General features: G+C 43.9%; 1 protein-coding gene and 1 long non-coding RNA gene across 5 annotated transcripts; both read right to left on the bottom strand.

Moving 5' to 3' along the window:
- Positions 1-19,363: 19,363 nt before the first annotated feature.
- Positions 19,364-31,487, bottom strand: PFDN4 (prefoldin subunit 4). Of its 4 annotated transcripts, XR_004984446.2 has the most exons (6): positions 25,682-25,987; positions 25,445-25,552; positions 24,521-24,661; positions 22,512-22,551; positions 20,050-20,156; positions 19,364-19,759 (listed from the first exon to the last, which is right to left on the bottom strand). XR_004984446.2 is itself a non-coding variant. In XM_036418912.2 (5 exons), the coding sequence occupies exons 1-4, from the start codon at positions 25,712-25,714 to the stop codon at positions 20,073-20,075; spliced, it is 366 nt and encodes a 121-aa protein (XP_036274805.1). In that variant the 5' UTR covers positions 25,715-25,987; the 3' UTR covers positions 19,364-19,759; positions 20,050-20,072. The 4 variants fall into 4 exon arrangements, 3 of the variants coding, with proteins under 3 accessions (XP_036274805.1, XP_036274804.1, XP_045430430.1); XM_036418912.2 differs by lacking the exon at positions 22,512-22,551; XM_036418911.2 differs by lacking the exons at positions 20,050-20,156; positions 22,512-22,551; positions 25,682-25,987 and adding an exon at positions 31,295-31,487.
- An 11,025-nt stretch (positions 31,488-42,512) lies between these two features.
- LOC118708392 lies at positions 42,513-70,368 on the bottom strand. The gene is made up of 6 exons (XR_004984563.2): positions 70,322-70,368; positions 68,961-69,053; positions 64,576-64,604; positions 61,644-62,325; positions 50,132-50,137; positions 42,513-42,523 (listed from the first exon to the last, which is right to left on the bottom strand). It is a non-coding gene; the product is annotated as an uncharacterized LOC118708392 (long non-coding RNA).
- Positions 70,369-72,089: the final 1,721 nt, after the last annotated feature.

Here is a 72,089-nt window from a genome sequence, read left to right as displayed (position 1 = left end):
ATCAGACAATATTTCTACATTAAATATCACATTCTGGGTCGTATGTGCAGTCTTCAGTCTTACTAGTACTTCTACAGCCCTTGCCCCAACCCATCCATCCTGCTTTGCACATTCCACATCACCGATGACATTAGAATGCAAACCCTGCTCCTTTGCTCATGCCATTCCTTGTATCTGACTCATGCGACTGTCTTCCTGGCTGCCATCTGGAATCAGGCTCTGTGAGGTGAACCGTGATTCAGCCAAGCAGCTAAAGGTTATGCTCCTAGTAACAGAGCTTCTAGATATAAGAAGTACCACTGAGAGGGTGGAAAGGAGAAAAAGATGAGTTCATAATTATAGTTAGAGGTTTCAGCATCCCTCTCTCAAAATTTGATGGAGTAAATAGATAGAAAAGCAGGAAGGATATTGATGACTGGAGTCAATTACCAACCAACTGGACCTCTGTTGCATCATAGAACAGCAGGAAACACATTCTTTGCATAGGCACATGGGAGTTCTCGCTGGAAAGGGGAATATCACCAGGTCCCTACTAGAGCATCACCTACATTTGTGAGTTGTTGTTGTTTTTTTACAGAGAGGAAGGGAGAGGGATAGAGAGTTAGAAACATCAGTGAGAGAGAAACATTGATCAGCTGCCTCCTGCACATCTCCTACTGGGAATGTGCCCACAACCAAGGTACATGCCCTTGACCGGAATCGAACCCGGGACCCCAGGCTGGTGCTCTAATCAATGAGCCAAACCAGTTAGGGCCCATTTTTGGTTTTTACAGTCCATATAAGCCAACTTCAAATCTCTCCGAGGTGAGGCCAGCAGTGATTAATAAAGCAGTGATTTCTTTCAGTAAAATAAACAACAGATAAGGATGAAGCTTTTAAAGAGAGATAAAGTCGCAAGCAATGGGGAACCAAGCCGGTAAGCTCATTATCAATTCCAAAAGGAGGCAGAGAAACACACTCGCCATAATTACAAACAACTTTTAGTTTTCCCTGAATGCATACATTCTTCAAGCAGTAATGACGTTCCTAGATACCCAGTTAGACAAATGACGCTGTGAAGCATCTTAGAACCCTTTCAATGTTTGGAGTGCTGCAGAAAACTCCATGTAAACATCCAAAGAGAAGAGGGTGCATTAGTGCCCATAATTCTTGGCTCATCTTACTTGTTAATAGCTATTTGTTTCTTATTTATTTTACAGATGGGCTCAGTCCAATGCCACAGAAACAGAGTCTTTGCATCTGAATTCCGTTCCTGGAATGATGATAGCCATTGGAGGGAAATAAAACTTAAAGATCATAAATAAATTAAATCTCAGAAATAGATGTTTATGTGCAGATCACTTTTCATATATTTTTCCTCTCTCTGCTTTTCAATTTCCTCTCTCATCAGCTCACCTTTGCCCTCTAAAGATACGATCAATTACTGCCTTTTGTCTTAAATCAATGTCACACACACACACACACACACACACACACACACACACACGAAATTGGTTTTTCTTATGGATGCTAAATCAATCACATTAAGCTGTGTAATACAAAGCATTCTGTTTAAATGTGGTGCTTAAAAGATTCTGTTATAGTTGAATCTTGAATAACTAGAAAATATAATAAAATACGATGCCATTTTATGAGCTTGAGCCAATGATTTATTGGTGTACAATAAAATCATTCTGTCTTTTTTCTTTCTCCTGATCATCTCTCCTTAGATAATTCTCTTCCTACCATCAGAGACATTGTAAGAAAATGGACATTTTAAATGCTTTTAGAGGATAACAGATCATTGTGCCTCTGGTCTTTCTGTCCATTCTGTGACTGTTTTGAATGCACATTGTGAACAGTGATGATATGGAAACCATAAGTGCTCAACTATGGCTTCCTTGTTCCTTTCTGCATCTCGCTATCCTATCCTGCTTCTAAGCATGGTCTGCCTTCTCCTTCTTCCTCTTCTTCCTCTTCTTCCATTTCTTCTTTTTTCCTTCTCCTTCTTCCTCTTCTTCCTCTCCTTCTTCCTTTTCCTTTTCTTTCCCTCCTCCTCCTCCTTCTTCTTCTCCTTCTTCCTCTTCTAAATTCACATTTAGCTGTCAGTGATTTTTCATTTCCTAAGCTCTTTTTTGACATTTTAAGCTCTGTTAAGGGTTTTCCTAAAATTTTAACGCATTTCATTAGAAGGATAAAATAAAAGCAATCTCACCATCCTTTATGAATGATTAGTGACTTAGAAATAAGCCTTGAGGCCAGTAAAACAGTCACTGTAAGGTATAAATAATATAAAATACACCAATGCATACACATTGATGCACTTTAAAGAAATCATCATAGACTAATAATGTGGTATCTCAAAGGAACACATCAAACTGACAGGAAAATTACTTTTCAGGAAACAAAGTAGTTATGACATTTATAGCAACCTTTATAAAGGTTTGTAGCATAAGAGATGGAGGATATTTAATTCCTGTATTTCCATGTGCCTTATCAATCAAAAGGAAAATGCAGTAGTGCTTGCACACACGTGCACACGCACACACACACTCCTTTAAAAAGAGCTACACATTTTCTTACTCTTAAGCCAAAAGACAAATGAATGACTTTTTTTTTTAGCTGCTATTACTCCTTTTCCAAGAAAAATCAGACTTTTAATAGAATCCAAGCTGTGTTAACCTGTCACAATGAAAAATAGAGTTTCCATGTATTGGTTCATTTATATAGTATTTTTAATCTATATAACACTACTTTCTATAAAACCAAACACAACAGTGCTTTCTTAAGTTGCATAGCCTTTGTTAATTCAGACATTGCCAAGTTGCTTCCTTTCTATTTTCTTCAGATGCTGTATTTGTACAAAGCTATCAAGTAGGTCTTCTGAAACTGACAGTAGGGATAGTGTAACTTGGATTTATTCCTGATGCCATCACCTGTGCTGGCTTGACTCTAAGACCACAGGCCACAGGGCCCAGTTTCTCAGCCACGCTCTCTGTCATTATGGAGAGATTGCTTTAATTTTAGGTAACATTAAAATTAAAAATGGAACTGCCTTATGACCCAGATATTCCACTTCTGGGTATATATCCAAAGAAACCGGAATCAGTAATTTGAAAGAATATATGCACTGTTGTGTTCATTGCAGTGTTATTTGCAATAGCAAAGGTGTGGAAGCAGCCCACGTGCTCATCAATAGACAAGTGGATAAAAGACCTTTATGTGGTACATAAATGCACTGCAATATTACTCAGTCATTAAAAAAAAAAAAAGAATGAAATCTTATCATTTGTGACAATATGGATGGACCTAGAGTGTATTAAACTAAGTGAAATAAGTCAGTCAGGAAAAAAGACAAATACCATATGATTTCACTTATATGTGGAATCTAAAGAATGAAATAAATAAAATAGAAGCAGATTCATAGATACAGGGAACAGACTGATGGTTGTCAGAGGGAGGTGGCTTGGGGGACTGAATGAAAAGGTGAAGGGGTTAAGAAGTACAAATTAATATATAGTTACAAAATAGTCGTGGAGTGTAAAGCACAGCATAGCTAATACAGTCAACAATATTGTAATAATTATGTGTGGTGCCAGGTGGTTACTGAAAATATTGGGGAAAACACTTTGTAAAGTATATGATTATCTAACCACTAGGCTGTTCACCTGAAAATAATATAAAATAATGATTGTAAACTGTAATTGAAAAACAAAATTGGGATGGAAAAGTAGATGAACTCACAGTACTGTGTTTCTTTTTTCTATTCCCAAAGTATAAGCAGAAGTCACTAAATATTTAAAAAGTAGTCAACTCTTATTTTGCAGGTATATCAAAAAGGAACTTGCTACAATAACTTATTGTAAATGTAGAGTTATGTAAGATGCTGGCTATCTATATATATAAAAAGCCAGTGACCATAATGGCCATAATGACTATAATGACCGGTCGCTATAATGCAAGGTTCATATATTTGCCCACTGTGGCCAGTGCAGTGGCCCTATCAGGGGGTGGGACCGGCCCCGGCCCCCTGTCAGCCTGTCCCTGATTGGACTCTCTAGTCCAATAAAGAGTAGGCTGCCAGCCAAACACTCCCTCCCTTCCCCCCAGCCAGCCCCACCCCTGATCAGCTTGTTCCACCATGATAGGCCCGCCCCTGATCATACCCCTCACCACAATAGGGGCAGCCAACCTCCTGCAGCCCTTCCTCCCTGCCAGCCCCAGCCCTGCTCACCACCCCCCCCCCCCCCCCACACACACACACACACCTCATCAGGAACAGGGCTGACCAATCACCCATGGCTCCTCCCCCAGGCTGCTGGCCCATGATTGGCACCCCCACCCCATTCAGGAGTGGGGCCAACCGGCCCACCACCCACAGCCCCTCCCCGAGGACGGCCCCACCCCCAATCAGCCCCCTAACCCCCAATCAGGGGTGGGGCCCACCAGGCAATCGTCGCAGCCCCCCAACTGGTCCAACCAGACCCTAATTGGGTCTCAATCGGGGTGGACCAGCCAACCTCCCTCCATCTCCTCCTCCTGACAGGCCCAGCCCCGATCTTCCCCAATTGGAGCTGGGCCAGCCAGAACCCACTCATGCACAAATTTGTGTACTGAGCTTCTGGTTGAAAATAATGATTAAAAGATGTATTCAGGACAAAAGCAAAAACCAAAATGATACTAGGTTCATATATTTGCCCTCTATCTAAAATGGATTGACTGTTGAATATGTAGTTACCTCAAGGCATCATCAGTTTGCTCCCTGACACCAATTCCACTTCTTTGGATGGTATTCCCCTCCCTGCTCTCAGTTCCTGGGTCTGGGAGTGGCTCTTCCTATAGCTTGAGGATAGAGACACGACCCAGTTCTAGCCAATCAAACTACCATACTTGTGTAATATGGGTCAGAGATGGGCATGTGACCTGAGCCCATCTAATCATAATGGATCTCTGTTTTTTGTAAGTACTATCAAGAAGACTTTCACTCTTGTGTGGCTTAAACCTGAACGATATTATGATCCAGCCACCAAAGTCATCTCTCCATAATGACAAAGTGTGGCTTGGAGAAGCTGGGCCCTGTAGCCTGTGGTCTTAGAGTCGAGCCAGCACAGGTGGTAACATCAGGAATAGATCTCAGTGACACTGTGTGAGCCCTGAATCCTGTCTGGCAGAAGCCAATTCTGCTGCTGAGTGTTCAATTATTACACAGCAATAAGTTTCCTTTATAGCTAAAATCAGTTAGAAGAAAATAATTTTGCTGTTTTTTTTGTTTGGATTTTTTTTTTAAGATCACATTGAATTAAAAATATCTCAATACCTTCAGGTCCAAATATTTTTTTAAATATATTTTATTGATTTTTTTACAGAGAGGAAGGGAGAGGGATAGAGAGTCAGAAACATCAATGAGAGAGAAACATCGATTAGCTGACTCCTGCACACCTTCTACTGGGGATGTGCCTCCATCCAAGGTACATGACCTTGACTGGGACCAAACCTGGGACCCTTCAGTCCACAGGCCAATACTCTATCCACTGAACCAAATGGGTTATGGCCCAAATATATTTTTTTTAAATTATCAGCCTTTTTCACTTGATGGATAGCCTAAAGGGTTTTAGTGCTTTGGGTCCACTTTCATCAAAACCTCTTTCTATCTTAAAATCTTATACGTACAGGATCTGCTGTCTCCAGCCAGTGCAACAGTAAAGTACTCTGTTAATAAAAGCCCATGTGGTCGTCATGCCCTCACACTGTGACGCCCTCACGCTGCAACGAGTGATCACTAAGAGGCTTCGTGTGCAGTGGACGTGTGCACAGTGTGGGGGGGGGTGGGGGGGGGCGCTTGGCGCTGTGTGCATAGCACGGAGGCGGGTGCCGTGGCTCTGGCCTACCTCTTTGGGGCAATCCATCAAGGAGCCCCAGATGGGTGGGCAGGGCCTTCTTCTTTGGAGCGATCTACCTTGGGGCTCCTACACTGTGAGAGTGCACAGGCCAGGCTGGGGAACTCCCCTGAGTGCACAAAGTTTGTGCACTGGATCTTTAGTATCTTTTATAATGAATGATTATCATCATCATAGCGGCCACAGGTTGAGCACTTACTAAGTATTGGATATTGTGCTGAACACTTTATATATATGATCCTATTATTCTTCATTTTTCTAGAAACAGTTGTTAAAGTACAGACTCTATAACCCAAACACCCCCTCTTTCTAGCTGCCAATTTTTGCCAGTGTGACCTTGTTTAAATAGCTGTGCCTCAGTTTCCTTGACTATAAGAATGGTAGCCATGCCACTGCCCTGATAAAGTTGTGGAGATTAAATGCGTTGATCTCCACAAAGTGCTTAGCTCAGTGCTTGGCATATACAAGGCACTGCTTCTGTGAACCCTCCTTTTTCCCACAATAGAGTCTTAAAACGAAGGGCTGTTACAATCGTTTTCCCAACAAAGAAGTGGTCTTGACAGAAAGCTTTGTGTACCCCACCAAGATGGCCATTATAAAAATTAGTGCTATCACCAGAGCAAAATTCTGTGAGAACAAGGCCTCTGCCACGCTCATCTTTGTATCCTGGACATTACCAAGCTCAGGGTTCTGCCTGTGGTTATTACTAGAATGTGGACAAAGTCATTGAAAAAAATACAGGAAGAATGTAAGGCAGCCAACTGGACAAAGAGCAGTGGCTTGATACAGGAGCCCAGGGACATTGTGTTTCATTATCTAGTGCTTTGTAACAAATTTCCCCAAACTTAGCAGCTGACAATAGTGCATGAAGATCACCTCCCAGATTCTACGAGTCAGAGATTCAGCACAACGTGGGTGCGTCTGGCTCAGGGTCTCTCAGGATGCTGCAAAGTGTTGGCCAGGGATGTGTCTTATCTGAAGGATCGAATTCTAGGCCCAACGGGTCAGCAGATTGCGTCCCTCCAGTGCCTCTGTTCCTAACTGGCTATTGGTGGGTGGCCTCCTTCCTTGCTTTGTTACAGGGGCCTCTCCACCTGTCTTTATCAGAGCAAACATGTGAGAAGAGCCAGACGTAGAGAGAGAGAGAGATGGAGACAGCGAAAGAGGGGGGGGGGGGGGGGGGTTTAAGAGAAAAAGAGATGTTCAGTGAGAAAGAGGGCAAACAAGATGACAGCCAGTCTTTTGTAACCCACACGGAAGTGACATCCCATCACTCTTGCCATATTCTAGTCATTACCAACAGGCAACTGGGACCAGCCCACATTTAAAAGGAAAGGAATACAAAGGGCATGACTACCAGGAGGTGGGGTCACTGGAGTCAATTACAAGGCTGCCCACCACCAACATAAAATTGAAGTTGATTTTGTATTGCTCTTTGACCCTGACTGAGTCAGCCATTCTGCGCATCACTTCTCCTCTCCATAAAATCTGCATTATAGTTCTCCAAGATCCCTTCCAGCTCCAACCTATGGTTCTAGCAGGTCCTGAGTGGAACAGGAAGCACAGCTGAAAGCCACATTTCATTTCCAAGCTCTACAAGCCCACCAGCAGAAATGAAACTCTAGCCTTCCCACTTCTGTTGACACCAGCTCGTAGCCTCCTGTATTAAGGACTATAGTGATAAAAACACTAGAATGTGCCATTGGCTCCGCGTCCTCAGCCGAGAAATTTTGAGAGGGAAAATGGGGTTGCTGCGGCTATATGCCCATTTGCAATATTCGAGGAAGAGGGAACATGAATTTCCAAAATGCAATTGAAATGGAGCGTTTCATTAGTTTACCCTGAAGTGTCAATAAAAAATGGTGCATGGCAGATATTTGTCTTGTGATTCCCAGTAGCAGCTCTGTCTTGAGGTTAATAACACTTCGGCTTTATTGCCTTACTGGCAAACCCTCTCCGGTGGTATTTAAGTTTGTTTAGTTGTTTTATTTTTTTTTAAATCTCTGTCCACTACTGTTTTTCCATCTACTGAAGAAACTTTATACTCGTTCCTTTTGAGCAATGTATTGAAATATCATTTAACAGACTCATAGATACAGAGAACAGGCTGACAGAAGAGAGGGGAAGCTGGTAAAATAGGTGAAGGTATTAAGCAAAATGAAAAAACAACAACTCATAGACACAGACAACTGTATGGTGATTGCTAGTGGGAAAGGGGTGGGCAGGTGGAAGAAGGTAAACAGGCATACATTATGCCAAAAGGAGATTAGACTGAATGGTAAACACACAACACACTATACAGATGATGTAACATAGAATTGTACACTTCAATACATGATTTTATTAACCAATACCACCCCCAATAAATTCAATTAAAAAATAAATCTCTTCTAACCCATCATAGCAACTAAGACATTGACTAAAACCACATGAAAGAAATTCATTGGTATTGTTAAAACACATACACACACACACACACATTAGTATAGAGTTAACATATGACTGGCAACCCCTCTTCTAGGTGTCTACCTGATCATTTTGGAAACATTTATTTGAAATGATATATGCACACCTATGTTCATTGCAGCATTATTCATGGTGACCAAGACATGGAAACAACTGCAGTATCCTTCAAAAGATGATTGGATAGAAAAGATGTGGAATGCTACTCATCCATAAAGAAAGGTCCGCCATTTGCGACAACATGGATGAACCTTGAGAATATCATGCTAAGCAAAATAAGGTAGACAGAAAAAGAAAAAGAAAAAAACAACATGTGATTTCACTCACATATGAAATATAAAATTGAAAGTAACACATGAAAAAAAAAAAACAAGAAAAAGAAACAAATAAAAGCTCACAGACCTACACAACAGTATGATGGTCACCAGGAGGGAGGAGGAAGCAAAGGTCAAATATGTGGTGATGGAAGAAGATCTGGCTGCAGGTGGTGGTCACACAATGCAATATACAGATGATGTATCATAGAATTGAACACTTGAAAACTATATCATCTTATTAACCAATGCCACCCCAATAAATTTAACTTTAAAGTATCCCTGCTATATATGTATTCATTTATCATTTGGGTTGAAGACAGGGAATCTGTAGTTGCAGAGTGCTATTTGGTTAAAACTTCAAAGCCATTATGAGATTTTCCTTTTTACTATTAATTAGTAAAGGCTCTGATTTCCTGATGTTTATATTCCCCTGTGAACTGGCCAGGGGCTGGTGGCCTGGGCTCTGGGGTTTGCAGGGGTTTGCTGTCCGTGCCTTATTATTCTGTTTTTCTAATATCTTTCACATCTTCGAATGACTTGGGGCATTCAAATACTGGGAGAGTTTACCTTGAGAGAAACTCAGATTTCTGGCTCGCCTTGAACAATGGGAAGCCTGGCCAACACTGGCTCCCCAGTGTTCTTAACTACAATATCAGCCTACAAGGAAAGACACTAGAAATCTCGCTTCCATAACAGTTGTGGCGCCTTTGTCATTAAGGAAACAATAAGGGCAGATACAGAGAATCTAGAGAATCCTGCCACTTCTGACCAGGGCAGCTGCTGCTCACCCAGCCTGTGAGCTCCCTGGCCAGGGAGGGAGGCACCTGGGTTAGATCCAGGCACAGTGCTTCTGGTCTGAGGATAAAGATTATCTCATCCATCATGACGAAGGCCGAAGGCATCAGATAATTGTGTGGTGGCTTCGGCCATTTTCTTTGCATCGACAATGGCTTGGCTGTTGGTTTCACAGTCTCCTGTTCTCACATTACCTGCTCCTTCGAGCAATTACACTGAGCATTCTTGACAGAATAGGGAGGTGCTGTGGTGCTGAAATTAACCCATATTTTACACTTGCCCGCTGTCCTGCGTGGCACACAGCTGCTGTGAAGTGCACAGAACGAAGATGTGGGCCCATGTGCTGTGTCTTGTGAGCAATCCGGGGCTTGCTCAGCCGTTGCTGCAGTTTCCAGCTCCTAGCTGCTTGTTTGCCTCTACAGACCTCCACAAAAGATGGCAAACACCAGCTAGTGCTGAGACCTGCTAGATCCCATGGACAAATACCAGCTAAGCTGCTGGAGGAGTTTCTTTTTCAGTCCTATTTCAAAGGCCGAAAATGGGTCAGCTACAAGGCAAACAGTAATTTTAAACTTCCAGGGAAGCATGGATTCTACGTGATGCGATCAGTTTCTCTGCATGTAGACCAGCTCCATCAGATGGCTGTTTAACTGGAGACCAGATCGGTGTGTTTCGAATGCCTAAAAGCACCATTCATTATTTCTATCAGGGCCCGTATCAACAGGAGTGTGTTGGAGCATTTCATCAATCCCGTCTCCCCACCCCATTCCAAATCAGATAAAATGACACAAAACACCACTTCCATGAATCACAGTTTCCTTTTCTGGGTTGTTTTCTGCTTTTTCATTAAGTCTAAAGGTCTCCAATATCATTTGGGCTCAAATGGCATTTCGTGCTCAGGGCTGAATCATTTCTGGTGACTGTGGCAATTTAAAAATTACAAGAAGTAGAATCCGCTTCCATAAAAAAATAACTCTGTCTTAAGTTGTGCTTTTCAACCACAGGTTTGCCCCCACTTTCCCAAAGAAACCCCCGTCTTCATGGGTGGCAGCTGAGCCCACTTCCCCCTGGGGCTTGGTGGGCACAGTGCCCAGGGCCCATGGTGCCTTCAGGAACCATGAACAGGTTTTCATTTATTTTAATATATTTTATTGATTTTTTTTACAGAGAGGAAGAGAGAGGGATAGAGAGTTAGAAACATCAATGAGAGAGAATCATCACCCAGCTGCCTCTTGCACACCCCTTACCGGGGATGTGCCTGCAACCGAGGTACATGCCCTTGACCGGAATAGAACCCAGGGCCTTTCAGTCCGCAGTCCGACACTCTATCCACTGAGCCAAACCGGTTTCGGCAGGTTTTCATTTCTTTAATCAGCAAAATAACGAATATAGCCGAAACTGGTTTGGCTCAGTGGATAGAGCATCGGCCTGTGGACGGTAAGGTCCCAGGTTAGATTCCAGTCAAGAGCATGTACCTTGGTTGAGGGCACATCCCCAGTAGGAGGTGTGCAGGAGGCAGCTGATCGATTTTTCTAACTCTCTATCCCTCTATCTTCCTCTCTGTTAAAAAATTAATAAAATATATTTTAAAAAAATAATGAATATAAAGTAACCTGGGTTGTAAATATTTCTCTCTTTTCCTCATCCAGTGCAGCTAGGGAGTGGTCCAGTTCCTGAGTAGGGGCTGCTGGTAATTGAGAAATTGAAAGAAAGAGACAGACACAGAAATGGAAGGAAAAAGCTCGGGCCCGGTGGGACCATTGTCCTGGGACAGGTCAGGTACGGGAACAGTGACCCTGAGCCAATACAGCATGTTTATTTTGTACAGCAACAAACAGGAAGTTTTACTAAAAGTCAAGACAAAGGAGATTATGTACATTCTTAGGTGGACCCGAGTCCTATTCAGTCCTGCTTGGCTGGATCTAAATAACAAAACCCACCCCCTGGCACCTGGGCTGAAGGTCAAGCTGACAACATTCCTGCCTTTTGGCAAAGCATGTTTCCAGGACACACCACTGGATTCAGCCGACAATAATTAAAGAAATGCCCATGTGTCTTCCCAGGAGCTCTCTACATTGGGTTACATTTGTCTTTATTCCAGGGCAGTCATAAAATCTACTTGTTGACATTTGACTTATGGAGGAAGGGGGTCAGAAAGGCAGATGTACTCAGTGCCCACGATAAGGATATCATGGCACTACATTCAGGGTAAGATAGAAGTCAACCAATCCACACATTGGTCCACAGTCAAGTTCCCAAACACGACATTACTTACCTGGCTCTGTGGCTTGGAGGCCCCTCTCAGAGCCTACATTGTTTCTCAGGACTAATCCTGATAGACAGTGGGGGGCTTTCGGGGTCCCAAGCCTCATGGGGAATGTTTACTTTGTGTTGCCGTGCCATCTGTGGGCCTAGCAGCCCAGGCAATTGCTCTCATGCAGCTGCATGATGTAATAGTCAGGACACAATGAGATTGGGAGTGAGCCCAGCTCTGAGTTTACCAGCAGTGTAGCCTTGGGCAAGGCATTGCCTCTCTCATTGCCCCTAGCTTCCTATCAGTTATTACTGTTCTTCCCCAACAGGGGACCTTCCCCTGCCTGCCCTCCACTGTTTCTAAACTTCATACAAATGGGATCATGTTCTTTTGTGTCTGGCTTCTTTCACTTAACATTGTGTGTCAGTGATTCATTGCTTTTCTTGCATGTCATAGGAATTTGTTCATTTTTTGGCTGCATAGTATTTCACTGTATGAATAGATCACAATTTATTGATTCTCCAATTGGTGGAAATGGGGTTGTTTCCAGGTTTGGGCTAACAAGAAAAAAGCCCCTACAGGCATTCTTGGCTATATCTTTTGATGGACACAAATCCTCTTTCCTATTGGATACAGACCTATGGGATCATAATAAATATTAAGTATCATGGTGTTCTAGACTTCAGGGTAGGTAAAGGGAGGGGATATAAAATAGAGCAAAACAATAACATGGTTCTTAAGTCTAACGAGGCAGACATGACAATAATCTGCACAAATAAAATGTAATGACTGCACAAGCTGCAAAGAAGAGGTATTTGGGGGCTGTGAAAACATATGGGGTAGGATTTTATCAGAAGGCACAGGTTCTCTGACCACAGGGAGCATGACAAACATCAGATACTCCGGCAAAGTTGGTGTGTCAGCACAGAGAGACAAGGGGACATGGAGAAGCAGGCAGGGTTCAGATCTTGCCCATTACTCTCACAGAAGACATTCTTTTTTTTTTCAGAGAGAGGGAAAGGTTTGGGGAAAGAGTAACCTAATCAGATTTACAGTATGAAAAAAATTTATCTGGCTACTGGGTAAAAATGGATTGAAGAAAGTGTGTGTAGCAAATAGAGACAGGAAGACTCATTCAAATTCATGAGCAATCACGGCTATTAAAAGCCAATTGGATTCAAGGTGGTGGGATGAAGGTGAAGAGATTGGACCAAATGAATGTCATCTTACATACACGTCTCATCCTATTTCTCTGCTACTTTAATTATAGTTCTTGGCCCCCGCCAGCTACTGTCATTTGGACTTCATAAATTTACCTAAATAATCAATAGCTTATGAATTAAATCCAAGTCCTCTTCAGGCCAATTGTTTTCCTTTGCAATCACATACTGAGTTAAGATCTCATTCATTTCCTGGAACCTCTGCTCACCTAACATCTGTGGTATCAGGATTTTATTGATATTGATCAGACAAATTCTATCAATAATTCAACATGACTCCCAGTTGCAGTACAATTGTGAATGTCAGCGTTATTATTACAAACCAGGAATTATGATGAGTATCCAGTGTCCCTTTCCAACAGAAATGACCAGGTCCCCCTCTATCCACTATTACTTGTGCCCTTGAACTTGGTCTCAGGCCAAGTTCAAGATTCCAGATGTTCTGTGGGCATGGCCAGGCACTGTCCTTCAGCTCACAGGATAAACTGAAATGGATTCCCAGTGAGAAGGGTCTTTAACTTGGCTCCTAGACCACTACTCTGCTCTCAAATTTCCACTCCTAAGGGAAATCCTAAATCTAAAGCTACTATGTGCTCTCTTTGCATCTCTGGGGATTGCTATAAGATTCTACATGTGCATATCAGTACTGCCATGGAGCGGTGGGTGCACAGATGTGAAGCCCTGGGCTCGGGTTTGAGTCTAGACTTCACTGCCTAAGGGCTGAGGCACTCTGAACAGGGCCCTAACTCCTCCTGACCTTCATTGCTCATCAGAGAGATGGAAATGGTGATAACAGCAGCCCAAGCCTTACAGACTGCGAGGACTGGACTAGCCACAGGGATCTGCTGGTATCAGCAGCCTGTTGGAATCACTGCCATGGATAGAGGTGAACTGCTAAGTCGCTACACAAATTGGTCATCCTGCGTCTGCCTTTGCCTGTAGCAGTCCTGGAGTTAAGATCAATTACTTAAAGTCAATGCCCAGTGGGAGAAACTGTTTTTCAGGCTTAATCTTCTGAAAAACAACTTTTTCTCTCCTGAGATGCCAGTGTATTCCACACTTTCTAACATGGTAGTACTCGTCGGTTTTCCTTCTCTGTCAGAAGCTCAGAGCATGCTAACCTAACGTGTGGACTCTGGCCAGTTTATTTTCCCTTTTTTACTCATTTCTATTCCTTTTCTTTCCCCCATGCTGTCAGTTTTGTATTCATCTTTTGTGTGTATTTGAGAAGCTATCTGAAGGTCCTTTTGGGTAAGTAAATGGACACAAAGAAAATCACCAACAAAATCAATTTCGCAAGTGCAGCCTGTGCATTCACCAACAGAGCGTTTGCTCAGCAAGCTGCAAGACTGGGGCAACTTATCTCACCTCTCCAGCTTCTCTCCGGTCTGCACAATGAGCACCCACAATGGAATCTCCGCTAAAGGGCCATTGTGAGAAAGGAAGGAATTAACTCATAAAAAAGCGTTCAGGGCGGCGCAGCGTACAATAAGGACTCATGCTAGTCTTGGTGCTGAAATCATTAGAATTATTCCAGGTATCAGACTGGCAGCTTTTCCAGACAACCAGCTACTGGGAACACACACACACACACACACACACACACACAGTCCTAATTGCTCTTCTCCAAATGTTTTATACCAAATCTTGAATCTAACCTTTAAATTCTGCCCAGTACATTAATGCAGTGTGTGTGTGTGTGTGTGTGTGTGGGGGGGGGGGGGGTGGTGGTGGCATAATCTTGGATAAAGAATTGTTGGGTATTGCTGTTTTCCTGCATCTAAAAATGGAGCAATACAATGTCATTTTATGTCAAACTAGAGACCCAACGTGCATGAAATCATGTGCTAGTGTCCCTAGGCCTAGCCTGGCCTCCATGGCAAGGCCTCTGCCTCCCCTGATGCTATGTGGTGCTCCCCGCCCAGGAGGCTCCGTGATGCTCATAGCCCCTCCACTGCTCCACGAGGCTCCCCTCGCCCAACTGCCCCCCGAAGCTTGCTGCCGCCCTGTGAAGCTTGCCACTGGACGCTCCACGCAACTCCCCCCGGATTCATTATGGTTTTAAAAGCTCACTGCTGCCTGGGTGACTGTTCCGCTAAGGTCACTCAGCTAAGCAGCCAGCCACCACTGCTCAACAGTCTCCCGTCCCACCCCACCACCAGCCCCTCCTCATGGTGAGCGGCTTGGGGGCGGTCAGAGGTTGGAGGAGGGGTAGGGGGAGGGAGATGGAAAGGTGCTCCATGCACTTCACGGTGACTGGTCACCATTTTGGTCGTGATGCCACCTAGCTCTTTATATACAGAGTGGCCAGATTATTATGACCACCCCATCAGTACTTCGTTGGGCCGCCTTTTGCCTTCAATACTTTAGCGATTCTTCTTGGCATTGACTCCATGAGATGTTGAAAGCGAGGAATCTTGACAGCATGCCTGATGAATAGCACTGTCCAGTCTGTGAGATTTGATGGTTGTGGAACCAGCTGCCTGATGGCTCTTATAACTTCGTCCCACAAATGCTCAATTGGATTGAGATCTGGTGATTGTGGGCCCACCTAACCAAGGTCAAGTCTCCCTCATGTTCTTGAAACCACTTCTGCACCGTGGCATGGCGCATTGTCTTGTTGGAAGAAGCCATCTCCTTTGGGATACGCCATCAACATGACAGGAAGAACTTGATCAGCAATGATACTTGTGCTATTCAAACGTTGTTTCATATGAATTAAAGGGCCCAAATCATGCCAGGAAAACATGCCCCAAGCCATAATGCCCCCACCAGCTTGAAAGGTTGTACTCATGTATGGGGGTGCATGCTTTCATGCTGTTTTATGAAATTCTCTCTGCCTTCTGCATGATGCAACTGGACATGTGATTCATCAGACCACATTTTTTCCAATGCTCCACTGTCCAATCCTTGTATTCCTGTGCGAATTGGAGATGTTTCATCCTGGTAACTACAGACAGTGAAGGTGTTCCAACAGGCCTTCGGCTTCCATATCCCATACGATGCAGCATACGGCTAATTTGCCTACAAACGTCAGGTGGTCATAATAATCTGGCCACTCAGTGTACATTAGGTTGAAACACAAACATGCTAAAAGTGATGCAGCAAATTGTCAGTAGCACCTCACCACAGATGCAGTCAGGGTTGCATTTGTACTGCATGACAGAGCTGTGTAAACACCTGTTACTGTGAATGGCATCACACTCCAAACGGCCTTTGTTGAGCATCACATATTGGGTGTACGTAGCACACCTGCCTTTGCCTCCTCCATCACATCTTCCTCCCCCCAGAGTTAAGGACAGCTCTGACTTTCTTCGGAAGTTTTGAGCCAGTCTAGGTCTTCAGCTGACCCAAAACCACCTGGAGGGCTTGTTAAACCCAGGTCTCCACTATGCAGAGGGAAATAAGGCAGTCAGAGAAAGACAAATACCCTGTGGTTTCTTATATGTGGAGTCTAATGAACAAAATAAATAACAAAAGAGAAACAGAGAAGAGATTGAGGGGTTATCTTACTGAGTTTGGGGGCTGGGTGAGAAGATTAAGCAACAACAAAACCATAGACACCAACAACAGTATGCTGATTGCCAGAGGGAAAGGAGGAGGCGAGGGAGTAGAACAGAGGAAAGGGGGGGATGTGTGGTTTCCAGCACTTGATCTTGGGCAGTGAATGCATGATGCAATCAATATACAGGTAATGTGTCATAGATCTGTATACCTGAAACATACATTTTTATTATCCAATGTCACCCTAATAAATTCAATAAACATTAAAAAAAAAAAAAACAAAAACCACCAGCTTTCTATGAAATAGTTGAAGGCTATGTCTGTCACACTGTCAACATCACACCAACTGGGGAAACATTTTTCAGGGCTGTCCTGGGGAAACTGCATGTCTAGTAATCCCCCACGGGTCTCTAGCTCCTCTGCTGGCTGCCAAACTGAAATTTTATGTGAGATCACCTGATTCTATTGTAACAACAAATTAAAATATATATTTTTTTAACTGTAAGAACCAAAGAACATGTTTTGCAAAGCTGTGTACCGCCTCTGCTCCTCCCTTCACCTTGTCTCGCCCGCCAAGACCTAACATTCACCTTCTAAGTCCAGCCTCCTTTCCTTTCTCTGCCAGTGGAACAGGGAAAGCAGTGATGTCTGTATCCCTACCTCCACCTCTTTGCAGTAAAACCCACCTACCAACCACCAAATTGCCTTAAAATACTGCTCCAATCATGCGTGTTGCCTTTCAGTCAAAGCCCTTCAGAGACTGCCCTGGCCTCCAGCTGTCAAAACTTTATCCCAAATGGCTGTCCTTCCCTCCCTCCCCTAGTCAGCCGCTGTGGACTAGGGCACTGGAGGCTTGCACAGGCGCAGGGTGGGGACGGGGTGGAAGGAAGTGAGCAGCCTGCACCGCTCACACCTGAGCGCAAACTGCCTGCGACCCGCTCCCTAAGCCTGGGTATCATGCCAAATACTGTGCCCTCCACTTCCCACACCCCAGCCTCCTGGTCAACTCTATTCTATTGTAAAAAGCTTTTGTTTAGCTCCAATTGTTTTAAAAAAGTAACACTCTAAAAATAGTGATTGTACATAAAAATCAGGATTCCCATAAAAAATAAACCTGAGTGCCAATGACTGGCTGGAGCAGGATATGAGTGACCTCTTCAGATTCTGTTTACCAACCCTCGGCCACCCAATAAACTTGCTAACAAAAACAAAGAGGCTTTGGGGCACTTCCAAAATAAATTTAAAATGGGAATCAAATATTTCTGACAATCTAGAACTTCACAGGGACACTCGGAAAAACAAGGTGTGAAGTTAGCAATAATGTGTAATATCTGCCCTCCTCCCCAATATTTGTTTTATCAGGTTTATAATATGCTGATAGAATTTTAAATCCCAGCCAGTTACATGACTGTTACATAAGTCATATGCGCCTTCATTGTAAAACCTCTAAAGCAGTGATCGGCAAACTCATTAGGCAACAGAGCCAAGTTAATCAACAGTACAACAACTGAAATTTCTTTTGAGAACCAAATTTTTTAAACTTACACTTCTTCAACATAGACTCACCCAGGGTATATTTTGTGGAAGAGCCACACTCAAGGGGCCAAAGAGCCGCATGCAGCTTGCGAACCGCAGTTTGCCGACCACGGCTCTAAAGGGTTCAGTCAGATCTCCCACCAGCCCCTGCAGACCCATCAGTTTGCACCATCTGAGGCCCTAAAAAAATGATTCTTATGGACTACATCTGGATTCTGGCTGATGTGGCCCAGGGCGGACACCAGCTGGGTTCTGGAGGGGGAACGGGTGGGGTGCAGTCTCGAGCTGTCTCACTGCAGGGATGTCGCAGGCTGTCCGTGCCCCTCTCTGATGAAGGCAGCCCTTCCCTGGGTGAAGGGCGTGGCTGCTCTCTCCCTGGGCCTCTGAGGGCACAGAACGTTCCACCTTTGTAACCTTGGCCCTAGTTTTCTGAAACTGTTCTAACTTAAGTGATAAACTTCCTGCTATAACCTGACATCTCCCCAGTCTCATGCCTCTAAATGAACACTAACCAATGAATGCAAGAAAAAATATCCTTTCACCTGTCATTTTCCAGAATTTGAATATCACTATTTGGGAACATTTTGCAGCAATTTAAAAGTTGCCTTTATGTCATGAAGGATTTTAGAATTCTATCTTTAAGCCTGAACTGTTGCTAAACATTTAATCAAAAAATACAATATGCAATACTTAGTCTTGAAGAATAAAAAATGACATTTCCTCTTAAAATTATGTACACTTAATCCTAGAAATATCCTCATTTTTTATTATGCTCCTCCGACTGGTATTTTGATATATCAGTGCCATCTGCTGGGAAGTTAATATACCATTAGGTTGCAAATCCCAAAACATATGTCTTTTGGGGGGCTGTCCGGCATAAATGTACTCTTTATTTAAGAAAAAAGCCTTATTTTTAAATACACAGCTGCTTAACTTCTATATCATCATCAATATAAACCCCAATTAATTACAAAGCACTAAAATAAAGTCTGAAACATAATTTTTAAAACATACTAAACATTTCTATTGATACATCTCTTGGTTTCTAGAATATTCTTATGTGGTTCTGCTCTACTTTTGTACGAAGCTCAAGTCTCAGCATGAGCTGGCGCTTTTCCAAAGATCCATGATATCTGTATGTAAGAGGAAAGTGAAATATATGTTTATATATAATATATATTGCATGTATTTAAGTAAAATATATACATATTTTTCAGTACATGACAAAGTTTCAGGAGTGAAGTGAGTAGACAGGTATAGGATTAGATCTTTCTGGAATTCCTTCGCCAACTCTAAAAAGCAACTGTAATAGACACATATAAACAACACGTCACAACTATTAAGTTTTCTGATAAAAATTGCAACAGATGTTCTAAATGATAATATAGAAACATAAAAGATTGCTTAACTGAGTTTAATAACATGACATAAAATCCCTACACTTGATAGAATCATTATGCAAAATACATAGATGAATACTGTATTCTTTCAAAAATATAAAATAAATAAGCAAGACATGTGAAAATAGGCAAGTTTCCATTAAATAAATGAAATCTTTTTTAAAAAAGAAAGTTTTGCTTTCCATATCATCTGAAAAAGGAAAATTATCATTTAAACAATATTCAAGTTTATTAAACAAATTTTAAAGGTAATATAAAATGTTTAGCTTTCATCAGCTTCAAGGTTTATGTTGCTCCCAAATTTTGCATATAACTGAACTTTCAAATCTGCTAACACCCGTTGAATGGATTCCACTCTGGATTCTAAGGCATCAATTTCTTCTTGCAAATTTTTCTGGAAAAAATAAATGTTTAAAAACTTAATTCTATTCAATTGGATGATTTCTAGCACCTTTGGCTTAAAAAAAAAAATATTTAGGAACACTTTTAGGTCAGAACTTTCTAAACTTCAACAGGCAGCTACATATATACAATAATACTGATCATTAGATCTCAACCAAAAGTCTGAAAATATGCATTTTTAATTCAGGATCTATATTTGCTTATAAGATAAATCAGCTTGTTTTTCAGTTTTGGTTGATTTCAAAAACATAAGATTAAAAAAAAAAGTAATTTCTAAATTACCATATCTGAATAAACAAAGAACCCTACATAAACATGGTGGCCACTTCTGCTAAACAAGCATGGCTTCTGCCAGAGCCTCTCCAACCGCCCATAAAGTAACTATGAAACTAGAGGAAATGAGACTCAACAAGATGGCGGCATAGGGCAGACACCCGAATGCAGCCTACCACAAGTTTGAATTTAGAACTGAAAAACAGGGGAAACATCACCCTGAGGCGCCGGATGGCTGGCTGAGGGGAGGCTGTACCATCTGGGAAGGAGAGAGAAGGCGCGCTGAACCTCAGGAACTGTAAAGGTACAGAAAACTGTGCGCGCAAAAAAGCGGCCGCAGAGTTCACTGCTGGTTTGCTTGTGGAGAGGGCGGGCCGAGTTTGCTACAGGCTTACTCCCTGTGCGCAGAGAGGGCGGACAGCTAATGCACGGCTGGTCTTGTTCAGGAGGAAAACAGAACCACCCTATTGCGCTGATCGACGGCCCCAGACAGGGAGAGGCCAGACTGTCGGGCAGTGGGCAGATATCTCTCAGAGGTGTGTGAAGCCAGCGGCCAATACTGTGGGACTCAGAAACCAGACCCTCGTAGGGAGGGGCTGAATAAAGCTTGTCTGCACCACCCGAGACTACGACCCATCCAAGTGGAGCACAGAAGCCCTTCCAGTGGCTAGCTTTCTCATTTGCCGCAGGACTCTCCTAGGGAGGGGCAGACAGGAATCTAAAGCTTGTCTGCACCTATACCAAAGAGGTGTGCGCGCCTGCAACCAATTGTGCTGGATTCAACAAAGCTTGGCTGTGCCACCCCAAGACTCCGCCCATCCAAGCAGAATATAAAACCCTCCTAGCTGAGGCACCTCTGATCCTCATAGCCAATTGGCTTGGAGATCAACGCTTCCCAGTGATACCAACAACAAGCAAGGCTTAACAACAAGACTGCACACACAGCCCACAAAGGGCTACACCAAGACTGTCCACCTCAGGTAACTGGGAGGCTGACTCACTGAACCATGTAGGACACCTTAGCACACAAAGCCACCCTACCAACTCAGGGACGCTGTGAAAATGCCCAGACAAGGAAATAGAGCACAAACAAAAGAAATGGAGGAAAAGAAGAGACTGGATATAGAGTTCAAAACCACGCTTATAAGGTTTTTCAAGTATTTCCTAGAAAAGGTCGACAAGACCTATGAGGAGATGAAAAGGGATCAACAAGAACTAATAAGGGATCAACAAGAACTAATAAGGGGTCAACAAGAAATAAAGAATACATTGTCTGAAATAAAAAATATTATAGAGTCCTAAAAACAGAATGGAAGATCGCAAGAATCAAGTCAAAGATTTGGAACATAAAGAACCAGAAGACACTCCTCCGCAGAAGCAAGAAGGCAAGAGAATCCAGAAAGTTGAAGATAATGTAAGAAACCTCTGGGACAACTTCAAGCAAACCAACATCAGAATTATGGGGGTCCCAGAAGATGAGAGAGAGCAAAATATTAAAAACATACTGAAAGAAATAGTGACAGAAAACTTCCCCCACCTGGTGAAAGAATTACACTTACAAGTCCAGGAAGCACACAGAACTCCAAACAAAAGGAATCCAAAGAAGACCACACCAAGACACATCATAATTAAAATTCCAAGAGCAAAAGACAAAGAGAGAATATTAAAAGCAGCAAGAGAAAAGCAGGTAGTGACCTATAAAGGAGCAGCCATACGATTGTCAGCTGATTTCTCAACAGAAACCATGCAGGCCAGACAGGAATGGCAAGAAATATTCAAGGTGATGAATAGCAAGAACCTACAGCCAAAAATAATCTACCCAGCAAAGCTATCACTCAGAATTGAAGGCCAGATAAAGAGCTTCACTAATAAAAAAAAAAGCTAAAGGAGTTCATCACCACCAAACCAGAATTATATGAATTGCTGAAGGGGGTTCTTTTGGAAGAGAAAGAAAATAAAGATAAAAACTATGAACAACAAATATGTAACTATCAACAAGTGAATCGAAAAACCAAGGGAATTAAAAAAAAATCTGATGAACAATATTAACTGGTGAATATAATAGAATCAGAGGTATGGAAGGGGAGTGGACTGACGATTCTTAGGGGAAAAGGGGATAGGGGGCGTGGGAAGAGACTGAACATAAACTGTGCACCTATGGATGAGGACAATGGGGGTGGGGAAAGGGCAGAGGGTGGGGTAAGAACCTGGTGGAGGAGAGCAATGGGGGGGGGGGGAGGGATGAGGAACATTTGTAATAATATGAACAATAAAGATTCATTTAAAGAAAAAAAAAATCAGTCTTTACCTTAAAAAACAAAACAAAACAAAAAAAAAACAAAAAAACAAAAAAAAAAACAAGAAACTAGAGGAAATGACAAAAATTCATGCTACCACCAATAACTAAGAATAACAATTCATAGTCTAAACGGGGCAGAAATGTTCTGAGCCTTTCCCTCTAGATTATGTACTCCATGCAGGCAGGGACCAGGTGTTCTGCTGTCCCTGTACCCAGGAAGTGACAGAAACCAATACAGAGCTTACACTCCATAAATACTTCTAAAAGGAATGAATGAATTGCAAAACAAAGGTTCAATATATGTGTGTGGCAGGGGTGGGGGTGGGGCTGGGGTGGAGGGAGAATGTTCACAACAGTGACAAAAACTTCTCTTGAAATACTTGCAAGCGCGCTTTAGGACGGCTACACAGAAAACCAGAATTACCGTTTCCCTGTGAAAGGGAAGGTTTCAGCGTAACGGGAATCGCCATGTTTCCACACAGACAGACTCAGGAGTGTTAGTTCTACCTGAGGTGTATTAAATGTGCGTTTAAGTCATGAAAAACTGTGCTTTTATGACATTTAAGGCAGGAAGACAAACATTTTAAATAATATTCAAGCTAATTAGGCAACTCTCAAGAGAATTAGAAAATATTTAACTGCTGTCAGCTTCTCATACACAATGTGACTGCCCTCTCAGGCATATCTGGAGGACCCATGAATCGGAAATGAATCTGCTGAGTCTCAAATGCCTCAAACACGTCGACGAACTTACACTCTGACCTAGTAATTACACTTCCCCTATTATTTCCTTAAAGGATTTCCTAAATGTGAGCAAAGATTAAGGTATAAAAATGCTCACTAGAGCATCACTCCAGGAAAACACTGGAAACATTAGGAGGATAGTGAGCTGAGTCAACGTCCACCAACACGGCTTTAAGGTCATCAAACATGGTGTGCTTAACGTCCGTGTTCCCGGCCAGAGCAGGCTCCCAGAGTATCTGCTGGATGAGAACACTAACGGGAGGAGAAAACACTTCCGGGATGTTAACTGACCAAAATGTGAAGCAAAAGAAAGAACGTAAGGGAAAGGCATGGAGATGCTCATCATAGACCGCCACCTCTGGGTAGTGAGTGAGATTACGGGTGGTTTTTCTGTTGTTTTGTAATATCCTGTGCTTTAATTCACAGCGCAAGCTTAGGAATCGCAAGATCACTTGGGAATCCCTGTGACACTTTGAGTTAAGTGTCTAAAGCTCTCTAAGCCTCTATTCTTCAACCCTAACGGGAATAATGGAACCTGTCTCAGAGTCCTTGTCAGGATGAAATAAACACACTTGCAAAGCATTCGGAGCACATGTGGAGCACTATGAGACCCAGGAGATAATAGCCAGCATTCATTATTTTCCCTCCTCCTACATACTACCTAATAAAGAGGGAATATGTTAATTGACCCTCACACCATCACAAAGAAGGTGGTGCTCACAGACAATAAGGAGAATATGCTAATTGACTGCCCTGCCCTCAAAGATGGCAGCACCCACAGCCTATTAGGAGGGAATATGCTAATTGACTGCCCCACCCTGAAAGATGGCAGCGCCCAAAGTCACAAGATGGTGGCGCCTAGTCTCTTCAGCCTTGCCTGGACAGCAGGTGCATGGCCTGCCTCCAGAGTCCTCCAGGCTCCTCCGACCCCCAGCCACCCAGGGCCAGCTGAGGCTTGCGTTGCCGGCAGTGGCAGCAGCAGAGGTGTGATGGGGGGCGTTGCCTTCCCCTGATTGCTGGGTTGCATCCCACCCCTGAGGGCTCCCAGTCTGTGAGAGGGGGCAGGCTGGGCTGAGGGACCCCCTAGTCCAGTGCATGAATTTTCAGGCACTGGGCCTCTAGTGTTCTTTATAAGGATACAAATCATGCCAAGACCGGTTTGGCTCAATGGATAGAGCGTCGGCTTGGGGACTGAAGGGTCCCAGGTTCGATTCAGGTCAAGGGCATGTACCTTGGTTGCGGGCATATCCCCAGTGGTGGGTGTGCAAGAGGGAGCTGATCGATGACTCTCTCTCTCATCAATGTTTCTAACTCTCTATCTCTCTCCCTTCCTCTCCGTACAAAATCAATAAAAATATATTAAAAAAAAAAAAAAAAGGGATACAAATCATAATTTAAGAGTCAGACTTCATCACCCAGCGAAAGACTTCAATATACCTTTGCTTCTTCTAACATTTCTTGTGTTTCTTCTTGAGAATGGCTAATGAAAACATCACCAATTTGATACGGTATCATTAAGCAGTCGTCATCTGCGAGCATGATGTCCTCGCAAGCATCCTCTAAGTTTTGGAGTTGTTTCTGCAAATGCAAAAGAGAACAGCAATGAACAATGTATTCAAAATTCCCCGAAAGAGGCTGTCAGCCCATTTTAATTTGGGGACACCAACCCTCAGAGGGACCTTCGCAAAGGTATTCCCACACTAAAACGAGACTTCCTTCTATTCTAGAAGGCTTCACAAGGAAGCACTTAAGAGCTCACTAACACACTAATCTCCAGATTCTTCCAGATTGCTACAAGCTACTGTGGTGGACAGCAAGGATCTGTGGCCACTCAAAATATCTACCTAACGGTTTCTCACTGTGAGCTCTGCCTTCCTGCGGGAGAAGTAAAGCAAAGGCAAAAGGGAATCTACACTGCTCAGCCGTGCCTGCTGATAGGAAGGAAGCAAAGAACTTGCTTTCCACCAATCTACTGCACTTGAACTGGACTTCAATGAGGGAGCTGCATGAGCAGCTGCTGGGCCTAGGGCCTCCAATTTACAGGGGCAGCTGGGCGGCAGCAGTGTCCTAGGTCTGAGGAGCAGGCAGCTGGCCGTGGACAGCAGCAGTTCCCTCCTAGCCAAGTGTTCTGAGACATGGTTCTGGGACCTGCTCTTGGAACCTCAGCCTCGAGTCCCACCTCTCAACAATCTGTAAGTTTCCTCACACCCTTAAGCAAGGTTTTTCTTCTTAAACTAGAGTAGATTACGTCATCTGTGACAGAGTCCAGAGAGATATAAGCACAAGTTACTGAACTCAGTTTTTAAGAGCCGGTGCATGAAGAACTTTTTTATTCTTAAGTAAGATACGTATCTCCGGTACCTTTTTTACATCTATTTCTTCCTTCAGCTCTGTGATTCTACTCGTATTCCGTGCAAATTTGTTTATCTTTTGTTGATCTTCAAAAGTAACATTGACGTCTTCTGCAGCCTGAAAAGAATTAAATGCCAGACTCTCCTTAGTTTGCTCACTTGGTTATAAAGGAGGAAAGACAAAGGCGTACCTGGTTTCAGTAAGGACCCCAATGACCTGGCTCAGTGGCCACGCCCTACCCCTCGCCTGGTCTCTTATGACCAAAGGCATAAGGTCCATACACTCTGACTTCTCCGGAGGACTAACCAATATGGAGCTCAGTGGTCAGAACAGGAAGGCAGATCCTGAAAGATGGCCCTCCCATCCCAGGCTCTCATCATCCCGCAAACCGCTTCGCACACACCAGACCCAGAGGACATCTTGAAAATGTCCTTTACATCCCCATACATGTCGTTTCGACTTGCACATATTTTCATGAACACGGACGCTGGTAAACACTGGCCTGCAGCACAGAAACCAAAGGCAAGTCCTTATGAAGATAATCCTGGTGTTCAAGTCAACTCCAATTCCCTAAGCCAGTGGTTGGCAAACTCATTAGTCAACAGAGCCAAACTCATAAGTACAACGATTGAAATTTCTTTTTAAACTTAAACTTCTTCTAACGCACTTCTTCAAAATAGACTCATCCACGCCGTGGAAGAGCCACACTCAAAGGGCCAGAGAGCCGCATGTGGCTCGCGAGCCTCAGTTTGCCGATCTCGGCCCTAAGCGAACCGGGCACAGAGAGTTCAGGGGTCCTGCTCTCCCGCAGAGGTCAAGTACTGAGCCCTGAACCTGACTATGTCCTTTCAGGTGCACAGTCACCGCGAAGCACCAGGACCCGGCTTTCCACACACACACACTGGGGCTCACAGCAGTTCCAAATGTGAACCTGAATCATGCTCATCAGTCACAGGCACACGGTTTCCGAAAAGTTGTAGAGAACTGGGCCCTGCTTCCCATCTGTCCAGGACAAGCGCTTCCTTTGGGAGCCCCTCTCGCCCCCCCTCCCCACCCCCCACAGCAGCCCTGCACACACGTGGCCCAGGAGTGCACTTAGTCACGGTGGTTTTCTCATGGGGTTAGGGCTAAGCTGGCATTGGAGGCACAGGGCATGCCACCCAGCGAGTGCCGTGTGCAGACAAGGAGTAGCCGCCCCTCCCTAGCAGCCGTGGCTTCCGTTCTCGTCTCACTGATCTAGAACACGGCTACACTGCCTGCCCTTCATTGTGGCGGGGAGGGCTAATTCTTAATCGGGGCCCGCGGGCAGTGAGGGATCCATTCATCCCCTGAGACTGCAAAATGGCATGTGTAGGATGTGTATGATCTGGAGGGGTCTTCATAGCTCATCAAGATTCTTAAATGAATCCCCACCCCTACCCACAAGGCAGGAACTCCTGCTTTAACAGGAGCCAGCTGTAGTTACTGCGCTCAGAGCCGTGAGAATTCATGAGGAAGGAGTTGTTTGTAGTATGTGAGGCAGCAGAGTGGTGGGAACAAGAGTGGAACCATGGCAAATGCCCCAATTCCCTGGAGCCAGCTGAGGCTTGCCTTCCTTTAGTGAACAGGGGAGCTATGCCCACCTCGGGGGTGACAGCATGAGCACCCAGCCGAGGGCCTGCAGTGGAGTCACCTTCCACTGGGTGCCAGCTGTGCTTTACTATGGAAAGTCCACCAAAAATCACCACACAGGAAGAACACGGCGGAAGATAAAACCAAAATCCCATGCACCCGGAGGTCCCTTTTCTTGAGAACCAGTTTCCCGTGGGGTCCCGGGAGGAGACAAACCAGCCAGCCAGCCTCGCTGGGTTTGGGAGTTGCCAGCAGGTCTCACTGCTCTGAACCGCTGGGAGGAGGAAATGCTGGCCCGTGTCAGGCTGCTGCTATTTTCGTCTTTTAAAGGTGTCTACCGAGTCTCTGACACACAGCTACGCTTTGTATCTTTATTCACCTCCCGGGCACATTCACTTAACCATTACTGAGTGTCTCCTCCGTGCCAGGCTCAGCGAAAGGGGAGGCACAGCCGTGCCCGGGTGCACACTGAGCTTCCGTCTGGGGGAGGACAGCGAAGGCCAGACACCAGGCTTTCTGCGGGAAGGCACACAAGGGATGGCGCCGGGGGGGGGGGGGGGGGGGGAGTGCTGGGGGATGCAGGGAGTGAGGGGCTTCCTGAGGAGGGAGGTGCACAGGTGTCCGCCTGGAGCCCGCATGGCCACGCGCGGTCTTGGGCCACAGGGCTGGAGAGGAGGAACGGCATCTTCTCTGGGACGTCTTCCGGGTCGGCCAGGGCCCAGAGGCAGCACCTACAACCCAGAGGGGCTGCCGGCTGAAACCAATACGAGGGGCTCCCCCAGGCACCCACCCTCGTCAGCCTAGGGGTGCCCCAGGGGCAGAGGGGAAGGCTGTAGCCTGCCTCCCAGGCCTGTTCCCAGCAACGGGGACCCTAGGAGAGGCGATTGCTCCCACCAGCAGGCTCACTAAGGTGAAGAAGAAATCATCCATGTTTTGGCAACACCAACCTTTTCCTACCCTCACGGTTCAAGCTCTCCACCATTCAGACCCTCCTCCTATTCCGGGCACGGGGTCTGGAGGAGAAACTCTCTCCCTGGGATGCCCGCCCCTTCCCCTCCTCCCCGATCCAGCGGCCTGGCCTACACCTGGGACCACACACTGCCTCGCTCCCCACGGGCCCCTCCAGTTCTCATCCAGGCTGGGCTCTCCTGTGTGCCCCCTCCGTGCACGGAGGGCTGGACACTCCTGTGTGAGCCCTCGATGCACGGAGGGCTGGACACTCCTCTGAGCCCTTAATGCACGGAGGGCTGGACACTCCTGTGTGGCCCCTCCGTGCACGGAGGGCTGGACACTCCTGTGTGAGCCCCCGATGCACGGAGGGCTGGACACTCCTGTGTGCCCCCTCCGTGCACGGAGGGCTGGACACTCCTGTGTGAGCCCTCGATGCACGGAGGGCTGGACACTCCTGTGTGAGCCCTCGATGCACGGAGGGCTGGACACTCCTGTGTGAGCCCTCGATGCACGGAGGGCTGGACACTCCTGTGTGAGCCCCCGATGCACGGAGGGCTGGACACTCCTGTGTGAGCCCTCGATGCACGGAGGGCTGGACACTCCTGTGTGAGCCCTCGATGCACGGAGGGCTGGACACTCCTGTGTGAGCCCTCGATGCACGGAGGGCTGGACACTCCTGTGTGAGCCCCCGATGCATGGAGGGCTGGACACTCCTGTGTGAGCCCCCGATGCATGGAGGGCTGGACACTCCTGTGTGAGCCCTCGATGCACGGAGGGCTGAGCACTCCTGTGTGCCCCCTCCGTGCACAGTGGTCCCTCCCGGAGCTGAAGGCCTACAAGGCCCGGAGGCCAGAGGAAATACAACCGCTGTCATCTCCATCCCATACCACTGGGACTGTGCCATATGTCACGCTCAAAAAGCTTGCTGAATGAAAGGAAAAAATATCAGTGACCAAAAATTTGGCAAAATCCGGGATTCCAATCCTCCTCCTCCCGGTTCCGCCACACTGACTGCTCTCTTCACTTCAGCTTCCACACCTGCCAAGCGGGGTGAACCCCAGCTGGCCTCTCCCATGGTGTCCGGGCCACACCTAACCCCGGCCGTTAAACACAAACCAGAGGTGAAGAGGCCCGCACAGAGCCCTCTGGGTGCTCAGGAAGAAGGTAATGGAGGGGACCCGTCCCGGGTGGCCCGGGGTCCCCACGCTGGCCACCCCCTCCGCACGGGCGGGAGAGCAGGGCAGCCAGGCCTCGGGGCCTCGCGGGGGCAGGAGAGCCAGTCCCCGGGGCAGGACCTGGCCGCGGGCACTCGGGGCTCAACCCCCGGCCTGCGGCCATGAGGCCTGGGTTTCCTCCGGCCCCGCTCTGCCTCTGCCCTAGGGGCCTCAGGTAACACCGGGAGGAAGAGGATCTGCCCGAAGGATGGGCGGGGACGTCACGTGTGCGGCCCCCACCCACCCACCCCCCACCCCGACGGCAGGGAAACCTCCCCCACCTGCAGCTGCTGTTACCTCCTCGGTCCCTCCCCCCATCTTATTTTCTTCTATCTTTAGGCATCTGGGGAGACTTACTGGATTGTGGACCCTAAGAGGAGTTCAGTCTGATTTGGGGGAAATAAAAGATAAGTGAACAAGGAAAAGCTGCGCTGGAAGCCAGCTCCGGGCTCCCAGCTGGGTCACCGGCAGGCCCCTGGGGCTGGGGCTCTGCTCCACCTGTAAGGGGGCCTGGCCTGTTCCCACCTGTGAGGGGGCCTGTCCCCACCTGTGAGGGGGCCTGGCCTGTTCCCACCTGTGAGGGGGCCTGTCCCCACCTGTGAGGGGGGCCTGTCCCCACCTGTGAGGGGGCCTGTCCCCCACCTGTGAGGGGGGCCTGTCCCCACCTGTGAGGGGGCCTGTCCCCCACCTGTGAGGGGGGGGCCTGTCCCCACCTGTGAGGGGGCCTGTCCCCACCTGTGAGGGAGGCCTGCTCCCCACCTGTGAGGGGGGCCTGTCCCCACCTGTGAGGGGGGCCTGCTCCCCACCAGTGAGGGGGGGCTGCTCCCCACCTGTGAGGGGGGCTGCTCCCCACCTGTGAGGGGGGGCTGCTCCCCACCTGTGAGGGGGGCCTGTCCCCACCAGTGAGGGGGGCCTGCTCCCCACCTGTGAGGGGGGCCTGTCCCCACCTGTGAGGGGGGCCTGTCCCCACCTGTGAGGGGGGCCTGCTCCCCACCAGTGAGGGGGGGCTGCTCCCCACCTGTGAGGGGGGGCTGCTCCCCACCTGTGAGGGGGCCTGTCCCCACCTGTGAGGGGGCCTGTCCCCACTGTGAGGGGGCCTGTCCCCCACCTGTGAGGGGGCCTGTCCCCACCTGTGAGGGGGCCTGTCCCCACCTGTGAGGGGGCTGCTCCCCACCTGTGAGGGGGCCTGTCCCCCACCTGTGAGGGGGGCCTGCTCCCCACCTGTGAGGGGGGCCTGCTCCCCACTTGTGAGGGGGCCTGTCCCCACCTGTGAGGGGGGGCTGCTTCCCACCAGTGAGGGGGGCCTGTCCCCACCTGTGAGGGGGCCTGTCCCCACCTGTGAGGGGGGCCTGTCCCCACCTGTGAGGGGGGCTGCTCCCCACCAGTGAGGGGGGCCTGTCCCCACCTGTGAGGGGGCCTGTCCCCACCTGTGAGGGGGGCCTGTCCCCACCTGTGAGGGGGGCTGCTTCCCACCAGTGAGGGGGGCCTGCTCCCCACTTGTGAGGGGGGCCTGCTCCCCACCTGTGAGGGGGGCCTGCTCCCCACCTGTGAGGGGGGCCTGCTCCCCACCTGTGAGGGGGGCCTGCTCCCCACTTGTGAGGGGGGCCTGCTCCCCACTTGTGAGGGGGGGGCTGCCCTGCGCGGGTGCGGGGGCGGGAGGGTGGCCGCCGGGGCCTCGGGGCGGCGGGCCGGGCTCGGGCCGGGCCTCCCCGGACGCGGGGCCGCTCTGCTCCCGCAGCGGCGCCCCCTGGGGCAGGTGGCCGACCCCCGGCCTGGGCCGCGGCCTCCGCACCTGCAAAGGGCGGCGCAGGCCCTGCCGGCCCGCGCGGACGGTGCGGGAGAAGCGCCCGGCGTCGCGGCCGGTGGACGTCCGGCTCCCCACGCTCCGCGGCACGCCAGGGCCGCCGGACCCCGTGCTCGGGGCGCCGGGGCGGGCGGGCCTCGCCGCGGGGCCGCCCTCGGGTCCGGCGCTCGGCCCCGGGCCCCACAACGGCCTCGGGGAGGAGCCCCCCGGAGATGCCCGCCCGGCCCCTCGGGGCCCAGCGCCCGCCGCCCGAGCCCCCGCCCGCGAGCGCCCACTCACCGCCTTCTTCATGGTGGCCGCCATCTTGGGACTGGACCACGGCGCGCGGAGGGGGGGCTGAGCCCGCGCGCTCCTCCCCGGCCCCCGCGCACTCCCTGGGGGCCCACAGGCCCCGCAAAGCACACCGCCGCCTCCGCGTCCCCTCCCGCTGGGTCTTGGACGGAGGATGTGGAACGCCTGGAACCGGGGAGGAAACGGACTCTGGGAGGACTTGGTACGATCCAATTAAAGGGACGGGCGCCGCCCTGTGAGCCGACAGAAACTGGGGGGTGTGGCGAACGGCCGCAGCTCCGGCAGCGGCCAGCAGGGGGCGCCCAGCGCAGAGCGGCGGGCCGCTGCCCGCCAGGGTCTGGAGCCAGTGGCAGGAACATTCTTTTTCATCAATCACACAAACGTACAGAGAAACTGACCTACCTTTCCAAAGTCTAATAACCAGTGGCCTTGGCAATAATATGTGACAACATATTCCCTGACAATTCAGACGGTGTAAAGGAGGAAGCACGCCTATTAACCCCGTGGTCGGCAAACTGTGGCTCGTGAGCCACATGCGGCTCTTTGGCCCCTTGAGTGTGGCTCTTCCACAAAATACCTGTTTTATAAACGTAGACTAAATATATTTTAAGTGGACATTGAAAATATCTGACTTAAAGAGAAAACCAGTTTCACTTGCTACAGGAACAGACGGCCTGGGCGAGTCTATTTTGAAGAAGTGGCATTAGAAGAAGTTTAAGTTTAAAAAATGTGGCTCTCAAAAGAAATGTCAATCGTCGTACTGTTGATATTTGGCTCTGCTGACTAATGAGTTTGCCGACCACTGAACTAACCTATTCAACAGCATTATTGAGTGATTACAGGCCACGCTGACACGGTGCCTTCCAATTCCTTTTTGGCCTCCGAATCCCCGATGAACCAGCGAAAGAAAGAAGCCTGGGGTACAAGTGAAAACAACTGGAGGAAGGAAACTCGCCATGAGGGGTGGGCGTTGCAGTTGCCACATGGAAGCTGGTTTAACACATTCCCTTTCACTGGACAATATTAAAACAATGCTTTGTTTAGCTTGAGCTTGTAAAATTCGAGTCCTGGTGGCCATGAGCCTATGTGTACGTCGTCCCCTCCTCTCCTCCTCCCTTCTCCCCCCCCCCCCCCCCCCCCCCCCAGGACCAGAGACTGGAGCAGAGGGCAGTGGAACTACAGAATGGGGGAAAAATAGACAAAATTCCTTGTCCTCATGCAGCTTGCATTCTAGTGACGGGAGACACACCATGGTCAAAACATCGAAGGGAATTAATTATACAGTACGTAAGATGGTGAGTGATATCAATATGTTATTAGTAGTTATAACAAGAACAGATGCAGGAGCAGTAAAAGATGGTCATTACCAGCATGAGAACCCTGTGAGGAAGATGCAAGGAATCAAGTAGTATGTCGATGGAAAAACTGAGCGGAGCAAAAACTCTATCTGAACTGACATGGAGGCTACAAAATTATCCAGACATGCCCCGGCTTAATTTAGGCTGTAACAAAGCGAAAATGAACTATGTTGTTTCATAGCCCTATCTGCATCGGTCCCCCATTCCCTCAACCCCCAAACCCAGCAACATCTGTGCCAGACGCCAGGTCCCAAGACTGCAGGGGGTGCCCAAGGACAGTGGGAGTGTTCCCAGACAGACCCCAGCCTGAGGCCACCTGGGTAAATAGTCCAAGATATCCCCACAATGATGATTTTCTGAATTATTTTTAAACATCTGTTTTATAAACGTTGACTAAATATATTTTAAGTGGACATTGAAAATCTCTGACTTAAAGGGAAAACCAGTTTCACTTGCTACAGGAACAGATCTCAAGGGGATTAAATAAATCTCTAATCCCTGCCAGACGAATTTGTGTTTCATCTGAGACTTGATCAGAGTGGAAGGTAACAGGTAATGGGGTGAGGGTTGGGGAGGCAAAGCACGCCTATTAACCCCGACCCCCCACCCCCTCCACACACACCCCAGAGTGAGTGTGTCCCAGGCTTTCTGGGCACCTCCCTCCCATTGGCTCTACCCCAGGCCCAGCCTCAGAGGGAGGGAGGGAAGTGTGGGGAGAACCTTTAATATCAAATAAAGATCAATGACCATGTGTGTTTAAAGAAACTGGAGGAAAGGGCAGAAAAGAAAAGAGAAGGGAGAGAAGGGCAAGAGATGATGCTGGAGAGAACATGGCCCTCCTCCTGCCTCCCTCTATGGCTATGGAGGGGGCGGGGAGGGAAGGGGGAGGCTGGGGTGGAAAGAGATTCCCAGGCCTGCAGGCCAAGCCCAGTGGGAGTGCCAGATGGGCTACAGGAGGGATGGAGCTCCATCTCACTCCACATCCAGCTCCTCGCCTCCAGCCAAATGTTGTCAGGAGGACACAGGGACCCAGGACCAATAGAAATCCCCTTTCCTCCTAGAGCCAGGCCTCTGGGGTTTTTTAAGTCTTGTGATTTTGAAATGATTCAAATTTGCTTTCAAATAAATCCTCCCTCAACCTATGCATGACAACTGGATGGAGAGCGCAGGCCACCCACCCATCTGTGGCCTCCCCAGGTGCACATCTTCTGGGATGTTCTTATAACCAGCTGTCTCCTTCCTAAATAAAGCGGGGAGTCCCCTAGGTTTTCTTAAGCAAACCTATGCACGTCAGGGGCTTCCTAACTGCTGCAAATCAGGCACAGTGTGACTGAGAGATGTCCCTCCCAGGCTACTTATCCTGGCCTGTCCTTGCCTCCTTCCTGTTTTGTTCCTGGAGCACCAGAATCCCCTCTGCGTCCCTTCAATATTTAATCCGCCCTTGAAAGCCTCGCCTGGCTTTGGTTAACCGCTTCCACCTTTACGCTCTGCCCTTGTTTCGTAGTTGGCACTTTTCTAAGCCACCACTCTACACGCCTGACCGTCTCTGTCTGCTAGTTCTTTTGAGTCTTATTGTGCCGGGCAATAGGAACTGTGTCCGTGTGTATTTGATTCAACGGTTTTGTAAATCGTTTTTATCGAGGTCCTGTTTGAAATTCTTCGCTGTCTTCCCGGGGCATGTGGGTGTAATTTGAATCCTTTGCTAGAGCCTAGCCTCCCCATCCCTGACTTTGTACCACCTTTCCCCTCACTCCACTCACACCCTGTTCCCTGGGTGCTGCCTGATTCCTTCTGCCCCAGGGCCTTTGCACATCTCGCTCTGCATCGTTTGCTGTCCTTTCTCCTATTATTCACGTGGGTAAATTCTACTCCTCCTCAACGCTCTTCCTCTATGTCTCTCCATCAAGAAAGCTTTCCTTAGCCAAAACCGGATTGGCTCAGTGGATGGAGCGTCGGCCTGCGGACTGAAAGGTCCCAGGTTCGATTTGGTCAAGGGCATGTATCTTGGTTGCGGGCACAGCTCCTCGGTGTTTCTAACTCTCTATCCCTCTCTCTTCCTCTCTGTAAAAAATCATTTAAAAGAAAACAACAGCTTTCCTTAAATATATGCACCCCCACAGACAGCACCCCCCCTTTAACACCCTTGAAGCCCTCCCTAACATTTACTTTTTAACTCTGTCTGCCCTGTCATACTGGAGCCCCCAGGGAAACGTGCCTGTTTCTTCTTCTCTGTAATTGCAGCACCAATAGGAGGGTAGGTAGATGCCTGACAAATATTAGCTAAGGAATGAACAAATACGTGAATGAATGAGACTGTGTTTTCAGGGATTAACACGATAACATATATGCGGAGTGGCCAGATTATGATGTGTTCAGAGATTTATCTCTGAACACATCTGGCCACTCCGTGTATGTAACACAATGTTGCTGCTGGTGAATTCATTCAGTAACAGTGTGCAAGAGTCAAACCCCCCCCCCCCCCCAACACACACACACACTCTACCCCCGAGAACTGGCACTCCATGCCTGGCACTCCACGCCTCACACAAATTGTGAAAACCAGTGGATTCCTTGAGGGAATAGTCCTTTCTCCTTTCACCAGGTGGCGCTGTGACTCCAGCCTAATATTTTCTTTTTCTCTTTGCAACCAGAGGATTCCGTGAGGGACTGGTCCTTTCTCCTTTCACCAGGTGGCGCTGTGACTCCAGCCTAATATTTTCTTTTTCTCTGTCCATGTTCTTATCTACACTCTGTGAAGGGAGATGGCACAAACTCAGGGAAACCTCTCTCCCTTTGGACCAAAACATCACCATCCTTTGCGAGTTTGAATTATTTTCGTAATGTTTAAAGGCAAAACATTTTCCAGAGCCCTCAATGTATGCATTGATTCTAGACCTTTATAAAATAACTCAACTGTTTATCCCAAGGTACATGCTTATAGCAATTTTTGATATTGAGAATGAGTCAGAAGGGTTGTAAGGAGCACTCAAATCATATCTTTGAATCAAAATACACCCTTCGTACTGGGACTAACTCAACAAAGATTTACTCAGAACCTGGAATGCACCAGACTTTGTATGCTTAATTTCAGACTTTGTATGCTTAATTTCAGACTTTCTATGCTTAATTTCTGGCTGGTCCTTTTCCTTTTTTTTTTTTTTTTTTTTGGTATTTTCATTAAGGTATTTGAAGGTCTCACAAAGCTTCTTGGAGGTCTCATCAAGTTTCTCGAAGGTTTTTAGAAGATTCTTGAGTAACCTTATAAATGTGATTCTGAACTGTGTGTCGTCCAATAGTTTACTCTCCTCTGTCCATCTCCCCCATTCGTGTCATGCTTCTGTGTCTCCTCATTTTGGCTGCCTCCCAGTGTTGATGGAGTGGCTTTGTGTGGTCGGTGAGCTATAGGAGCCAGTAGCTCAGCTTCCCCAATCACCTGAGGTGGTCGCTTTTGCTATATCCCTTTGTGGGCTGAGTGCAAAGTCTTAGTGTAATTAAGCCTTGATTGCTGTTGGTACACTGTTGGTACACCTCCCGGCCAATTGTCTGTGAGGATCCGCTGTGTCTATGAAGGAAAAACTGCTGCGCTGGAGACACACCTTGTTTCAGTGAGGCTTTGGTGCTCACTGAGACCGTCTCCCGAATGTGTCACTTATGGGTGTGAGGGATTGAAACTCAGCACTAGAACTCTGGTTTCTGGGTCTCAATGAGGTGCAGATCAGCTACTGTCTGAGGCCAGTACTGTCACAGGAGAAACAGCGTGAACCACAGTCCTGTCCTCCTTGGATCTGTTTGCCCCAGGTTGCAACAGAGGGCCATTCAAATGCAAAAGCCTCTGCTTGGAGCTTAGGTTTTGTGGGGCGGAGTCTCAGGGCATCACTAGGCTTGGGCATGGCTAACAGCGATGTCTGCCTGTCCACTGCCTCTCCGATGGTGTCCTCACATCCCTGTATCTCCCCCGTGTTTCCCCTCGTCTGGCACCACAGCACAGCAAAAATCTCAGCTCTGCAAGCAAGCCAGCCTCACTTTCCAACCTGATGGCAGACAGTCTAGCCTCTCCCCAGACACTGGGGTTCAGAGAGATCAGAAGCTTGTCTCTCTTTGGATTGAAGAAAGCACCGCCCTCTGCCAGTGGAGATCCGCCCTCAGCCTGTATCCTGTCCTCGTCCCCCCACCTCAGTTTCTCAGCGCTTGTGCCCTGGATTCTCCTCTTTCTCTTTCAGTCTAGTTGTAGGGCTTCCTCTCAGTCACCTTTCCCTTGATTTTGGGGAGAAAGATGTTTGTTTTATAGTTGTTGTTTTTTAATTATTGTGCACGGCAGCCATTTAGGAGTGTTTGCCTACACCGCCGTCTTCGTTCTCCTCTGAATACTGCTTTTTAACGGCTGCAAACATCACTACAAAGCATTAGGAAGCTTCTCCATGCAGGTCTCAGTAAAAATATGTCAGTGAGAATGCGCTGCTCATAGGTGGCGAATGAAGCAGCCCAGTGAGTGGGGTGATGCGTCCTCTCTTCACAGTCCTGGTAAGTGAAGGACAAAGGATGCTAGAGCCCTGAGCTGTGCGACGGCCGAGGCCAGGCGTTTCGGGACATGAAACAGTCTCATGCGTGTTCTCCACAGGGCAGCTTTGCCCCCTGGACATGTGTATCAATCCTTGGAGACACTTTTGGTTGTCACACCTGGGGATATAAGACAGGCAGCTGGCTTCTAGAGGCCAGAGGCCAGGGAGACTGCACACCTGCCCTGAGCAGGACAGATGTACAACAACAAGACAAACATCCAGTCCAAACACCAACCCTGCTAAGGCTGAGTCAGCAGCCACCTAATGCCAACAAAAGAGTCAGTGGCCACCTAATGCTAACAGCTAAAGAAAACTCTTTGGTTTGGACACATGTCTCAGTCAGCCGGGCAACTAAAATGAAATACCATGGACTGGGGGGATTCAACAACAGGTTTCAACACTTATTTCTCACAGTTCTGGAAGTTCAGGCCCAAGACCAGGGTTCCTGCATAGTCGGGTTCTGGTGAGCGTCTTCTTCTTGGCTTGCAGATGGCCACCTGGACCCTGTGTCCTCATGTGGCCAATAGTTAGTCCTCTAGTCTCTTATAAGGGCACTAATCCCATCACGAAGGGTCCACCCTCATGACCTCCCCTAACCCTAATTAGCTCTGAAAGCCCCATTTACAAATATCACCATCACCTTGGGGATCAGGGCTTTAACATATGAATGGGGGGCACATTCAGAAAATATCATAAAAATAAGATTAAACACATGGCAGTTACTGGTCTTAGAGCTTTACACATACAGGAGCTTATTTATGCCTCAAATAAGTCTAAAAGGAGGCAATGACGTTATGCCCATTTCACAGATGAGGAGGTTAAGTACTTGTCCAAGGTCCCAGGCTTGAGGTTGCAGAGCCTGGCTTCAAACCCAACTCTGCTTCCAAAGTCAGTGTTGTTAGTCAGCTTGTGGAAGTGGTGCATTCATGGGAACTCTGAAAAGCAGCTGCACCTCTGGCTCAACTGGGGGCTGCAAACATACTTGCTTGGAGCAGGCATGAGAGTGCCACCCTGACAATCATTCATCTTCAAGGGCCACTTCCTTCAATTAAAAAAAAAAAATAGAAGATTCCATGTAATGATTGCATTGGCATAAAGACAAATACAGTCCACGTTGAACTCATCATTGTAGTAGTTATTATTATTATTATTATTATTATTATTATTATTATACTGGAGGACTGGTGCATGAATTTGTGCATGGGTGGAGTCCCTCAGCCTGGCCGGTGATCAGGGCCCATCTGAGGGGTCAGCTGGCCATGGGGGAGGGACTGTAAGAAGTTGGCTGGCTGCAGGAGGTTGGCTGTGCACTGACTACCAGGGGGCAGCTTCTGTGTTGAGCATCTGCCGCTGGGTGGTCAGTGCACATCTTAACAACCAGTCAACCAGTCATTTGGTTGTTCGATTATTCGGTTGCTTAGGCTTTTATATAGATAGATAGATAGATAGATAGATAGATAGATAGATAGATAGATATAGATATATTTCTTCTCCTGATTTTAAAGTAAATTAAAATTAAGATACTTTCATGGACCCCTAAAAGCATTGTGGGCCTGAGCCACTGTGCCTAAAGGAGATGTTGGCTCCGGTGGTGGTGGGTGGGCGGTAACAGGAGGGACTGAGCAAACCAGGTGTAAGAGGGATGCAGCAGGAGCTGTGGCAGCCCAGAGCAGGCATGCCCCTTCCGTAGGAGACAGCCAAGCTCATTGGGAAGTGGGGGGAAGGCAGAGAATGAGTGCTCAATATTGACAAACGGGCAAATTTTCTAAGTTTAGAAAAGAAACCAGGAATCCAAATATTTTTTTTGAATCAATTCACTGTTTCTATGAACACTATTCTAAGAAGAAATGAAGAGAGGGAGAGAGGAAAGGAGGAAGGGAGAAAGGAAGTAAGGAGAGAGCAAGGAAGGAAAGAAGGAAAAGGAAAAATGGGAAAGAACAAAGCATCCCACTTTGATTCAGTAAATGGACTTGGGGGTCATGTGTATCTCAGCCGGCCCACTTGCTAGACACGTTTCTTGGGCAATGGACTTCATTCTCTAAAACGCATCTATCACCTATCACTATAACATGGGGATAACACTAGAGGCACTTTTGCTTCAGGGATGTGGGTCTTTAATAAGAATGCGGATTTGTATCGGGCCCTTAAAGTGCGATGGCATTTCAGGTCCAGGCAGGGGCCTGTGGATCAGGCTCAATGCTTTCTGGAGCCAGGAAGGTGGTGCGGGGGCAGAAGAGGCAGGCTGGGCCTTGGTGGAGCCCAGCCCCCAGCTCAGGGCAGCCTTGCTCAGCCTGGCCCATTCTTGCCAAATGGGGATGCGGGCCCACATGAGACACCCTGACTTCCAGAGGGGCTGGGGAGCCGGATTCTATGTGAAGGGCCTCGTTTATCTGGTTAGGCTGGCAGTGGGTGGCGATGCTTAGAAGCACAAAGTGACCGAATAGCGCACGTCTGCGAGCTGGACGGGGCCTGGTGTGACCGGCTGGGATCCACTCCGATTGGAGAGGAATTCTGTAGTCGGCGCCCACGTGTCTTGAAGGTGCCCTGGGAGCACTCCTGGCAGCATCTGTAGTGCAGGCCTCTGTGCCGGCAGGAGTGAGGCTGGAGGGTGACATTCAAGTCAATTTCATCAAGATCCTTGGGGAATCTACAACAGCGTGTGCCAGATTTTGGGCTAGCACTATGAACTCAACAGTTTACAAAATGCTCCTATGTAATGCCCTTGGAAAGCCTGACAAGGAAGAATGAAATGTCTGGTGGAATTGCTGGGTTGTCATATAGTCTGTGTCTCCCTGCCCTCAGATTCTCTCTCTACCTTTCCTAGTTCTCCAAACCCCTGAAACCTAACCTAGGTGAATGAGGTAATGGTTAATTGTATGTATTAATTTGGGTAAGATAAGGTGGCCAACTGTTTGGTCAAATACCGGTCTAGATGTTTCTATGAAGAACTTTTTTAATGTGATTAACACTTAAATTAGTAGACTCAAGTAAAGCAGATTATCCCCTATAATAGGGGTGTGTCTCATGCAATTAATCAAAGGCTTGAGAGCAGAGACTGAAGTTCCCTGAGAAGGAAGGAATTATATCTTTGACTACCTTTGGATTCAAGATTGCAATAGCATATCTTCCCTGGGTCTCCAGCCGGCGAGACTGCTCTGCAAATTTCAGACTTGCCAGCTCCTACCATTGTGGGAGCCAATTTCTTTAAAATCTCTCTCTCTCTCTCTCTCTCTCTCTCTCTCTCTCCACTATTCATAATTATGTTTCTCTGGAGAATCCTATGGAGGCTCCCCACTCTCTCTTTGGACTTGATTTGGCCAGTAGGAGATGCAGACAGGAGATCAGACTGAGGAATGAGTGAGGTTCCCTAGTTCCCTTTCTTGAAGCCAGAGGTTAGTAATGACTGTGTCCATCCTACTTAAGGCCTTGAAAGCAGCCAAGTGACCCTTTCTTATCCTAATGTTCTAGACCTCTCTCTGTCTGGAGTCCAGTAATCACTCTCACCCTCCAGGCCTAGGGGAAGCTATAGTTACTAGTGTTAATTATTTGGGGTATTCACCACGCCTTGTTGGTGTCCTTCATCCCCATTGTACCTATATGCAAATAACGACTTACTAAGTGCTCCCAAAGGTATCACTTTGAGTGTGCAGCAATGGCTTAGTGGCTCTGATTCACAGACATTCAACAAATATCCTCTTCCCATAGTTAACAACAACAACAACAACAACAACAACAACAACAAAAGTTTTGGAATACATAGTACACAGAGATTCAATATGTGGATTACTATGTGCTGGTGTCTATGAATTGTTTAGGGGTAAATTATCTTCAGTGTGAACCTGTTTACAAACAACTTTAAAAAGAATTTTTAGAGATGGAAGGAAAGGGTTAACTATCTAGTACAACCCTGATTCAACCCAACTTTCACAGTGAAGAAATTAAATGCAGAGAGGTTAAAAAGAAAATCACAGGATAACTATCAGTATGAGAACTGATTCTAAAACATAGATTAAACTTAAAATTGTTAAGCCTGGCAAGCATGGCTCAGTAGTTGAGCAGCAACCTATGAAGCAGGAGCTTTCAATATGATTCCTGGTCAGGGCACATGCCCAGGTTGCAAGCTTGTCCCCAGTAAGGGGTGTGCAGGAGGCAGCCAATCAATAATTCCCTCTCATCTTTGATGTTTCTATCTCTCTCTTTCTCCTTCTTCCTTCCTCTCTGAAATCAATAAAAAACATTTTAAAAATTCATCCTAGACTTTTACATCTTAAAATCCATGATTTCAAATATACCTTTACTTAAAGTCATTCTGTGGATAAAAGAGGTCTCATAGAAAAAGGTCTTACTTATTGGATGAGTCAATGTATTTTACTCTGCTTTCTCTAGTTATAATTATTTAATCCCCAAAGTATTGGCAGCATAGCCTCTTATCAGACACATACATTTATCTGCACAAAGATCTATGACTCTTCCCTAATGTAGAGGTCTTCTCCTAGTGTGATTAGTGCAAACAACAGATAATGATGACCTCTATGTCTTGTTTGGCAGTCAAAACTTGACAAATTAGTAAAACCACACAACTGTCTCAATCTGAACAAAAGTCTGGGCCTTTGCTAATATTTTATTCTTTAAAACATTTTATTACAGTATAACTGGCATACAATATTATATTAGTTTCAGGAGTACAACATGATGATCCACATATACCTTACAACATGATCACCACACTAAGTCTAGTAACCATTTGTCTCCTGGCAACATTATAATATTATTGACTATATTCTTCACCTTTTTCACCCATTCCCCCACTCCCTTCCTTTCAGCAAATATCAGTTCTCTGTTTCTTTAAGTCTTTGTTTTGTTTGTTCATTTGTTTAATCTTGTTTATCTTAACATTTATAATGGTCCCATTTATGATAAACTGGATAAACCTATATGTTATGTATTGAATGTTTGTGTCTGCCAAAATTCACATGTTGGAATCCTAATCCCAGATACAATCCTATGGTATTAGGAGATGGGGCCTTTGAGAAGTGATTAGACCATGAGGGTGAAGGCCTCATGGATGGGATTAGTGCCCTAATAAAGGGCTGAAGAGACCAGAGTCGCCCCCTTCGACCACATGAAGATATACAATAGTAGAGAGCCAGGAACCTGGTTCTCACCACACACCAAATCTGCAGGTGTTTTCATCTTGGACTTTCTGTCCTCCAGAACTGTGAGATATAAATGTTTATTATTTAAGCCACCTAGTATGTGGTATTTTTGTTATAGCAACTTGTATAGATTAAAATACCAATCTAAAATAGCAATTGTTTCTGAATCTGAGTCTTAGTATAGCTGTAATAGATTACATTTGGACAATTCTCCCTTGTTTTCAGGACTTTTCAGTAAACTCGTATGAAACTATATCATATTTGAGAACAGAAGTAGACTTTTTTTTGGAAGCCTATAAAATTTATGTCCAAAAGAATAGAGCAGCTACACACATCAAGTCTCAAGCCCCTAAACAGCTGACAGGTGTCCCTGAGATCCTCTTAATTGTCTTGCCTGGATCAGAACCACTGAAGTTGATCGGAAGCTGCTGTACAACCCTTGCCAATCCCTGAAAACCAGCCTCTCCCTCCCCACCCACCCTTCCAACTATAGAAGAGAATTCTTTTTCTGGCTTCTCACAGGTTCAAGGGGGGAATAGTTTATTATGACTTGGATAAGACTGAGAATCCACCTGAGCCCCAGTGCCTCAGGAGGTTCTTCCAGCTAGGGCTCAGATGCCTGCATTTCAGTACTCACCTGAAAGGAGACCAAAGCTCCTCTCCTACCCTCCCTCCTCTAGTGCCCCACTATCCCTGCCTCATACTTTTCACTATAGATTAAAAACATGTCATTCCACTTTTAGTTGAACTGTATTTTCTCAGTTCCAATGTGTTTCTTCCCAGGCACAGTGAGTTGTGATTTATCAGTCACAAGATAGCAGGAACAAGAGCTTCTGATGCTGACCCTCTTCAGCACAGTACTTCAATGTGCTTTATGGGAAGAAAGACATTATTGTTCAACATAGGTGAAACAACCATTAGCTTTTGCTTTGTTTCAAATGCTCTAGTTTGCTAGGAAAGAAGGAAGGAAGGAAGGAAAGGAAGGAAGGAAGGAAGGAAGGAAGGAAAGAAGGAAGGAACTTGCATTTTCATACAACTTATTTATCTGACCTTTTAAACAATTGACCACTGTGATAGGGCCAAGCCAACTGAATGTTGAAGGGGAAGGGAGCTAATGTGATGAGCACTTGGCTATGTGCTAATGCTTCATATAATCTGTAATAAAAATATTTATATTTGTTAAGCTTTTGTGTCAGGTATTATGGAAGCTTTCTCTTATTCTGCTTATAACCTTCCAGGTACTACTTTTATCCCCATTTAAGAAGGAAAACTGAAGCTTCTCTAGGACTTCACCAAGTGCCTGACCTGAAATTTGAAGACCGAGCACTACAAAATTGATCACTCTTAATTTCTAAAACTCCTCAGTGCCTTAAAAATATTTAGTCCTGGTTTAAAACAGAACTAAACAAGAAAACTGAGATGGGATGTAGTTATGCAACTAATCCAAAATCAGGCTCCCATTGAGTGGTAGAAATAGGATGTAAATTCAGTTCCATAGGATACTCAATGCACAAGTTCTGTCCACCGTTGCACTATCCTATTTCTTGAATCTGGGCTGAAATCTGCATGTTTATAATCATCTAAACAGCGACGGGTGAATGGAGACTTTGAATTACAGTGTTCTCTGCCTGGTCTTGATCAACAGTGGTAACAGGTGATGGGGTGGCAGGGTGGCTGGCAAGGGGGCCAGCACTGTTTCCCAATTGCTCTGCCAGTCTCCTCCCACAGACAGAGGCGACCAGTGGTGGCAGCAGGGGGCAGGGCCAGCAAGTGGGCAGCACCTGGTCGGCCAAGGTAGGTGGCAGCAGGGCCCCCCCCCAGATCGCCCCACCGGTCACCCCACAGATGGGCCCTGATTGCCAGCCAGGCCAAAGACCCAACCCATGCATAAATTTCATGCACTGGGCCTCTAGTTGTTAAATAAAGAAAGATGGTTCATCTCTTATCTATTACTTAAATCTATTACTGGTTGACTTTTTAGAGGTTCAATCTTTAAAGTTCTTCAAGGTCAATGTATTGGGATATTTTAGGCCGGAGGTCCTTAAAACCCCTTCATGGGATCTTTGAGTTTAAAATTATTTTTATAATAATACCAAAGCATTATTTGCCTTTTAACAATTATTTTGTAGTGGGGCTTTCCAGAGGTGACTTAATATGTGATATAGCAAGGTTGAATGCAGAGGCAGTTATAATACTAACTCTAATCCATTGAGTCAGACAAACAATTTACAAAAATGTAAAATAATGCTGCTCTTTTAATTAAATTGCTTCATTTGAAAAACTAATAATTTGCATAATAAATATATTAATATGTAATTGGTGTGTTGTTATTTTCAAATAAGTTTATTTTATTTTTAATTTCTAAAAGGAAAATATCAAAAGATATAGGTCACATAAACTAAAGGTATTTGGGATAGTTGATGATTTAAAATGTATAAAGGGCTGATAAGAACAAAAAATGAGATTTCCTGTACCAGATCATTTTAACTCTATCATCATAGAACTGACTAATGATTAGCTTGAGGATAGATTTCAAGAGATGCTAAATATAACATTTTGGAAATGACATCTTCAATGTTATATCCACTCCCACTCACTCTGTTATCAATAAGTAAAAAAATTGAGGCCCAAATTGGTTAAGACACTGTACATTTAATACAAAACTGGTACTAGAATCCATATTTTTAAAATAAAGTAACCTGAATTTCTTTAAAGCTCTTGTTGAATAATAAACCTGAAGAAAGAATGGAAAATTAGAAAATAAGAACAGATCAAGTGAAGCATAAAGATGGTATTGTAGAGTTTCAAATTGCTCTCACTTTTATATACTTCAGCAAATCTTTCAGTCATAATGTAATTTCTAGCAAGGTAGATATCCCCGTTTTGCCATTGATTTTAAATTAAAATTTTATTTTTATCAAATAAATATGTGTATAAAACTTAGCTTTAAATGTGGAATATCACTATAAGACTTATAACTCTGAACAGTGGTCCATTGTCTCACCATCTCTACCTGTTACCTTATTCTCTAAAAGCAACTATTTTTGTCTTTTTGGGTTATTTCTAGTTAACTTACAACCACATTTCTAAACTATATGCTTATACTTCTATTTCTTGGCTTACTTTATATTCTGTTCTTTGACTTCTATGGAAAATAAGAATTTAACACTTGTTTGGTTGGCCTATTTCTTTACAAACACATTAAAGTTTGAAACGGCCATCAATTAAAATCACTTTATAGTTCTGTGATTTTACGAGGCTCAGGTGGGTTCATCCATCTGTCTTAGGGGCCTCCATGTACCTACAATCATATGGCAACTGAGGCTGGACTCACCTTGATAGAGTCATTGTTTATACTCACATATCTCATTTTTGCTGCACTGGCTCACATGGCTGAAGGCGCCTGGGCTGCCTTCGTGGACTCTGTCTTCCTCCATGTTCTCTCCAGCATTGTAGTCTCAGGCTAAGCAGAGTTCTTACACAGCAGATGAAGGCTCTCAAAGCAGGAGTTCCAAGAGAACCAGACATTTGTTAAATGGGCCTTTCTGACATAGTTTTGGAAGTCACTTGCTATCATTTCTACTATTTTCTGTTGATTAAAAAAAATGGGTCCTAAGGCCAGAGGAGAATTAGACTATTTCTCTGGAGGGGAGACTGGCAAGATCACATAGAAGCAAGGCACATAGATGGGAAGCATTGATGGGGCCCATATTTGGAAAACTCCAACTTGCACATCCACACTTCTCTCCTCTGTCTTCTCAATATTTAGTGTTTACAGTTATTTATTACTAGAGGCCCGGTACATGAAATTTGTGCATGGGGGAGAGGGCTACCCTCAGCCCAGCCTGAATCCTCTCCAATCAGGACATCCCTTTCACAATTTGGGACTGCTGGCTCCTAATTGCTCACCTGCATGCCTGCCTGATTGCCCCTGTTTCCCTTCCCCCTTCCCTCCCCTCCCCTCCCCCGCCAGCCTGGTTGCCCCTAACTGCCCCTCCTGCCATCCTGGTCACCCCAACTGCCCACCCCCTGCTGGCCTGGTCACCCCACACAGCCTTTGTTGTATCGTCCATTTGGTTGTTTCAATCATCACAGCCCTGGCTTTTTATATTAGGATTACAATGTAATTACTTTCCACAGCTGGTCCACATAGCACACAATGTTATGTCACTTTTGTTTTACCTAATTTTATTTTTCTGTAAGTTAACAATTGTAGAGTGTGTGTGTGTGTGTGTGTGTGTGTGTGTGTGTGTGTGTTTAATGACATTATTTTTAAGGAATGAGAAAGATAGTGGTTACAAGGGATTTTCCCAACAAAGACTAGCAGCAATACAGCAGCTGAGCTGTGGCTAGAGAGCCAATTGGCCTTTGGATATATTTAATAATGTCTGATAATATAATTATTTCTTCACTTAGCTGAAAATATCTAGTCAAGAAGTGAGGAAAAAAGAAAAAAGCAATCAACTATTACTCTCCTCTAAATACTGATTTTATTGTTTTAAAAACCCATTTTATTCAGGTATGAACTATAATAAAGCACACTAATTGTACATATACAGCTCAGTGAACCCTTTACATTTGTTTCTTCTGCAACCATCATTGTGTCAAGGTAGAGAACATTCCCAGAATCCCAGAAATTTTCCAGGTGGTCCTTCCCAGTCAGCACTTCACTGAGAGGTAGTCACTATTCTAACCTCTAAATCCATAGCTTAGCTTTGCTTGTTCATGAATTTCATAAAAAAATTCCTACAGTTTGTACTCTTTTGTTTCTAGCTTCTTTTGTTCTTAATTATGTGCATAAAATTTATATGTTATTATGAGTACTTGGAGTTTATTCTTCTTAATTTTTTCTCCCTATTTAGTGTTCTATTATATTAATACTATATTAATAATATTATATTAATGCCCGGTGCATGAAATTCATACATGGGTAGGGTTCCCAGGCCTGACTGGCAATCAAGGCTGATCAGGTTCCCCACCTCCCTGCCTCCCCCTCCTAATTTTCTTGTCCCCCCTGCCAAAAGCTGGTTGCTTGCCATGTTCTGTGCAACATGTCTTAATGAGCTATTGAAATCCAATTCTTCAGGTCAAACTCCCAAGGGGACACTTTGCATATTAGCCTTTTATATATATAGATCCCATCATTTATTTACTCATTTCAACTGATGGTAATTTTGGTTATTGGTTTCAGTTGGGCTACTAAGAATAAAGGTGCTGTAAATATTGTTGCACATGTATTTTTGTGGCTGCATTGATTCATTCTCTTGGGTATGTATCTAGGAGTTAAATTTCTAGTCATATGTTAGGCATATGTTAATTTAGTAGATACTGCCAAATTGTTCTCCAAATGTGATTGCTATGTTCTTCACTCTCTCCAGCAATGTAAGAAAGTGTCAGATACTCCAATTCTTTGCCAATCTATTAATATGTTCCAAAATTATTCCATCAACTATTTTTTCTTCATCAAATTTATTTTATTTTATTTTTTTGAATCTTTTTTTATTTTTTTATTTTTTTAAATAAATTTTTAATGTTCATATTATTACAAATGTTCCTTTCCCCCCCCTTCTCACCCCACCCTCTGCCCTTTCCCCACCCCCCATTGTCCTCATCCATAGGTGCACAGTTTATGTTCAGTCTCTTCCCACATCCCCCTCTCCCCTTTCCCCCAAGAATAAACAGTTCACTCCCCTTCCGTACCTCTGATTCTATTATGTTCAACAGTTAATATTGTTCATCAGATTTTTTTTTTAATTTCCTTGGTTTTTAGATTCACTTGTTGATAGTTACGTATTTGTTGTTCATAATTTTTATCTTTATTTATTGAAGGTACTTTCTCTTCTGAAATAGTGACAGAAAACTTCAGCAATTCATATAATTCTGGTTTGGTGGTGATGAACTCCTTTAGCTTTTTTTTTATTAGTGAAGCTCTTTATCTGACCTTCGAATCTGAGTGATAGCTTTGCTGGATAGATTATCTTTGGCTGTAGGTTCTTGCTATTCATCACCTTGAATATTTCTTGCCATTCCCGTCTGGCCTGCATGGTTTCTGTTGAGAAATCAGCTGACAATCGTATAGGTGCTCCTTTATAGGTAACTACCTTCTTTGCTCTTGCTGCTTTTAATATTCTCTCTTTGTCTTTTGCTCTTGAAATTTTAATTATGATGTGTCTTGGTGTGGTCCTCTTTGGATTCCTTTTGTTTGGAGTTCTGTGCGCTTCCTGGGCTTGTAAGTCTAATTCTTTCATCAGGTGGGGGAAGTTTTCTGTCACTATTTCTTTCAGTATGTTTTCGATATCTTGCTCTCTCTCATTTTCTGGGACCCCCATAATTCTGATGTTGGTTCACTTGAAGTTGTCCCAGAGGTTTCTTACATTATCTTCAACTTTCTGGATTCTCTGGCCTTCTTGTGTCTGCAGAGGAGTGTCTTCTGGCTCTTTATGTTCCAAATCTATGACTTGATTCTTGAGATCTTCCATTCTGTTTTTAGGACTCCATAAAATATTATTTATTTCAGACAATGTATTCTTTATTTCTTGTTGATCCCTTATTATTTCTAGTTGATCCCTTTTCATATCCTCATAGGTCTTGTTTATTTTATCGGCCTTTTCTAGGAGATTCTTGAACAACCTTATAAGTGTGGTTTTGAACTCTATATCCAGTCGCTTTTTGTCCTCCATTTCTTTCGTTTGTGATCTATTTGGTTTAGGCATTTTCGCAGGCAGCTTTACTGATGGGGCGGGGTTTCAGGGTGGAGCCTTGGCTTCCGTCAGCCCCGCCCTATGCGACTCCTGAGACTCAGGGTCCTTCAGTACTTGTTGCAAGCGCCTGAGAGAAAGGTGCCCTCGATTTTCGCCTGCTGCCAAACTGTCTATGCTCTCCCCCAATAAGTCCGGTATTGGGGTTCAGTTCAGTTGGTAGTGGGATTGGAGGTGGCGTTCAGAGCAGTCTGGAGCCCCTGTCTCCTTCCCATCAGGGCAATCCCGCGGCACAGCTGGCCAGCCCTTCTCTGTGTGCAGTGTGCGTCCCTCCGGGACCTCCTTTCGCCGCTTCCCCTGAGTCCCGCCTTACAACCCAGCTCCGTATGGATGAGCCTGGGTCCCCAGGGTCTGGCCTAGAATTGGGGTTAGAGCAGTTGGAGCTGGGCCCAGCACAGTCGGAGCTTTTCTCTCCTTCCCGCTTGGGACCGCCAGCCAGGCACTCGGCCTCCCTCCTCTCTGGCTCCGTCCTCTCCGCGCGCCGCGTGTCTCCGTACCTTGGGCTTTTACAGCTCCTCCTCGCTTCCTTCTGGTTTTCTCCTTGCTTCTTGTTGTAGAATTTCCAGTCAGTCGACTTTCCTGTAGTTCTGGGTAATGTCCATTTTATATTTTAGTTGTATTTTATTGAAATTGTTGTGTGTGGCTGCGGCTAGTTGCCTACCCGGGCAGCCATCTTGGATTCTCTCCTCTCCATCAAATTTAAATGAAGACCAGTTGATTGAAATATCCTGATTTTAATAATTATTATAAGAAAACTTTGCCATAGTGATACCATCCACTCTCTGATAGTTATATAGCTATAGTTATTTTTAATGCTTCCTACCTGACTTTTTGTCCTTTATCCGGGTCTGATATTTTCTACTCCCTCTAAAACCATTTTCCACTTTAATGTTAATTCCCTGAAGTATCCTTGAAAAGTTTCACTTATGTTTTTCATAGAAGAACCTCTTGAAACTAAATCACAGTCATCAAATCTAAATCACTAGTTCTCAACAAACATCTTCTTATTTATTTGGTTACCTTGTTTATTTTTTAATGTTGATTCAATTACTTGAAAAAATATGGAAACAATTGTGATATATTGACCAAATGAGAAACTGTGTAGTTCAGGTACAAAGAGTCCCATAACACAAAATATAAATTTTAAAAATATTAACGGGGAATCATGCCTATAAAAAGAACCCTGAACAGCAAAGATATATTATCTGAGAGAGATTATCTACTCTGGGTCCAAATTGACTTATTACCATTGCTCTTCTTTCCCATTTTACATGTGAAGCTGTAAACCTGATTTTAACTCCAATAAGAGTCTGATTCTTTCATTTTCAGCACCAAGAGAAGGCACCAACAGTGAAATCGGCCCCTTTACTCTCAGGAGTTGGAGAGATGGGTTGCATCCTGGTTGTTAGCTCAGTGCAAAACTGCCTGTTTTACAACCTCTCAATTCTTTTATTTTTTTAAAGTTAAAAAATGGAGCAACCATTTAAAATGTATGCCATATTGTATACTAGGTGTACCTGTTAATAATGGTGGATTTTGTAATAAAAAGAAACATGATAATTTCAATAGAAACATCAAAAGTGCTTTATTCAAAGTAATGTTCATTGCTGCTACTCATTTATCCAACTTTCAGGTAATTTGTGAATACCGTCCCAATAGAACTTTTCTTGTTTTGAGGCAAACCATTCGGAGACACAATTTTCCACTTCTTATATGTTTTGAAGTGCTGCTCAGAAAGTGTGTGTGTCATCGATCTGAACAAGTGGTAATCTGAAGGAGCAAGGTCTGGTGAATACAGCGGGTGGGTTAATACTTCCCAGGCAAGGACTTTTAAGGTGTCTTTAACTGGTTTTGAAGTGCATGATGCTGCATCATCATGAAGCAAAATTACTTTGCCGTGTCTTCTGGCCTTTTCTGGTCATCTCAAGATCAAAGCATAGTTCAAATTGATTATTTGTTGTCGGTAGTGATCAGTATTAATGGTTTCACCTGGTTTTAGAAGCTTATAATACATCACACCTTCCTGATGCCACCAAATGGGATCTTTGCGAAGCAATTTGGCCTTGCAGTCAATGTTGATGATTGACCTGGATCAACCCATAATTTTGTGCATTTGAGATTCTCAAAATCAATCCACTTTTCATTGCCAGTCACAACTTGATGTAAAAACGACTTTCTTTCATGCCATTGAAGCAACATTTTACTGATGACTTTTCGGTTTTCCATTTGTCTTTCGTTCAGTTGATGTGGCACCCATTTTCCTTCCTTAAAATATTTCCCATTGCTTGTAAATTATAGGAAATTGTTTGCTGAGCAATATTTAATCTTTCTGCAAGTTAATTTTGAGTTTGACATGCATCTTCATCCAATAATGAAAAAGCTGAGCCAAGCCTCAAAAAATTGCTGCTAGCAAAGAAATGAAAGGAGGGTAAAAACATGTAGGAGAGACATGCATCATCTCAGACTCACACCTATGGCCAGCCTGCTCCTCAAGTATCTGAAAATACTGAATGATTTTATGCTCGCCCTAGCCCTGGGACAGAGTGAAGGATTCATTAGCTCGGCACCTAGAAGCCAGTTGAAACACTGAGAGTCTATTTGACCTTATCAAGTGGTCCCTCCTGCCTAGCTCTAGAGCTGTCTTCTACAACTCAGGCTTCCCATACAGCCATTTGTGGATCTCTGTGACTTTCTCGGTTTCCTTTTCTTAAGACTGACATGGCTCTTGTTCCTCACCCCGCCTCTTCTGGATTCAAGGTTCCTGGGAAAACCAGCCAGGTGGAAGCATGAAGTCAAAGTGAAAGGAAGTGTGAAGTGCAATGGCAGTATTTTGGCAGGTACATTCCTCTCTACGCCATTTAGATGTTTAAGAAATTTAAAGTAACTTCGATTTCTCTTTTTACTCATGTGGTTTGAATGTCTACCAGGGTCTTTGTAGGTCAATTTGACTCAAATACTCAATATTAAGGCCTGTAGGAACCGAGAGCCTTCACATGAATCTTCCCAATTCTTGATGATTGCTCACACAGGATGCCTTCTGTCTGTACCTTGTGCACAGACCTCAATCACTGCCAAGGTTAAAACTTCACTTCTCTCCCGAGTTCATAATATGCAGTATGTACTCACACCATACATGGATCTATCACCTTTACTGGAGCCATAGGGACTCTTAAGGAAGAGTCTTATCATACAAGTGGCCTTCAGCAAATCTCTCTTATTGACCCCAGGCATTTTTCTTTTGTCTCCTCCCATTTCTTTTCCAGAATAATAGACATACTTCTCTTTTTTGACTTCTACAAAACAGTTGTATTCCTTCTGGGAGACCATGTGATGTCACTGGTTATCCTCAAACTCTGCTGGGGTGTTTTTCCAAACACAGTTTTCTCCTAAAGGGAATTCTGGTGCCAAACATTTATCCAATCACTTTGGCAGAAATGATGCTTGTGTCCACTATGCTAATAAAGGAATTGAACAATAAGGCATCAAAGGGGAGAAAAGAATTAGCTAATCTATTACTTGCTACCCAGCCAGACTTTTCTCAGATCTATGTTTTCTTGTTCTCAGTGTTGAAAAGCAACAAATGGCTTGTCTAAATTGTTGTGTTATTCTGTTGGGGCATATCCTAGGAAGAACTACTGTAGGGTCACTGGTTCTTAGGGGTGACCCTCCCTTCTGGATGTTTTACCACTCTGCTGTCCCCTCAGGCAGTGCTGTCAGCCCTGATTCTGTGACTCCCTTCCAAAAATGCCATCTAGTACAATTATATTACATTAGATGCAAATTGAGAATGTGTTATCATTCCAAGGTGTCAAAAACATCTAAGGGTTGGGAAATATACATTTAAAGGTACATCTAAATCAAGGGCACAGTGCTCTGTTCAGGCTGCCATAGCAAAACACCACAGACAGGCTGGCTTCATCAACAGAAACTAATTTTTCAGTTCTGGAGGCTGAAAGCCCAAGATCAAAGTCCTGTCAGGGTTAGTTTCTGGGAGACCCCTCTTCCTAGCTGTGATTAACTCAGCCCTCCACACTCGTCTAGCAAAGGAAAAAAGTGGCTCCATGCCTGGGACGACTCTAATGTGAGGGAGTTGGAGATAGCCATGGATCACCTGACCTGTCTTATCTATGCCGCCATCTTGTAGTAAGGATGAAGATAAACTTGGAGATTTACTAAAAATGATTGACATCCCCAAACCTTACTTCATGCTGTTCTTGCCTCAAGGGAGTGTTAACCTAATAGATATTGAATTATCTGTAGGACCCTGGCTCTTTTGAAAGGTTGTTTTCTAAAGTTAGGCATACTTTAGACTGAAGCGACCAACCTCTTATCCAAGAATCTAAGGATGACACTCCTTTTGTGAGTTAAAAACTTCCCACTCTGGGTCTCCCGAATTATTGTAAGCTTGTCTATTTCACATGTAATATGAGAGATTTGAAAAAAGGCCTGAGTGTTCTGACAACTTCTGGTGAATCATCAGAGATATTAGCTTACTCAGTTTCTCTCTTGAACCAGTAGCAAAAGCCTATTGATCTTATTAAGGATCTAAGCACAGCAGCTACAAGTAAACTAGTGCGGGTTCTGTTGACTTGGTGTTTAGAATCTCTTTTAAACTTGACAGTCCCTAATGGTGCACATTTTTTTGTTGTCCACTGAGAATAAACACTTTATTGCAAGTAAGATCCTAGGAAATCCTCTTCGCTCCCCACCCCCTTTATTTATTTCTATTCACCAGATGATTCTACTCTTCTTCCACTGTCTTTAAGCAGGGGGCACCTATAACTGTCTGATTGCAAACAATCTAGCATATTTTGGACAGATTTGCTAGAAAACAACTTTAGAACATCAAAAGAGTTTTGTTTGTTGATGGGATATATCTTACAAGAAACAGGAAAATATCAGGTGATCAAAATAGAGTAACTTTAAAAGTAATTCGGATCCCTCAAGGGGAACAGCTGGTACTGTAGGGGAAGGTTGTTGTGATTGCCTCCCTCCAGACCTCACTAATAGCTAAAATGTTGCCAATGAGATTCAAATGCAAAGGAAGAAGTTATGAATTCAGAGACTTTTGCTAATAGCCCCCCATTCAGATGGGTGATGAGAACTTCTCTTGGTTTGGTTCCTGGCTGAGAAGCAGACTGCAAACTCTGATTATAAACCTTCTGTTACTAATGGTCTGGGTTGCAGTGGTCAGCTCTGTGATCTCCAGAGTTTTGCATACTTATTGCAGCTGCTGTCCCCTGTAATGATCCAACCAATGATTGTCCAACAAAAAGAAGAGGAAAACCAGAAAAGGAGTTAAAACAGCAACCTGGGAAGATGATACAAGACTGTGACCCCTTGAGTTGTGGTGGAATTATAGCTTGATTATGCTCCCAGACACTAATGGTCTACCCTTTCAGCTCAGGCTGAAGAGGCTGAGAACCAAGAGCATCTACACCCACTCACCTTTGTCTACATTGTCATGACTTTAAAGTCCATTGTCCTCACTAACAAAGCTTTGGTGTTCCTCTGTTCCTCTGTCTTTATCATCATGACTTTATTATAACCTTTTTATTCCAGAAACTTCCTTAAAAAATTCATTGATATGAACATCAAACAGTTCAATTCTTCAACAGACACCATCAAACACCTGTATTCCTTACGTTCTTCAAAAGCCTTGTCTCAAAACATTCACCTTGCAATGGCTACCAATCCTAAACCATTACATCAGCCCCACCCCTACCCCCCTTGCCCGGTACTGCAATCTTAATCAAGCCCTTTCCCCTCAGAGATGCTACAAAATCTCTACCAAGCACTGATCTCCCTTATGCTTTTACAAATACTCTCAGCCCTGTCTTGTCAACAGATTCTTTGGTGTTTGGGAAACCAGCATGCATATTTAATGGAGATTCCTGAGCATGACCTGTAGAGCTTCATATTCAGATCTTGGAAGGACCTAATCAAACGCCAGGTGATTCTGAGGAAGAGTGTAAGGACAGTTTACTGCTTTAATATCCAGCTGTGCTTAATTTTACAAAAACCAGTTAATATTAAATCAACTAAATAATTAGTTATTGAGTAGACCAGTCACAGTGACATACACTCTGTTCCCTGTTATTCATGGGTTTGGTCCTACACTGTTACAACTCAGGAATTCCGCTTAAACACTTTCTCTTTATATATAAAATTTAAGAGTATTGATATTTGATAACAAATCTCAAGAGGATCCATTCACATTCTCAGTGCACATTTCCAATAACTGCTATCTAGGACTCCTTTTTAAAATATGAGAAATTAATTTAATCATTAGTGCGTGTTTAAAGGAATATATTTAGAAAATAATTTAAATTGGCTGTGACAATCTAGAGTAGCAATTTTCAACCTTTTTCATCTGATGGCACACATAAACTACTTATTAAAACTCTGTGGCACACACACACACCATATATATATATATATATATAAATATTTTTTTTCCTGCTCTGACAAAAAATAGGTAAAATTTTGATTGACTTACAAAGAAAATAATAATAGTAACTACCTACCCTTTTTGCTCCAAAGTAACTTTAAAAAACCAGATGCCTGTACTTGTATATAAGGGTTTCTGATATCAAGAATTAGCCAATCAGATGCATCCTTATTTTATGATGTGACCAATAAGATGCAACTCTATTATATGACCTATATTTATGGTTCAAGATAGTACATTCACACTGGATGACCACTGTATTGGCTGCTGTCATTTTTTCATTTCACAATCTAGGGGAAAAGAGGCCAGTGGCCCTGTCTAAATTTTAGTCAGGTGTTGTATGTTTAAAACATTTTTTGCCACATACCAGTTGAAAATCACTGCTCTAGAGCATTGTTTTGTTTTATGAAATATTTTTATAAACAGACCTGAGGGAGAAGTATGACAGTCTTTGCCTTCGTGCAAAGGAACCTTAAACGTGCTTTTTGGAAGAGAGAAAATAAATGGTATTTATAGCTCTGTTTCTTTCAAGCAGTCACATTCTGATTACATAATGTTTTCATTGGTTGTTGTTTTCTTTAAGTCCTGACCTGAGGATATGTTTATTGATTTTAGAGATAGGAAAGCAGGGGAGGAGGGTTGGGGGAAGAGAGAGGCCAGAGAAATATCAATTGGCTGCTTCTCATATGCACCTCAACAAGGGTCAAACATGCAACCTAGGTATGTGCCCCTACCGGGAATTAAACCTAAAAACTTTTGGTGTACAGGATGAGTCTCCAACCAACTCATCCACATGGTACAGGGCTGTTTTGTCAGTTTTAGCAGAAACCAGGAATTCCCATGATTAATTAAGGAAATAAACAAAAAGACAAACAAACAAAAAAAAGGAAACAAGTTTGGATACCCCAGCCATGCCTAGATCCTGTTGTAATTTTGTAATTCATGCCTGGTTTAGTAATGCCTGCTAGGCATGGCTCATTTAGGAAAACTTGGATTTTAGAAATAGAAATTATTTTTCTTTAGAAATATATATGTTTTCTGAACTGAGGACAAATCCGAGCTGAAGGCAAACTGCCTGGATCCTGATCCAGGTTTTAGCATATCTCTTTAGTGATAGGAATATAGTGGTTGGCGCACAAGACTACTTTGCATATAAAAATCCTGAATTGAGACTGATAACTGTTTTACTATTCACTAGTCATTTTTTTCTAGACTTCATGGGATTACCACCTAGATGTATTTGCAAGATTAAAACCTATGACACTAATTCGACAAAGTGCACACTGCAGGATGTTAACAGGCAAGAGGCAAAGGGTTCTGAGGTTAAATCCCTCACAAATGCAGAGCGATGCACAATTCTGCAGGCTGCTTTACTTCAGGATTTCTCAAAGCTTTTAATATATTCATGTGCATTGTCAATCTCCAAGTGAATTAGACCATGTAGTGTTTCTCCAAACTGTTTAACCAGGGGATTCTTTTACTGGGGAAGTAGTGCTACATCCAGGGCATTTTAAGTGATCACTGCGATATCTTCTTAGGACTCTTAACATCACCAGTAACCACGCTGGAACATCCCAGTGAAGTCTTGGGGATATGGCTCTCTAGGGGATGGTTAATTCCATACATTGTTGTTGTTGTTGTTGTTGTTTTCTTGAACTGTATCCCTATATTTGGGTACATATCCTATGTGAATATAGAGTGCAGTATATGTTCTTAAGGACCTATTAACCCTCTTTCCAGCTTCATTATTATTGCTCATCACTGGACTCATCCATTAGGTGAGCACCCCCCCAACCCCCCCCCCCACACACACAGACACACACCTACACAGGTTTTTCCCCTTACTCTGTTTTCAGCAACAAACAGTGCCATGCATCTCCCAGGCACTTGTATATGTTGTCATTCAGGAAGTTATAGCCAGTAAATTTCAAGTCAAGGCAGGATTTTGATTCATGGTTTACATTCATGGTTTAATCCTAAAACCCCGTTTACCTTTTTTAATTTTATTAATTCCTCCATGACATTTTGGAGATCTGGCTTCCCGCATACATTTTGTTTTGTGCTAAGCAGCATCTTATATTAGGCTTCGTTAACAATATACATCTGCTTGGTGCAGGTGGAAGTGGGAATAGAACAGGGTACAGCAGGATTATGGGGGGCGGGGGTGAGCTTTTGAAACTATCCTTGCAGACATCCCGAGTAGCATGTGTGGTTGTCTAGTTTCCCATGGCTCATGAGGTTCAGAGTATAATGAATGAGACTGCTCTAGATTTTGACAGGCTCGCTCAGGCCAGATTTACACTAGAAGGACTCAGTTCTCGCCAAAAGTTTTATAATGTCATTTTATAAGAAAAAAAAATTGATTTGAGTAAGAATCAATTTTTAATACTTCTGAAAAATGGTCTAAAATCTAATATCAGGAACTAATTGTAATTGCATACCATGGCAGTCTGGGAACTCTTATTTAATTACAAATTCAACATTGGTACTTTCTGGATGAAGACTGAGATAGGCTGAGGGCAAATTATTAATTGACTTTTCTCTTCTTTTGTATTTTCTTTCTTTTATGAAAATATGGAATGTTTCATGAATTTGCACACTAAAAATTCAAAACAGTGCCAGAAATAAGCTGTCTGTGAGAATAAGCTATCTGAACTCAAGCATACACTGTAAGCTGTCTGAAGCATGCTCTAAAATATGAAAATTATGTCAGCAATTGGAATCTTCAAAATGAGAGGTTAGTAGCATTTCTTTCTGAAGGATGAAGGGGGTGGTTTTCCAAACTTACATAAAGTGAGAATAAATTGTATGTTTCTAAATAAATGCTTGGCAAGAATACAATATCACATATGCTTGCTCATTTGGCAAAAGTTAAGAACCTCCTATGTATTGGGTGTTCTTCTGGCTAAAAATTAACAATTCAGTTTGAACAAATTTCATCTGAACTATCTATACCAATAAAAGGGTAATATGCTAATTAGACCAGACAACTTCTGGAAGACCTTCCTGACAAAGCTGGCCCTTGGTGAAGCCGCCCTCCCGTGGGCCCAGGCACCAATGCCTGCCTGTGGCTGCAGCCTGGGAGAGGGAGAAGCTGCCCACCCCTTCGTCCCAGGCGCCTGCAGCCAGCCAGAGGGAGGGAATTCTGCGTCCCAGGTGTGGGCCTAGGCAGAGGCCATTAGGGGCAATCAGGCCAGCAGGGGAGTAATTAGGGATGATCAGGCAGGCAGGTAGAGGTGGTTAGGGCAATCAGGCAGGCAGACAGGTGAGCAGTTAGGAGCCAGTGGTCTGGATTGTGAGAGGCTTCTCCAACTGCCAGTTGTGAAATCAGGCCTAAACCGATAGTGAAACATCCCCCATGGGGTCCTGGATTGGAGAGAGTGCAGGCTGGGCTGAGGGACTGAATTTCATGCACCCGGCCTCTAGTTTATAATATCCTCTTTATTCCATTTCTTATCTAGGATTTGTGTGTGTGTGTGTGTGTGTGTGTGTGTGTGTGTGTGTGTGTTTCCTCTTATTTTACTATCTATCTTGTGAGCATCTCCTTTTCATAAGATTTTTGGCAGACACATGCTAATTTTCCTTACCTGTTTCTGAAATTGGATTTCTGAAGGATGAAGGGTCTGGTCTTCCTGATCTTTGTTTTAAGATAGTCCTGTTAAAAAGACTACTTCCTTCCCATTCCATTGAGACAATGAACATAATGCCGAAGGAAATGGATGCTTTAGTATTCTGACCAAAGTCCTCTCCTTTGCATACCTCAGGTTTATATGGTGAAACCTGAGGGCTCCTCTTTGAAGCTATACCCTGTGTCCTGTTCTATACAGTCTTTCTCACAAAAGAGGTGGAATCTATTCCCTATACGTAGCCTTCAAGTTGCTTTAACCAACAGAATTCAGTAGAAGTGATGGCGTGCCAGTTCTCATCTCTGAACAGTTGGTCAACCCCAGGCATGTGAACAAGTCCAGCTGAGATCAGAATGGTCCTTTCCACATCAGCTGAATCCCATATCCCATGGTCAGAAGAAATGCTTTTTTATTGAGGTTTTATGGCTGTCATGCAGCATCACTATGGCAATAGAAAACTATTACTAGTGGCAGTGGACATAATGTGATTGGGATTGGCTCCTAGCCTCCACCACCAAGCTCACTCTTGTCACTTAATTGACCTCACAGAAACACTAGCTGGTAATGCATGTCAATGAAGTGGTTGGACTCTGCTTATAGGGCTAGGCAGTGTGGTGTCATATAGTATTTTCATTAAGTTCTCAATTAATGAATTAAGAAGTATCTCTCAAAAACTTCATCTATGAGAGTTGAATGGTGGTGGTAGTGGCCGGGGAGATATCCAAAAGCAAACTACATTCTTTAAATTAAAAAAAAAAAGTAATCTCAATGATATCAAAAAGTAACAAGCTGAAGACTTAGCATAAAAACCAAATGTTTCCATTTGTTCTCATTTCCATTTTTAAACATTTACTCAAAAGGTTACTGGAAACCAACAATTATTTCCTTAGGAATACTTGATGTGAATATTACTTTGGGTTAGACAGGGTATTTAAAATGCATGTTCATTAGAGAGTACCAATTTTCTTTATTTTAACAAATTATATGTTTTGGGATTTTTCTGCTTCACAAGTAGCTTTTAACTTTAGAATCAAGTAACAAACACGTTAGTTTCTTGACACCACTTCCCACAGGATGGCTTTAGAAATGGATTAAACTTACTGCCAAAGTGGTTAAAATCCAGAGCACATATAAAAAACACATTATTTAAGAGCATGAGGCTAAAAGTGGATTTGAAAAGGTAATCACTCAAGTTATTAAAAGAAAGAAAGCTCAATAGACAGGTACGTTTTCAATATCCAACATTTTTTCCCCATATGACTAAAGCCTTCTATCTGTAAAGGAAATTGAGAATACTCTCTGATAAAAAGGGAATATGCTAATTGTCATGCTGTCACAAAGATGGCAGCATCTACAGCCAATAAAGAGGGGATATACTAATTGACTGCCATGCTTTCACAAGATGGCGGCACCCACAGCCATAAGATGGCAGTGTGCATTCCTCTCAGCCTTGCTTCGTCCAGCTGGAGTCCCACAGTCCCCTTAGCCCCGCCAGGGGGCGGCAGGAGCTGAGCAGTTCATCCAGCCAGAGTCCCTCAGTCCCCTCTGCCTCGCCTCATCCATCTGGAGTCCCCCAGTCCCCTCAGTCCCACAGGGGAAGGCAGTTGGGGGTGATCAGGCTGGCAGGGAAAGGCAGTTGGAGGTGATTGGGCTGGCAGGGAAGGATAATTGGGGATGATCATGCTGGCAAGGGAGCAGTTAGGCATCAATCAGGCCAGCAAGGAAGCAGTTAGGGGGCTATCAGGCTGGCAGGCAGAGAGGTTAGGGGCAATCAGGCAGGCAGGCAGGTGAGTGGTTAGGAGCCAGCAGTTCCAGATTGTGAGAAGGATGTCTTGACTGCCAGTTTAGGCCCGATCCTACAGGGGTCCCAGAGAGGTCATCCCCCAAGGATATCCGCTGAGGGGTCCTATAATAGATTGGAGAGAGTGCAGGCTGGGCTGAAGGACACCTCCCCACACCCGAATTTTGTGCACTGAGCCTCTAGAGAGAAGAGAGGAACACAGAGCAAGAGAGAATGTAATAATGTGTATAAGAGAAACTGAAGGAAAATATGTGGATTTATCAGGAGATTAATCTTATTTTATTTTATTTTCATAAATGTGCATTCATACTTCAGATTCTCTCAGTAAACGCTTAAGAAGAATATCAAAGTCATCTTGTGTTAAAATTACTTTTATTTGAGATGAAAAATACATGTAACCATATTAGATGACAGTCTATGGTTAGTACTTTATCACATATTTCCAAAGAACTACATACTTATTTCCCCTTGTATTTTACTGCATTATATTTCTTTTTATATAATATTTCTTACAAGGTTACAATGTAGTGTTTTATGTAGTTTTTCCTTAATAGCAGATAACACAATTACAGGCAAGGAAAAACTAATACATAACTTTTTCAAAGAACAAAGAAGACACCAAATATACACTTGTTAGAGCCACATTTTTTTTTGTTGTTGTTTCCAAGTGGTTGCTAAGAAAAATTAAGTGTATCATGTCAAATAAAGTTAAAAAGTATGCACAGAGCTGTAGCCTATCCATGCACCTGTAATATAATTGACTGAACTATATGAATCTGTTAATTGGCCAAATCATGAAAACAAATATAGGAAATATACTTGGTCGTGTGGCTAATGAGTTTATAAATAACCACCAAGGTAAAAGAGTTGAAGAAATACATAAAGTTATTGCACAAGGTTAATGGAAAAGGAATGTAAAACTCTCTCCTAGTTCCTATGCAAGTTTTTGTCACAGTTATTAAAAAGAAGCATCACATTAGAAAGCCCCCACCCACTTCCCAATGCTGTGTACAGTATACAAATCGGTGACAAAATGTATTACCATTCCCCAATACTGCTCTGTTCCTTAATTTACAGTTGCATAGAAAGGGAAGGAGCAAATAATGATATAGGTTTATCATAAGAACAAAATTGTCTTCTCTCTTTGGATAGTCGGTGCTTCACTCCTTCAGTAGAACATAGATTGGTACTCAGCAGCCTTCTCAAGGAGCCATGGAACTTCTGATTAAATGGGGCTTGGGAGTGGCATTTGCTGGAAAGTGCAATACTGAAGGTCAGGAAATGTTTGTTGGCTGAATATTTCACATTGCCTGCGGGAAGGGAAAACCATGCTGTCAGAACAACATTTACAGAAACCACCACAGGTAGCAGAAGCCTGTCAACTCTTCAAGGAAATAGAAGTGCTCCTTTTGGAACACGTATCCTATTTTGCTATGTTCAGAGGGGACCCTTGCCTCCCATGTGACTTCTGTTCCCTGGGTGAGGCCCTTTCCTCTCCTCCTGAAGTCACCTTGTCTGCCCTTTATCCCTGTGGCCAATACAGAGGAGGTCTAGAAGGCTGCTCTTGGCCAGGCTAGAAAGCAAGTTAAAATTGAGAGAACTTGTCTTTTTCTTGTGGGAGGCACCAAAGGTGAGTAAATTAGGCTGGTGCAAGCACCTCAAATCTCCCACACTTCGTTCTTTGAGGTCATTGCCTCCACCTAACTTGTACTCCACTCATCTTGGCCACTCAACTCAAAGTTCCAAATATGGACCATTACCAAATGCGTGCATCTGTTCCAACATTCCAATTTCAGTAACCTCACCTTCTGACAGCCACCTCTATCCTTCCAGCTAAGTTCTGCTAAGGCCAAACTTCATTTATCCTTTGATACTACAATGCATGGATTCTCCCACCTTCTTCCTGTCTGCCACACCTGACACCCTCACTTCTTTTCCTATCAAACTTAGATGCCTGGTTCAATCATTATCATCACTCCTTTAACTCTTTCCTTGAATTGCTCTGCATACTCTTGGCCAAACCACAACTTCCACTTCAATTAACTGTAATCCTGGGCCTACTCTGGTGCCTGTGCTCATGAACTTGAATGTGGCTGGAGGGCAACACGCAGCCCCACCCCGACCTCACATTATATTCACTAACAGGCACCTTATGTGGTGCCCTATAATGCTGCCTGGCAATCAGTCACACCCTGTTCCAGGGTCTATGTGGCTCCTCCTCCAGTCTTACCTCACACCTATGCTACTCCCTCTCATCCTCACTGAGCTGAAGGATCCTGGCTTCTGACTGGCTAAGACACCAGAAGCAATCAGAGAGGAATTCTGCTCCCTGGGGTGAGGTCCTTCTGTCTCAGCATCTCTCTCACACACATCCCCTTATCTGCTTTATGTTCCTTGGTTACTGAAGACAAACTGCCTGTGCTTCTCATTAAGATCCCAACCCCTCTTGTCAGGAAGACAATCAGAAGATGTTTCAATGTTTCAAAAAGATCAATAAAAAAGTTCATGGAGGAAAAATGTCCTCCAAAGATCTGTGGTCTTATGGCACATTATTACTAAGAGTACCTATATGCTATGGAAGATACTGAAAGATATACGCCTGTGGCTGCCAACAGACCTCAGCAATTTTTTAAATGAAAAGTCAACTCCTCCCTCTGCCCTCCCTCCAAAAGTAACAAAGCCACCTCTGTGTACTCTTTGGTCATTGTCTTTAATCAATGTTCTGTGATAGCCCCCTTAAGTGGACATCTGGGAGAACAATGGTCAGCCAAATCCATCCAGGCTAACGTACATAGGACATATGAGGCCGTTAAAAAGCTATCAGAACCCAAAGGATCAAGCACTGCATATTTGGGGCATCTGGGAGAACTGGCTTGGGAGGGGTCCCTCCCCGCCCCCTCCCCCCCAGACTGACAAACCCTTGTACTAAATCAGCTAACATTTAAATGTCAAGCAAGTTTACTTATTTACATGGGGAATAAAGTAGCACTAAAACTGATAGTGGCTAATCTGTCTACTCTAGGTTATAGTCAACTCGGGAGCCAATCAATCTGAAGACTTATAGGAACTTCAATATAATAGTGGCCCAACTTTTGGAGTTTCACAGTTTGAACTCTGAGGCTGCTTACAGTGCTTGACTTTGCTCTGTGGACTTGGAATGAACAACTTCTATCTGCTGTCTGATTCTGGTTGATAAGTCACCTCAAAGCTTTTTTCTACGAGCCTGAACCTGAACTGGAATGCTGACAAATGCCCAATCATGCTAGCCATTGTTCACATTCTCATAGCCCCACTTGCTCACCACTGAACCAGCTGACCAATGAAAGCTCAGTTGCTCCCACCAATCAGAAGATGAATAATGTAAGTTTGTGCTCTTGTTTCCCCTAGCAATCCGTTTCTGTGATCATCACTTCCTTGCAAATTTGCCTTTAAACACTTTGCCCATCTCTATGTCTTTGGTTCATACTGAGGGCTATGTCCCTGATTTGCATATCATATGTGAACAAAGCTCTCTTTTGATTTCCATTGGAATTTATGTTAACAAAACCATGAACTCTTACCTGTTGCCCACTCCCGCTGGGGAGATTTGCTGAAAGAGAAAACAAAATAAATAAGTTGAAGGTGGTACTGTTGTTTGGCTGGTTCCCCCTCTAAGGCATGGGAAAGTGTGCTTTTTTTCAGCATGGTAAATGGATGCTAATAAAATAAAAAACTGTTTGTTTTTTTAAATTTATTTCTTTATTTCTTTATTTCTTAATTTATTTTTTGCTAGATCCTTTAACAAGGGCTAGTTTCCCTAGTTTTTGATATCTCGGTGCTTGAAGATACACAAATTCCACCAAAATATGCAAAGCATATGCTGGCTGTGTAAAAAAGTGCACACTAAAGCATTCAGTGAGTTTTTAGTTTTGAAAGAAAAAAAAGAAGTCTCAAAATTGCCCATTGAAATCTTGCTGTGTATTTGGTTTGTGTCAGAACAGAGCAAAATCTGTATAATTTGCTGAGCAGTAAGAGTGCTGACCAAGAAGTCATTGGGGAAATGAAGGTGCATGAGTTTCATTTCTTCCAAGCCCCCTCACCCTTGCCCTGAAGGCTAGGAAGATGGTAGCAACGGGCTTACATCAAGGGAAAGGCTGGACTAATCCCTGAGAGTCTCCAAGGAACTTGGGCTACCAGTTGTACCTTCCAGCTAAGAGCATTGGAAGTTAGAAGTTGGCATCTAATTCACCTCTGCATCTGATTTGTGGCTCAATTCCTTCCTGGTTACAGAGGGCATCGGATAGTGTAGCTGCTCTGGTGGGCACTGTGAGGGCAGCCACTAGCAATATTGTTTTTAAAGCCTCTGCTTTTTCATCTCTCCTTTTCACTGACATACCTCTTAATGAATCTCTCCTACTCAACCCTACTGGGGAGAGAGAGCCTCCCCCCCCTCCAGTGGGGCAACATCTGTGCTGTGTCAAATAAGAATTGTCCCTTGCTGAAACCGGTTTGTCTCAGTGGATAGAGCCTCAGTCTGAGGACTGAAGGGTCCCAGGTTCGATTCTGGTCAAGGGCATGTACATTGGTTGCGGGCACATCCCCAGTAGGGGGTGTGCAGGAGGCAACTGGTCGATGTTTTTAGCTCTCTATGCCTCTCCCTTCCTCTCTGAAAAAACACACACACACACACACACACACACACACAAACAATAAAATATATTTAAGAAAGAAAAAAGAATCGTCCCTAGTCATCTAGCCTGCTTCATTCCTTCCCTCTTTCATTTTTCTGTTCCGGGGGGAGGTGGAGAAAGATAGCTGTGACTCCACAGCCAGTGCTAGGAGCTCTGTGAGAATAAAAGAGCAAACACGGACAACCTTCTTATGACGCCTGCACAGGAGAGTGCGCCCCAGTAGTAGGAGGGGGCAGAATCAGGCTAAGGACAGCCTAGTCCTAAGGGGCATGTAAGTTAAAACAGGAAGAAAGTGAGTGAAATTCCTCACTCACGTGAGCTACACCCAAGGGAGAGCTTAGCTGCATTAGTATTAAGTACCACATGGGAGAGTTATGCTTCTAAGTAACGAATAACCAAACCCAAACAGAAATCAAATCCATTTTGCTCCAAACCAACATTTAAAACTCCATAGCTTTTTATCAAATAAAAGGCTATGCATACCCCCCTGAACAAGTCATAACAAATATATTTTTAAGAAATCAGAAAATCATTGCATTTTTGTAGGTTTTGTGTTTTTTATAAATGTCACTCAAGCTTAATAAATGTAGGCAATTCGCAATGCAAATATGCCTGTAGGTATAAATAAATTTAAAAGCATTTCTTGCTTTTAAAGCAAAAAATACTCAATTGACTATTAGTATCCCATATATTTAGATAACATAAATGAGAAAACTAACAAAACACTTTACAGTAAAAAACAGTTACATCAGTCAGTGGAAATTTTAGTGTGTATGTTGGTTAATAAACAACACAATTAAATTCCCTTCATTATCTCCTTGCCTCTTTGCTCTGAAACTTAATGTAAATAATTAAAAGAAGACTTTAAAGGGCTCTAAGACAGAGGAATTCTAAGGTGTTACATGCGACAATATATAGATACAGTGAAATTAAAAAAAAAAAGTCCTGTTTAAGTAGGCAACTCATGTAATTAGGGTTTATGCATACAGTTTCATTTTAATTCCAAGATTGCCAGGAATAAAAATTAACTTGTGACCATGCTAATTTTTAATCTACAAAGGATCAAAAGTCAAGATTAACAAGGAGATCAATTCACTGTATGCTAGTGACAAGTAATTTTAAAGTTCTCATTAGTTACAGGGGCTCATGAGATTGGCTTGGCACTGGTAAGGTGCCAAGCTGATTTGCTTAGAAAAATTCTCCAAAGGTTGTCAGTAAGCTTCGGGAATTTGCAGGCTTATTAAAATATTTGCTAGCTTAGCAACTTAAAAGGGACAACAAAGCAAATGAATCCTATGGAACCTTCCGAGTACTAAATAGATGGGGAAACTTTAACAACTTAATCTTCCCAGTGGGAAAATGAAGTTATCCATCATGACATTTAAATAAAAACTTATAATTGGATTTGATTACATAATTTTTAAAAACTAGTTATTAATGTATTTAGATTTAAGCTGACCTAAAAAGTAATTTCATTTGTAAACTTAATTTTGAAATTCTGGCTTAGGAAGACTATATCTAGTCACCAAGTAACATACAACCTCAGAACCCAATTCTCTAGAAAATTCAACCTTGAAGTATAATTAATATAAAAAAATTAAATCTGTTCATCTTTTATGGCTGTTACAAAACCTAGAAGAAAAGCAACGATCTGATAGTCCATGAACTTAATGCCTGTGTAAATATCTACAGTACACACAAGCTTTTTTAGGGGCTGAGTGTGGGGACTGTCAGAGTAAATGCGATACAGCAAACTTCAAGAAGTAGAACTACAAATAATAACCTGGAAAATGACGCAGTCCCCAATATAAAGATGTTTATGTGCTGTAGAAACTGTAATATGCCCCTTAGGCAGATAATCATACATATTCAGAAATGACTGTTTTTCAAATAGCTGTTTGCACTTCCTGCTAATGATCAATTTTGTAAACTGTAGAGTGGCATAAATTGAAGAATACTTTGTAAATGAAGTCAGTATATCTTATTTATCTATACTCCTGAGAATGTTTTTTCCCTCGTTTAGGATAAGCATTTTCCGAAAAGAAGATGGAAAAGGGTAAGATGAGAGGCTGTTTATCTGTATACTACCCATATATAATATATGATAAATGATAGTATATATACATAGTAAAGTCTTTAGAGGCTGCCTAGATTTAAAAATCACAAATAATTTATCAAAAATTATAAGTAATATATTCCTATTTCTTTAAACAATTTTTTAAAATGTAATTGTAGCATTAAAGAGTATGTATATGTACTTAAGGTCAACTGTTTCTGTGTGAAACAGAATAAGTGTTTTTGGTGAGCGCTCAGCAGGAATTGCAAAGCAGCAAGATGCTGAAGACAAAAATGTTTGAAGAAAACCAATAAATAAGAACTATTTACAAGTTCCTCTAGGAATTGAGCTGCTTCTATTTAGTTATTATGTGGCTCTTGGTTGTTCATATGGAAAATTCACAGGGTTATCATCTGTGATACCTTTAATGGCCTGGTCTTACACAGTGACTACTTTATCCCGGAAGAAAAGAAATCAGAAGAAAACAAGAGGAAAACCTGAAAATAATCCTTTTCTGTACCTGTGTCTGATGATGTCAGAGATCAATGTCTGGAAAATAAAGTGCATTAGAAAAGGCTATTTCTTGCCTTGTTTGGCATTGGACTGAAAAATCCCTTTTCAAGTAATACACATTTCTTACTATAGCTTACACTGACGAGAATTTCTTCTTAAAACACACACACACACATACACAACACAAACAGACTTATTTTATTTGCCTTCAGGTTATCACTCACAAGGCTTAGGAAAAATCTCCAAGAGCAAGACGGCACTGTGGCTGTACCCCAGGGGTGGGATGGGATCTATGCTGAGCTTCTTGGGCTTTGCTGACATACAGCATGTTTGCATCATTTTTTTTTCATTTTTTAAAATATATTTTATTGATTTTGTACAGAGAGGAAGGGAGAGAGATAGAGAGTGAGAAACATCGATGAGAGAGAGTCATCAATCTGCTGCCTCTTGCACACCCCCTACTGGGGATATGCCCGCAACCAAGGTACATGCCCTTGACCTGAATTGAACCCGGGACCCTTCAGTCCCCAAGCCTATGCTCTATCCATTGAGCCAAACCGGTCCCGGCTGCTTCATTTTTAATTAACATTCAATCCAGTTCTAATATAGGTTTTTATTTTTCTTCTCTAAGAAGACAGAGGGCCCTCTGCCAGGAAAAACAATGGAAGGAGAAGGTGCAATAGTGATTTTAGTTCATTATACTCACAGCTACAGGATGGAAAGGAGCTGTTGATCTGCTCCATCACTTCGGTGAGGTCGGTGCTAGTGTCATAAGTGGGGGCCAGCAGGTCCTCAGCGGCTGGGACTGCCCACAGAAAGAACAGACATTCTGAAATTAATGTCTGGCCTTTCACCAAAACCCAACTTCAGGAGAAAATACTAGCCGTGGCCTCTAACTATCAATGGGAAAGTAATTCTGTAGAGCAAGCATGCCAAATTCAAAGGATAACACCCGCCAAATAAAATCAGGCTGCGAGTTTGACATGCTTGCTGTAGAGAATGAGTTTTAGGGAGAAAATACCAAAACCACTTTGTTATTAATTTGTCAGTAATAAACTTGCACACATAAATAAAGTGGACTAGATATTTCTGTGGGAAAAAACTATGCTAGTGAAAATTCATGAGTGCAAAATACAGAATGTAGTCACATTATTTCAATGTATTGTTTGGGATTTCATTATTTTGTGTTGCAAATTTTTTTTTTTGTATGAGAAAAATATTCTACCAATTTCTTTTTCACCACAAAACTAGAGATATCTCATAAGAGACTTTATACTTTCATGTATTTATTTGATAATCAATAGCAAAATAATTATTATTTTAAAAAATTAAAACAGTATTGATATTTTAGGTTTTCTCCTGATTAATATAACAAAACATATCTGATAAACAAAATAAATTGGTTCAAGTATGTGGTCCTCAGCAGAATTTGGAAACTTGAATTTTATCAGTAATATAATGTCATTCTGAATTCCTGGTTGACAGAGTCCTAACTAGCAGCACTGACAGGTCCTCTCTGTGATCAGTGACAGGCTGGAGGGACCTCTGCTCAGATGCTGGTGATAGAGGTGGCAATGTCTGCGGTGACTGGGATGCAGAAAGCAGAGCCCTGAGTTCCCAGACCTGGGCAGAGAAAACCATGTTTGGTACACTGTTCTTTGTATTATATTCTGAATATATACAAATATGACATTTTAGAGAAAGTTTACTAAAAAACAGAATCATTCCCAATGCAAAAACAAAACAAAACGAAACAAAACACCTCAAATTGTTGCTCATCCCAAAAGGTAAGAGTACTTTTTTTCATCTTTCACCGAAATCCAACCCACTGCTACACCCGATATCTGTACACGTATTACAGCCATTACAGCTATTATTCTAAAATGCATGCCCTGTTTTATGTTGTTAAAACGGCTTTGTGGAACCGTCCCAGACCAAAGAGAGAAGAAAGCTCCTTTGTGCCCCGAGGCACCATGTGTAAGAATGCTGTTTCCAATGAAACACAAGCTGATGGCAGACCCAGACTGGAGCAGTGGAGTAGAGGAGCCAAGTCTTGGGGACACTGACCTGCTTGGTGGAATTGTGGGCCAGTGTCAGGACTGAGTAAGTAGCCCAGTGCAGATCGCTGAGGCGAAGCACAGGGGGAGACGCCATTGATTCGGGAATCAGTTTCATGCTGGAAGCACAATCAAATGTTAGGCCAGAGGAAGAATTAAAATGCTATTGAGGAAACCATTTCCATGTCTAATGTCTCCCTCCCCGCCATGGACAATTACACCATGTCAAGTTGTTTACCCTCAGACATTTTTAAATACATTAGCATCAGTAGCTGCTAGAACTCAGCTGAGCACTAGGCGGTCCTTCCCTTTCAGTCTGGGCAACTTGAAGCACTCACTCGGTTATATCACAAGATTCATGTATCAGTGTCAGCTTCAGCCCTCAATTATTCTCTTATTTTTATGTCAGCCAAGTGAATTTAGGAACATGTTCAATTCCTCTTGAGAAAATTAGCACTGCTTGTCATACCATAAATGGATCTCATTTCAAAACCAGCTAATTTTTTAAGTTTAAGTCAATGTTTAAAGACAAATATTGAAGTGTTTTTAAGAGCATGATTCTTAATTCAGATTCTTAGATTTGAACTCAGAAGCTGTGTAATTCTGAGCCAATTTTTAACCTTTTGATTCTTTCTAAACTGGCTGTCAGGAGCTGACAGGTGTGAGGCAAACCCTTGGCAAGTGCAACCTCACACAAAGCGCTGAAATGATGACTACTGACATAATAATAAGCATGAGGCCCAATGAGAAAGTGTGATCCACTGTAGAGGAAAGGCAGAAGTTAAAATGTATTTGATGCTGATTTTTTCATTAAATCTAAACTAGTGGAAGCCTAGTCACTTTGCTAGTTTTTACTTTCATAGTAGATTTTTCTATCTCCCTCTGGCATTCCTCTGCCAGTAGGAAGAGATCAGAGTTCTACAGTCTGGGATATATGGAGACATTCAGATATCCGCTATTTCTAAAGCATTACTGTGCGATTCTGGAAACATATGAGCCATTAGGCAGCTCTGTCTAATGGATGGAGAGAGTGAAGGGGGCCGAAGAGGGAAGGGTGGGCAAAGAGTCTTTTGCTCTCCTAAAATCATCAACAGGCTATGGCAAATGGAAGTTTTCAGAGTACGGCTTCCTTCAGTTCATCTACTCACTAGGTTGTTATTACTAACTTCATATTGTAAATATGAGCTCTCAAGAGAAAAGTAATCCCTTACAGGCACCACTCAGAAAATTTAGGTTCCTAATACCAACAAGGTAAATTTTCCCATGAATGTGACTGCCACAGAGGCAAAAAGCAGACATTCCAAGAGCACCAGGCCTTGGTTATTCTTGGGACTGTTACTTTCCAATGATGCCCAAGTTGGAGGCTCCAAAGTAAGCTGTCCACAAAACAGTCTCACACAAATTCTGAAACACTAGCAGACATACAGAGAAACATATGGTTGAAATATAAGGGGTGCCCTGGCCAGAGTGGCTCCGTTGGTTAAGCACCGTCCAATGCACCAAAAAGTTTTAAGTTCTATTCCAGTCAGGGCACATGTTGGGCTGTTGTTTGATCCCTGGTACCGGGTGGGCAGGAGGCAGCTGAATGATGTCTCATTTTTACATTTCTCTCTCTCTCTCTCTCTCTCTCTCTCTCTCTCTCTCTCTCTCTCTCTCTCTCTCCTTCTCTCTTCCTCTCTTCCTAAAAAATCAATAAAAAGAAAATATATATATATATATATATATATATATATATATATATAATATGGGGTGAATTTTGGCCTGCTGTGTTGGTAATG

This window comes from Pipistrellus kuhlii, unplaced genomic scaffold (assembly GCF_014108245.1).
Source record: "Pipistrellus kuhlii isolate mPipKuh1 unplaced genomic scaffold, mPipKuh1.p scaffold_m20_p_6, whole genome shotgun sequence".
NCBI lineage: Eukaryota > Metazoa > Chordata > Mammalia > Chiroptera > Vespertilionidae > Pipistrellus > Pipistrellus kuhlii.
Note: the sequence above shows the minus strand (reverse complement) of the source record. Positions and strands in the feature narration are given on the sequence as shown.

Excerpts from the sequence above, each read along its gene's own strand:
- PFDN4 (XM_045574474.1), bottom strand. The coding sequence starts at position 25,714 with ATGGACCTTATGCCTTTGGTCATAAGAGACCAG. Across the intron at positions 25,553-25,681 it reads CTTTGGTCATAAGAGACCAG|GCTGCAGAAGACGTCAATGT; the intron begins GCGAGGGGTAGG and ends AATTCTTTTCAG. Across the intron at positions 24,662-25,444 it reads AAGAAATAGATGTAAAAAAG|AAACAACTCCAAAACTTAGA; the intron begins GTACCGGAGATA and ends TTGCATTTGCAG.